At 45.0% G+C, this 59832-nt stretch overlaps 4 protein-coding genes across 11 annotated transcripts; 2 read left to right on the top strand and 2 right to left on the bottom strand.

The window, feature by feature from the left end:
* The first annotated feature begins 3306 nt into the window (after positions 1–3306).
* Positions 3307–24431, top strand: SLC39A13 (solute carrier family 39 member 13). 7 transcript variants are annotated; one of them, XM_062577771.1, is made up of 11 exons: positions 3367–3383; positions 6487–6571; positions 10462–10761; positions 11194–11307; positions 13003–13124; positions 14507–14656; positions 20214–20303; positions 20665–20715; positions 20943–21075; positions 21199–21298; positions 22933–24431. In XM_062577771.1, exons 3-11 carry the CDS (start codon positions 10494–10496, stop codon positions 23006–23008), a joined length of 1104 nt encoding a protein of 367 aa, XP_062433755.1. In that variant the 5' UTR covers positions 3367–3383; positions 6487–6571; positions 10462–10493; the 3' UTR covers positions 23009–24431. The 7 variants fall into 7 exon arrangements, with proteins under 7 accessions (XP_062433752.1, XP_062433755.1, XP_062433753.1 ...); XM_062577769.1 differs by lacking the exon at positions 3367–3383 and adding an exon at positions 4318–4557; XM_062577767.1 differs by lacking the exon at positions 3367–3383 and adding an exon at positions 4583–5046.
* Positions 24432–27988: 3557 nt separating this feature from the next.
* LOC134140870 (transmembrane protein 178B-like) lies at positions 27989–39782 on the top strand. The gene is made up of 4 exons (XM_062576526.1): positions 27989–28367; positions 35179–35292; positions 36559–36696; positions 39538–39782. The coding sequence occupies exons 1-4, from the start codon at positions 27989–27991 to the stop codon at positions 39780–39782; spliced, it is 876 nt and encodes a 291-aa protein (XP_062432510.1).
* A 1432-nt stretch (positions 39783–41214) lies between these two features.
* On the bottom strand, positions 41215–49926 carry PSMC3 (proteasome 26S subunit, ATPase 3). Its single transcript, XM_062576525.1, has 12 exons — positions 49683–49926; positions 49510–49590; positions 45670–45795; positions 44612–44716; positions 44456–44518; positions 43848–43985; positions 43575–43718; positions 43221–43369; positions 42627–42723; positions 42333–42478; positions 42067–42148; positions 41215–41949 (listed from the first exon to the last, which is right to left on the bottom strand). Exons 1-12 carry the CDS (start codon positions 49707–49709, stop codon positions 41839–41841), a joined length of 1269 nt encoding a protein of 422 aa, XP_062432509.1. The 5' UTR covers positions 49710–49926; the 3' UTR covers positions 41215–41838.
* A 345-nt stretch (positions 49927–50271) lies between these two features.
* RAPSN (receptor associated protein of the synapse) lies at positions 50272–59249 on the bottom strand. Of its 2 annotated transcripts, XM_062577203.1 has the most exons (8): positions 59034–59249; positions 56178–56516; positions 55311–55469; positions 54856–54954; positions 54636–54758; positions 51908–51961; positions 51071–51270; positions 50272–50371 (listed from the first exon to the last, which is right to left on the bottom strand). In XM_062577203.1, exons 1-8 carry the CDS (start codon positions 59247–59249, stop codon positions 50299–50301), a joined length of 1263 nt encoding a protein of 420 aa, XP_062433187.1. In that variant the 3' UTR covers positions 50272–50298. The 2 variants fall into 2 exon arrangements, with proteins under 2 accessions (XP_062433187.1, XP_062433188.1); XM_062577204.1 differs by lacking the exons at positions 51908–51961; positions 54636–54758 and having other exon boundaries at positions 59034–59225.
* Between the last annotated feature and the right edge of the window lie 583 nt (positions 59250–59832).

The following is a 59832-nucleotide window of genomic DNA, read 5'->3' on the forward strand; positions in this document are numbered from 1 at the left end:
TATGGTGGAAATTCAGGACCAAAATGTCCTCACAGGAAAGAAAAACACCCCCCAGCAGTGATTAGAAAGCTGAGAGTCCACCTGAGTGAGAGTCACCTCCTTAATCAAAAGTAGATACTCTGTATGTGTTTCATTAGAGACTCAGAGCCTAACTTCCACTGAGGTTGTGTGTAGCTAGAAGAAATTGTGCTATAGCTTCAGAGTGGCAGCAGGGACGGTATCATGTGTAAGGCTTGAGGTGTTTCCCCACTGCCTGAGTAACACCTCGTCTTTGGAGTGAGAGGCAGCCAGCTGTGCAGCCTTGCAGGCCTCGTTCCCAAAGCCCGATTGCACACAAAGCCCGAGTAGTGTGTTCTGGATTGTAAACTGCAATGGCAATAACAAATTATTGCCAAGCATTCAGTGTAAGATGCCATGTAAGTTCCTGCTGTAGTTCGAGATCTTTTGAAGGCCATTCATGTATTATTACCCTTGGGTTTAATTGCTTAAATCCGATAGCACTGTGAAGGATCAGGTACTGTATACCTGCTTGTATGTTCTTCCTTGCCCTGATGCCGGTGAAATTTTCCCCCAAAAGACGTTTTTCTATGATAGGCTTTTGTTTAAACCCTGGAAAGGAAACAGGAAATGGTTCAGTTGCTCGTTTTGAAGGCAGGTAGCACCTCCATGTGGTGTTTCTTAACAATTACAGTTTTAACAATATTTCCACTTATCCCAACATTTTATCAAGTTGCTCCCGAGCAACTGTGAGCTACCAAATTCTGCTATCCGATAATCTCAAGAACCAGCTAGACATGTGAGAATAACTGATTTTCCACTTTTATCTTTATTTTGTCAGCTTTTCAGCCTGAATGCTCTAAACTGATTTTTCAGATTGGTGACCAGGCAATAGATCTTCTTAACTGAAATAAACTTCTTCTTGATTTGACACATATTACTAATTCTGCTATTTTGTTTTGGCCTGTATAAAAAATGTCGAAACAAAGTAGCTGCATTTTTGCTTAGACTTTGTGAATCAAATTGTTTGCAACATTTAACATTATTTACTAATTATTTAAGTATCTGAATTTTTCAGTAAACAAATAATTTGTCTGAAAAAAACATGCTAAGCTCCACTGGTATTGCTGGGCTTTTGTGGACACACAACATGTCAGCCTTTGGGGGGGGCAGCATGAGATGGACCCTGTGTCTTTGTCTTCCTGGGTACCAGTGAGCTGTTCAGACTTTACATCTTTGTTTGGAAAGCTCCTTCAGTTCTACCAATATATAGGGACATTAAAGCAAGAAAGTCACGGGAGGACACAAACCTCATAAATATGGGAAAGTGCTGGAGGTAGCCCAGTAAAGATGCTAGAGACTGAGAAGCAAGAACATCAGTTTCAAGTAAAAGAGGAGGAGGATTTGTTATATGGTGACTGTATTTGTTAATTTACCATTAAAAGTGGTCTGATTTTTTTCTCTGCAGCTGAGAAAATTGTTTAGAATACAGAAATCTAAAAGCCACTTTCAGAGACATTAGGTTCAAGAGTCTCAGTGGTTGGGGAAGGTAGGAGAACATACTAGTTCTGCTCCCTGCTCCAATCATCCAATAGCTATGGTGACAAAATAACAGCTTTCGGACCCAGCCTGCAGGACTCCGATTTAGCTATACTAATTTCTAGGCTATCACTGAAAATTCACTATGGTTAAGAACACAGCTACCAACTGTGAAAAGCTCCTTTGGATGCACGCTGCAGCAGCAGCTGCCTCTGGCAGACACAAGCTGACGGATGAGTGCACAGTTCATCCAGAGTTCTGCCCTGCTTCCCTGGCGCACGGTGCAACACAAGCTAAAGCTGAATCTCTTGGTGGGAACTACTGCATCCACTCAAGTCAAAAGCAAACTCCCACTTACTTCACTGAGACCAGGATATTGCTTTTGATCCTAATAGTCCAAAGTCCTCAGTGTGTGGCTTAGGTTACCTGAGGAAGTGCCTGCCTGTAACTATGACAATCACAGATACGAGCCGTGAGCACAGGGAACTGTCAGCCACTGGAGGGAGATTCAGGAAGACAGATGATGGCTCTTCAGGCAATAGGAAAATGGCTGTGGAACACAGGAACCATAAATCTTAAAACTTCAAAACAAAATACAGAATTTACTTCCTTGGAAAATTCACTTCCAGAGAATTCAGCCTCCTATATAAGCATTCTGCTTGCGAGGGCGGAAGGTGTAACTTTCCTTAGGCTGCATTTGCAACGCATTCACGTAGGATTGTGCTCCTGTGACAGGGATGCAGAGAGAGCAGCTAACCCGCACAGGGCGCTGAGGGCCAACTTCATTCCTAGCTCTCGCTCCCAGGCATGACGTTGGTATGATGGAGTGAGATTCGGGTGAGCCTGTAGCAAGGAGTAGCAGCATCAGCTGTGTGTCCTCAGGAAATGGGAGTCTTTCTGACAGCTGGAGAGGGAAACAGATCATGTGTGTCAGGGAAAATGGTAAGAAATTAATACATTTTGGAGACTGTATTGCTCAGCCTGTATAAAAGTCAATCTTCGTTCTCCTCTGACCTAATTTCTTGAGTGCATACAGTTCCTACAAACACCTGTAAGAGCTGTGGATATTCTTCACCTGTAGTAGTCAGGGCATAAGTGTTTGAGAAGTTTTGGTATTAAGTGTCATCTTGGAGGTTGCAAAGCACTCACCTATAAAAAAAAATCACACAAGGAGGAAGCAGATAGTTTAAAAGTCATTGTGTCTTTTAAAAACTTTTGGAGAATAAACCTAGGAGGTTTTCCTAGGAGGAGGCTGCCATACTTTCTTGTACCCAAGCATCCAGAAATTCCTCTGGAAAACAGGTTTTCTACTGTACTTGCTTTTACTCATTTGCAGGCAGATAATCTAATAAGTAAAACATTTTTTCCCCCAAATTCCCAAGACACATGTTTGCAAAGGGCAGGTCTTCCACAGCACGCGTTTGTCTGCATCCCGCTGTCCGGAAGCCTCTGCCATTTCCTCGCGTGCATTTTCCTTCGGAAAGGCCCCGCCGAGGCAGAAATGCCGCGGCTCCGTTGCGGACACCAGATGCCTCCTTGCGAGCGCTTCGCTTCCCTTCCCGCCGCGGGCAGCGGCGCAGCTCAGGCCGCTCGCGCCTCGGCCGGGCCGGGCCGGGCCGGGCCGGGCCGGACGGCGGCAGGAAGCGCGCCCCGGCGGCGGCCCCCCGCGGCGGCGGCTGGAAGCGCGCGCGGCGGCGGGAGCCCGCGGGAGCGGCGACGCTGGTGCCGAGGCGGCCGGCACCGACGTGGCCGGCCGGGGGGGGCGGGGCCGAGGGGCCGCCGGGCGGGGCAGGCCCGAGCCGAGCCGCGCCGGGCCGGGCCGGGCCGGATGGCAGCGGCGGCGCACGGTAACGGCGGCTCGCGACCGGGGCGGTGCTGCCGGGGGGTGGCGGCCCGCTCCGCCCCGCTGTTCCGGGCAGTGGCGGCGGCGGCGGGACGGGGGAGCGGTGGCGGTGGCGGGCGGGGTCCAGCGGCGGGGCGCGGGACAAGTTTGGGAAAGCGGCGGGGAGCAGCAGCTGGTGGGGCTGCCGCCACCGCTGCTGCTGCTGCGCGGGGCCGAGCTCCGGCGGCAGCGCGCGGCGGGGTCCGCGCTGGCCGCGGCCCCCGGGCAGCGGCCCCCGGGCAGCGGCCCCCGCCTTCGCTGCAGCCGCGCGGGGCGGCGGCGGCCGGCGGAGCCGGGGCGCCCCGCGGGCTCGGGGCTCGGGGCTCAGCGCCGGCGGGGCTCGGCCCGGAAAGTTTTAGAAGCAACTTGGAAGAGGCGGTTCCAAGGGGAAGCGTCGCTCCGGCGGCGCCCCGCTGCGCGCCTCCGCCCGCGAGTTGTAGCGAGGGGAGATGGCAGCGCCGTCCCTGCGGGCAGCCGGCTCGCTGTCGTCCTGCCGCCGCTCGGCTGGTCGGCGTCTGCGCTGCGCTCGGCAGGGCGGCGCGGGATCCGTTCCCCGGGGAGCGCGGCGGCCGTGCGCGTCCGCGGGGTGCGTGCGGGGGGTTGACTGCCCTCCCCAGCGAGCGCGGCTCGCTTTGCGCTGTCAGCATTCCTCCCGCGGAGAAGCAGAGCGCTCCGTCCTCTCGGCGGCCGCCGCGGCGTTGTCAGACGCGATGCAAAGAGCGGGGCCGCCGGAGTAACCGCCTGGGGATAAGAGCGCGCTGCCGCGAAGCGGCTCGGGCGGAGGCGCTCGGCCGCCCGCGCCAGGCCCCGCGGCTGGCCGCTGGGCCGGGCCGGGCCGGGCCGGGAGAGGGCCCCGCGGCGGCGCCGGCACGGGCTGGGCTGGGCTGGGCTGGGAGGAGGGAAACCTGCCCTGGCGCTGAGGGCGCGGAGGTGACTGCCGCCTCTGTAAACTTCCCTCGCAGGCTGGTCGCTGAGGAAGAAATCACTGTATCCCAAACTACTGTAGTGTTTGATCAGTATTTTAGTATTTTAACCCTCTAGGAAAAGGCGCAATCCTGGGGCTGAGGCGTTTAATCTGTTCTGTGATACTCCGTTGTTCTCTGAGCCTGTGCGTGTTGCGACATGCATGACTTGTAGAGGTGAGAGTCTCGGTGCAAAACGATTCTGTAGGAAGTGGTATGAGGGAGAGGGGAAGAATCCCAGCAGAGCGATGGATTCCCTAAAGGTAGCCTGTGACTGGGAGAGAAGTGAGTGCTTTGGGGGGCCAGAAACCTTTTGTGCCTCTGCAGAGGACAGGGCTTCCAGCAGAAATTCAGAGCTCTCTGCAGGGCTAATGGTGGGAGGTGGATTGTGGAGAATTCTTTTGGCTGAAATTTGTGTTTCCTCCCTGGAAAATAACCTTTTTTTTTCCATTCCATGGAGTGCTCTTTTGCAACTACAAGACTAGGCAACTAGGCTTCCAGACAAAACAGCTGCAAGACTTTTTTTTTTAATTTTTTTTCCAATGAGAACATCTGAAATGTCATTGTATGCAGTGAGTGACTGTATTGAGAGCTGAAGCACTGTACTGTGAAAAGGCAAGGTGTCTGGGATGGAAAGAGGAGGGCTGCTGCAGGAATCCCTCTTATGTAAATATTTCATTTTCTCTTTTCCAGTAGTTTTTTGCCTTGGCACTTTAAGTTTTGTCTGCGTTTTCTCATGTGCTGCCTGCTGCAGATGTGCTCAGTGAGCACTGTGAGGCAGGGGCAGCCCAGGGAGCTTCCTGGGAAGTGGCACGAACTGTTCTCTTGACTTGGTGTTCATTGTTCCTTTTCCCCTTACTCGTGAGTGTGTAAATGGCAAATTCTCATTTAGTTATTCTTTTTGAGCAGGGAAGAACTTTTAGTTATTACAGATCTAAGACTGTTGCAGAAAGAACTAAGCAGACCCAGCTCCTGACTGCTCAGCTTTGAGACCTCCACAGGATGCTTAGATGCTATAGAAAGTGCTACTTGTGGAAACTGTGAACAGGTTCTGATCACAGCACAGTAAAGTGCTGTGATGCCAAAGTGTGTCATTTGTCAAAACTGATGAGTAAGTGATGTGCTGGCTATTTATTTTAAATATTCTTAAATAGCTCCTATATTCCTCTTGAGAAGAACACAAGTCTCTTGTAAACCCAGTTGTGCCTCTGCCTCATAGTAACCACATCTTTTTCAGACCCTTTAGGCTTTCTTTAGCTGGGTTAATGTTGATGACTAAAATTAGGGTTAGGAAGACTTCTACCCTCTGCAGCTGTAGTGACAATGTATTATTCTCTCTCTTGAGATCTTATCTTAGGGCTACATTTTGGTTGCTCCCTTTCTTCCCCTTAAATATCTGGCTCAGTAGCCAGCAGTTTGAGTTCAGAGACTTTACAGACAGTAAATAAACCTTACATCTCATGAGAAGTGTGTAGCTGTGGGGTAGAGAAGAAGAGGAGCTATGGAGATAAAAAGTACTTTATCTTTTAAGCAAGTTATTATGTTATGTTAGAAAAAGCACATACTGGGCATATGCACTATATAACTAGCTGTGCAAGATCAATGCAAGTGTGTCCTGGATGGTGCACTGAGTTCCTCACAGCTGTTCTGTAGCCATCTGCAATTTACTATATGAGAGATGGAGATGGCTCTTGAGCTGCAAGGTAATGATGGTCAGATGTGAATGAATGTATTCCCCTCCCCCCCCCCCCTTTTTTGTGACTAACAAGAAAAGAAACACCTGTGGGCCATAGAGGGTTGACTGACACATGTGTGTTAGGGGATCGGTTTTCCACAGCCTACCCCCTTTATTGTCCATAACTTCAGGAAGAAACCTGGTCCCTCTCCTTACTGGGGAAAGGGCATTGAAAACAGGCTGCATGCCTGGATCCAAGTCTTGGGCATGTCTTTTCTCCTCTATGCTTTTGCCTCTAACTAGGATTTTGGTTATTCAGTCTCAAAGAGCCTTTCAAATGTCTCTTATGGCAGGTATGGGCTGTGAGTAGGGAAAACAATAATAAGAAAGAAACGGACCTGTTGCATTAGTTGTTGTGTTTTCTTTTCCAGCCTGCTTCTCAGAAGCTGTTAATTTTGTGACAACCGTGTGCACATCTTGGATTACAACTCACTGACAAAATCAGGATGAGAAAGGGTTAGTTTGTGCCAATTTCCATCACTGCCAAGCTGCAGAGGGCAGTTGTTTTGCTACCTTTATTCTTTAATTCTTCGTGCTCATATGGTAGTTGTATAAGTCTTGATTTTTTTGCCAGAGTGGCATTACTCCTCACAGAGAAGCTATTCTCAGTCATTTTCTCCATCTAATCCTGTCATAAAGGAAGAGGATGTCTGTCAGGCCCAGTCTGGGCTTGGAAGGGATACCTGTCTGGTTTTTAAAGCAGGAATTTATGTAAATACAGGTTCTTACACAGCAGCTGGTCAGCGGAGAAGGCTGTGACTAGTGCAGTATGCCTGAAGAGTCCCTTAACCTCTCTGTGCAGAGGCCTCTGTGGCTGGATGGCTTTGCCTGTGTACCTTCTCAGAACAGGAGAGAGTCTACTCAGTTATGGGACAGCTAGTGTCTTCAGAACTTCAATCCTTTTGTTTTCCAAAGGGAAATTTGGCTGATTCTAGCTCAGTTTTACTGTAGCTTTGTGGGTCTGGTTGTGTAGATGTGGAGGGAAGTTCTAATCTCAGTGAAGGAGGCCAGGTGGCCCTGAAGCATCCCAGGTATGCTGCAGCAACAACAGGAGTTTTACATTGTTGAAGCTGGGAGGACAGCAGTGTCCCTGGCACACTGGGCTCTCCTGGCACTTCTGTTGCTAGCACTGCATCAGCCCAGCACCTGTCCACTTCAGTGGCTGAGGTGAATTGATGTTTCCTGTTCATGAAGTGCAGTGGGAAAGGAAAATGGGCCTTGCTACCAGTTCCCCCAGGCCTTCCCTATTCTTTTGGAGTAGTTGTGCCAATAATACTTTAGAGATCAAGACTTGCCTCCCTTTGATAGGGTCCCACCAGGTTAAACAAGAGTCTAACCAACTTTAGGGTATCACAGATGTAGGACTTGGAAAGACTCCAAGAGAGGATCTGGTCCTAGTCTTTGCAGTGAAACAGCATCTGGATGAGGTGTTTAATATTAAAAAAAAAAAAAAATTCAGAGTAGGAGATTCTCCATCATAGATGGGTTGAGTTTATCGTCATAGTTTGAGTTTATCACCACTTTGACATCATTTCTTTTTAGCCAAGCCAAATCATATTTGCCAACTAGGCAGATTCTTCAATGTCCAGGAAAAAGAACTGTGGCACTTCTCCCTTTCTCATGACTTTTAGTGTATGCAGACTCTTCTATTCTCTTCAATCTTATTCTCTTCAGCTTATCTTTACTAGACTAAACACAACCAGGTCTGTTAGTCTTTTCTTCCAGGTCATGCTTTCTAAACTCTCATTTTTATTTCTTTCCAGTGGAATGTCTTAGATTTTTGCATCTATTTGATAGAATACAGATTGCGAGGCTGGATGCAGTCTGTTGGCCCAGGTCTAACTGGTGTGGAGCAGAACGGAATCAATGCCTTTGTGTCACACACACAATATAGCTCTGAATATGTCCCCAAATGTCGTTTTCCTTTTTTGTAGCAGGTTTACATTGTTGACTCATATTTAATTTTGATTCAAAATGTGTGTCTTTTTTTTTCCTAGCACATCTGAGTTACTGTTCTGTTATGTGCGTTTCTCTTTTTTTTCTTTTTTTTCCCCTCTATAGTGTGCTGCTTTGTACTTACCTTTACTGAGGTTGGTTTGATGGTATATTAAAGCTATGCTTAGGGTTCCTATAGCCAGATCAAACCACTGCAATAAAGTGCCACAGAATTTTGAGCTGGTTTGAAATTGTTATGTTGGACTTTTCTTTTTTGTCAAAAAAAAAAAAAAGAAAAAGAAAAAAAAAGAAAAGAAAGAAAAAAGGTGATGGATTTCATATGGGTCAGTAGAGTTTATACTTGACCAGATGTTATCTTGCCACAAGAGGTTTTAGTGGTCCTCGGTCCTCTCACAGCTAGCCAAAAGGACTCTTTATCAGTTTCTTCTTGCATCCTTCCTGCTGCTTATGTCTGTGGTCACTGTGCCTGGATCTTAGTGTCCTCCTTCTGGGGAGCCGTGTGACCCTGTCCTTCCACATCTCTTTTTATCCTTCACTGTAGTTTGGCCTTCCTCCTGCAGTGATCTAGTTCAGGGAGTGAAATTAAAATAGGATGGAGCCTTTACAAAATTGGTTTTCTGTTGGTTTATTTTGAGCTTGCTCACCCATGGGATCAGGTGAGAGCATTGCAGGGTGGGGGGATGAATGAAGTAGTGAGGGAGAAGGGGCGACACTGCCCCTTTCTGCTGCAGTGGCTTCAAGCCCGTAGATTGGTTCCAGCGCCCTGGATCATGATACTGCTCTCCTATTCCCATGAAAATTTCATCCTGATGATTTCAGGCCCTTTCCTATTTGTCTGTTACTTAAAGTTTTGTTATCTTTATCACTTTATCTCCTAGGTAACTACAAACTGATCACTTAATTTGACTAAGAATCTTTCTGAGGATTGAAGTTACTGGTCTGTAACTTCTTAAATCCCCCCCCCCCTTTTCTTTTCTGTTTATTAAGATAGGTGAGACATGACACTTGCCCAGCCTTCTGGGACCTTCCCACCTAATTTCTGTAAATTTTCATGGATAATCACTAATGCTTCAGAGATTACTTTTGCAGGTTCCTTAAATGCTTTCAGGTGAATGCCGTAATTCCTTGTCAATCTACAGGTATTTCTTTAAACCATTCTTTTCTAACCTGGTCTATTCTCCTATTTCCAAATTAATTCTGATAGTCACTTTTAACTCTCTCTTCTGGAGACTGGAGGAGACGCTAGTACTTCAACCTTTACATCAGTTGCTTTCCTTTCCTGTTTGCCAGTGAAAGTATATTTAACTTGATTTTCCTCTTTTAACATGCCATCTTTCTATTTTTTTTTTTTTTTTTTTTTTTTTTTTTTGTGAGTGAAGGGTTGTTAGTAACAACCCTAATGATTTAGACCAAGAGTCTGTCTAACTCAGTATCTGTCCAGGGAAGAATAAAAATAGAGCAAATATATATGACACTTCCCTGGACTACTTTTCCAGCCTCCAGTTGCTTTTAGGTATGGGGATTTCCTGAGTCTGATATGAGTTATCTAACTATGAGCAATCAATACATTTGTCTTCCTGGTATTTTGTCTGGTCTCTTTTTGAATCCGTGTAAATTTTTCCATCAAACTAGAGTTTTTGCAGAAGTGCTACTATGTGTTACACGCTAGTGAAGAGCTGTATTTGGGGATTTTGTCTGTTTTTGAAGCTGACTCCCACTGGCCTCATGTGATGAGGCACAAGAAAAGCCCTACCCGCTTTTCTTATTCTGAAAGAGACAATGAACTGTCTAACACTGCTCACCCTCTTTATATCAGTCACGATTTTATAGACCTTCATCGTGTTACCTCTACAACCTAGTTGTCTGTCTTGTGTTCTAATTTGTTATCTGGATGCCATTCCATATCTTTGGTTGTCTTTACGGTTCTACCCACAGCCACATGTCCCTTGGGTTTTGTAATTCTGACACACCAACTCCAAATAAAAAAATATCGGAGGGATTCTCTTCCAGTAGCTCACCAGTTAGGCAAAGGAGACTTATTCTGGTAGCACCTCCAGTCAAGACCTTTCTCTGGAGCCTCAAGATACTAAAAGGCCAGGGCACCTAAGGGTACTGCCTGTGCAGAGCCCAAGTCCAACCCACTTGGGAGGAAGGTGTAGGAAGCCAGACCTCTTCACAAGGTGTCTTATCAGCAGTTTCACATACCTGATGATAAACAAGTGTCCTTGTCACAGCATTAAAGAGTTTCAGATTTTTCCTTATGGGGAAAAGGAGGATGTGTATACGCATTAAGATACTGAGGGAGGGGATGGAGCATCTAAGGCCTCTCCATCTGGATGGTGGGAGGGTATCTGCATGCTCTCAGAAATGCTTTCCCCTGTTCTTTTCAGAGATTGGCCAGACCAACTGAAACCACTTAGAGATGACAAAACAAAGGCTTCTGCTTGATGGGACACTCTCCTTGCTTCTGATCGTGGCCTGTGAAGCTCAGCAGCTCCCTAAGGGTCATGTTGCCACTAGTTCTGGTCCTCTGTGTGAGAAGGAGGCTGAGTCCTGGGGAAACCTTTTCAGTAATGAGCGGCTGGATGCCTGGATCTGTTCCCTCATTGGCTCGCTCATGGTGGGTCTGAGTGGGGTTTTCCCCTTGCTGGTGATTCCTTTTGAGACGGGAGCTGCTCTGCGCTCAGAAGGTAAGCCTGCTACCTGGGTTAGCCTTTCTGAAGCTGAAAGTCCTGGGTTGTGACTGAATGGCACAGTGATGAACAGGACCTTGAATCATCCCAGTGTCATAGGAATACTGCCCTCTAAAATAGCCACAGTTCATTGCTTTTGGCCATACCCATCAATTTGATAGGGTTGGTCCTAGCCAGAGCTTGTGCAAAAAGTATCGTTTGGGGTGTGTGCCATGGGGAATTGCTTGGTCCAGGACCCTCCCACATACTGCTGTCTCAGCCAAGTGGTGCAAGGACTTTTTCTTGAACTCTAGTTATTTTTCTCCTACTCTCTTCTTTGAAAACTTGGCTTGCAGATGCTTCTAATTTAGGTTTCTTTGTGCAAAATCTCAGCTGGAGATGTTTTGGCTCCTGGCTGAATTACGATCATTTTTTTTGTTTCTTTTTTAGCTGGATCACATCGTTTGAAGCAGTTGTTGAGCTTTGCCATTGGTGGGCTGCTGGGGAACGTGTTTCTGCACCTGCTTCCTGAAGCTTGGGCCTACACATGCAGTGCAACAGCAGGTATGAAAGCCCCCTCTGCCTAAAAGCAGCTCAGGCTATGCCTACTGCTGTGCTTTTTGAGTCTGTTCCATGTTGAAAGCACAAGAAGAGCTAGACAGAGTCAGCTCCAAAACAGGCCTAGACTGGTATTCTGTTTGGATATCTAAAAGTGAATACCTAGGCAGGGTATAAGAACAACAAAAACACATGTATTTCTTCTCCGTATTTTACAGGCCTCTAAAGATTTTAAGATTGGAAGTTTCCTGAGTTGGGTGTAGTTTTTTAGTGTTTAGCAACCTGTAATGGATTTTTCATCTATGAACTTTTTGCATCTTTCACTGAAATCTTGTAAATCTGTGTTGGGTTCCTTTACCCCCTTCCTCTAAGGAAAGGGAAGGCTTTTTTAAAGTGATTAGGAAGTAATAGATCTGTGTGGTTTGATACCTGAATATGTGCACCATTTCACGTGGGAATACCACCCCATTATCTAATGTCTCCTCTAGAAGTCTGTCCCTGTCAGAGAGGCTACTCACAGAGGCTCTTTACTGGAACTTAATCAGTACTTTACTGGCACTTTAATCTGTTGAAACCCAAATGTGTTGCCCTCTCAGGCTTTGCTCAAGGAGATGTTATGAAAAATTGACTGTTCTAGAGCCATTGGCTCTGATGGGGCAAAGGAAACAAAAATTATAGGTGACAGAGCTTGGCCTGCAAGTTAAACACTGGCTAGGTTGAGGTAGTGCTTGCGGTATTGGTGTATCCTCTTCAGCCCTCAGGTAGTCAAGCTTGTTGAAACCTGTAATGATTATATTTCTGCCTTGGAAAACTGATGACATGAGAAGCCAAGTAGTACTTAATCCCATCTATTGTAAAAACCATGAAATCCTTTCCCCACTGAGAATATGAGAAAGGGAAAAGGATGCCCTGGGTTTCTAGACTTCATTGCATCTATGTACTAGGACTTCAGATCCTCCATGGATCTGTGGGTCCCTTAGTACTCTCCTTCTTCACAGTTCTTGTGCTGTCAGTAAAACTCGCTGTCCTTTTTTTCCTCCTCCTTACAGTGGTTTCCTGGTGACTCCACTTTCTTGCTGTAGTTTGTTTGCTTTTGCCAGACTGTCCTGAGCACAAAGGTTTCCATGACCCATATATGCCCCACTGCAGAGTCTTTTTGTTCTTCCACTGCAATGCAACCTCCATTTCTGCAGCTGGGCTGAATGGATGATTATCTCACAGGCTTGGCTGCAATTGAAAAAAAAAAGTTTATAGCTTTAGGCTTAATAACTTATCCAGGTGTGGCAAAAAGGTGAGTCTATAGCTCTGCTAATGGGGAGGGTTGTTTGGGCTTGCTTCTCAGTAGAGGCAGCTGCAGGATTTTTGTTGATACAAGGATATAATTTCTCCTTGCTTCTGGAGCTCAGGGAAATTCTTAGTATTGTCAGAAAACAGTCTGGATTGCCCTATTGAAGCAAAGGGGTTGGGGCTCTCAGTCTGAATGTGCTGCAGTGAGACTTATCTATTAGATCAAGAATGAGTTGATGAAACTAATTTGTTGTGAGTTATATCTGCTCCTTACTCTTCAAAGGGACAGTGGAAACACCTCTTTTCTTGTTGTCTTGGGACTCTTGGTTAAACTGTCTGGGATGGGTTCCCCTATTGGAAAACACTGCATCCTCCTTAATAGAATATCATGAAGATCTCTGTCTTGTTCTTCAGGAGAAGGGCAGAGCTTTCAGCAGCAGAAGCTTCTCGGTCTCTGGGTGATCATTGGTTTCTTGACCTTCCTGGCACTAGAGAAGATCTTCCTAGAGAAAGAAGAGAAGGATTGCCCAGGTGTGGTAAGTGAGCAGCCAGAGGGGAGGGAGTACTGTTATGTTTAGTTTGAGTCAGGTACATAAGCAGTGTACTGAAAGCCTCTTCCCTGTGCTATCTGACAGGTTCAGCTAATGGGCTTGGAGCTGCGAATAGCTTGTCAGTGGCCGTTAGGAGCTTTTTGCCACTTCTTTTACACTGGGCTGTAGGAGAGGATGTTTCCTCTTCAAGATTTGGTTTTTGGTTTTATCTGAGATTTCTCACCTCTGGGTGGTTTTTTTTTTTGTTTTTTTTTTTTGTTTGTTTGTTTTTTGTTTTTTTTTTTCCTCTCTCTGTGAACTATGTAAAAGACAGCTCCTCTTTTATGTGGCCTGGGAGCTGAAGTATTGTGCAGATGAGACTTTATCAAGTGAACTTCAAGGGATGACAGCTTGCCAACACAGACTGCGCTGGATGATCCGTGACTGTGACTCATTACTAGGCACTTCACTTCTTTCTTGGGGCTCGGTCAGGACAAAGAGAGCCTTCTCTGGAAGGCTCTTTTCCTGCGTATAACCTTGGTCAGGCCCCTGTTCTGTGGAGCTAGTACATTGTGTAGAAGGGATTTATGGTTGGCCAGGTTGTACCATGTAATGCTTCAGGCAAGAGTCATCTTGCAGCAAGAGATGCATTAACAAAGAAGTAATGGAAGGTAACTCCAAAACAGGAAGATGGCTAGTCTTTAGCGATCTGCACAACTTGTAGCAGCAGCTCCTATTGACTGTTGAGTCCTTGCTGTGTCATGCCTTTTGAGAGATGAAACTGGAGATCAGGCACTGCATAACTAGATTTAACGCTGATTTAACATGAGATTTTAAACTCTGAAAGGAATTTACTCTCCTAATATGAGAGAGTAAAGTCTGAGGTAAACAGTTTGTTGTGTTTGAAACTGACAATTCCAGTTATAGAATAATTCTCTGAACTTAGTTATCCTGGTGCACTGGAGAGAACAAGACTGTTTACCCTGCTTTCTCCTCTGGCCTAGAGGGAGTTGAATTTCTCTTGTCTCAGTCTTTCCAATGGGACATGGCTCATAGCCATAAGGTTTTAACTTAGATTCCCAGTCTCTCTTGTTATTTTCCATTTCCTGATGGTTCGGGAAGTCTTTGCTCATGTTGTCTAACTGTGTTAGCCAGTTAGCCTTGTAGATGAAGCTTAATACATCAATTCCATGTTACATTTCAGAGAGCTTTTTGTCACATTTGTATCTCATTTCTCATAGTTATAGTTATTAGAATGTGGTACCAAAGTTACTGATTTGGGGCTGTAGGGACAAAAGGATTCAGGCTGATAATTGGATTTCTGACCCTGATTCATGCTCTTTGTTGGGGACAACAAGGCAGTGATGAGTTGTTTTTCCCTAATTTAGGGCTCTGATTCTAAAGCACCAGAGAAGATTCGCAATGGAAGGGGCTTCCCCCCTCAGAAGGTATCAGGAAGACCCCAAAGAGTAGGAACGGTTTCAGCTCAGTGTAATGGCTCCTCTCTCCAGTCTCATCCAACAGACAACAGGATCAAGGTAAGACATCCACAAGCAAAGTTCAATTAAATGCTTCACATCTTATGTTTTCTAGGGCAAATATTTTAAAGTTCAGTCAGGAGAAAGTTGTCTGTGGAAAGTATTGTTCCAGAGTGGGGAACTCTTGTTTAAGAGCGTGTTACACTTCTTTTTGCACTGTCGAAGTGTCCATCACAGTTACAATAGGTGGGAAATAGCAGTCTTACTGGAGAAAATCTGCCCTGCAGCTTATGCAAGAAAGGCAAAGTCACAATATGTCTTCACAGTAGTCTGTTTTGACTGAATCCTGAGACCGAAACACAGTACTTCCGTATTTTGTAACACTGTATTTTGTAGTCAGTATATAGTATTCATTTAAATTTTGGGGCAATGATTTTTCTTTTCTTCAGTGTCCACACTGTAGCAGTTGTGAGCACCACACTTCCTGTTCAGACAACTTTTAGATGCATTTTGACAGTTGAAGCTATTCATTATAAAACATAAGGATTTGGTTTCTCAGATTAGCAACTGTTCACTGTTGAAAGGGGCCTCTTGCCCACTTCTGTCTCCAAACATGCATTTCCCATCTCATCGTTTGATCTCACAGTGAGGCAGCTCAAGGAGCTAAACAGGCTGAGAACTTTCTTTTTTCTTTTTCTTTTTTTTTCTTTTTTTCTTTTTTTCTTTTTTTTTTTTTTGTTGTTTTTGTAGGTTTAATTCTCTGCTGATTTAGCTTCTTGAATCAGCTTGCTATGCTGTCTGGGAGCCTGTAGTGTTGGGATAAGGGGTTATTAGGAAGGTCATAAGATTGGAGGTGGGGCAGAGAAACCACTTGGCAGTGGCTAGCCTTTAGACTGTCTTTGCTTTCACTTTTGGTTTTACTTCACTTTCTTTGCATTGTGAAAGCCCTGAGGGAGAGAGTAGAAGACCACTTTTGTTTGCAAAGAAGAACTTCCAGTTTGAGTCTGAGAGCCCATTAAAAATACACAAGATTGCAGGAGAGTAACTACAACAAGAAAATGTGGTTTCATGAGCTAATCCAAACCTGGATATGTAGTCAATTAGAGGCTCTGCAATCTTTTAAAAAAGCAGAGATGAGGAGCTTTTTAATCTTCGGGTCTGCAGACAAGACAGTTTGGGGTGACTGTTAAAGTATACAAATACCCTTGTGAGAGCCTGATTAAATCTGAATAGTTGAAAGCTGAAGTTAAACAGTAGCAGGCTAGAAATCAATCGCAACTCTGTAACTGAAGGTAACTTAGCTGCTTTGCTGTAACTTTGTTGCTCTTACTACACATTAATGTGAAAGATATGCTGAGATCACTGTATATTTTTGATATCTCTCACATTCGTGTGATGTGTACATATGGAGGCAGTGTACAAATTGCAAGTTGTCACCACGGTGGTAGGGGTAGTGAAGCTGATATTACTGGGTTTGGAAACATTTTGCCATTATTTTAGAAAGCTGTATACATGGATTTAGGAATTACAGGCTGATTAGTCTGCCACTGGTTTTAAGCAGAAATGAAACAGTGATCAAGGACAATTGCTTAGGGCCTTGTCCTAATGTAAAAATAATAAGGTAATTAATGCTAATTGGTATGGTCTTATCTTATGGAAGATAGATTTTTTCATCCTCCAGACTCTTTTACTGACTTTTATTCAATCATAAGGTTGATTTGTAATGATACTGGAAGATGTATATAAAACCTAACTTTGCTCCAAATTCTAGTAAAACTGGTGCTGTATACAGTCAACTTTGCCAATATTATCTGTATTAAAACTGATTACTATCTATTACAGAGATAGTTACAAAAATTAACTAGAGACTAGATTTATGCAGCAGCCTCGCTCAAAAATATGCTCACTGCTTGTTTACAGTCTTTGTAAAGGATAGTTTGAAAAAAGTGTATTTTAACATTTGCAGCTGTTAGTCTGTTACTTAAAGGGATGTTATGACGGCCCGAGGTCAGTGATACTTGGGAAACTGACTAACTTGATCAAAAGAACTGGATTTTTAACATGTTCCAATACATGTAAATATTAAGCATTAGATTAAGAAACAAAGAATGCAGATCACATTTACAACAGGGACTGTTTCCAGGAAGCCTGTGCCCTGGAAAAATATGCAAAAATTGTAGGAGAAAATTGTTCAAACATGTTCTTCCATTATGATGCTACAGCTAGGAGGATGAGTGAGTGGGAAATATCAACTAAGGCAAGGGACAAGAGTTCCTCTTTCTGTACAAAAGTAATGGAACAGCTATATGACATGTTTCCAGTAGTTTTATTCACAATATCCAAGGAACTACTAATAAATTTTAAAAGGATAAGGAAAGAGCTGAAATAGGTACCTGAAGTTTGGAAAACACAGTAAAATGAGGAGCTTTTTAATCTTTAGGTCCATAGACATGACAGTTTGGGGTGACTGTTAAAGTGCATAAATACCCTTATGAGGGCCTGATTAAATTTGAATAGTTGGAAGCTGAAGTTAAACAGTAGCAGGCTAGAAATCAATCACAACTCTGTAACTGAGGGTAACTTACCTGTGGATCAACTTACCTAGAGACATAGTAAATTCTTTGTCATTTGTGAGGTTTAGGCCACGATTTAAATTGCTATTTACAATACACGGTAAAGCTTAAAAACACGGTATAGCTTAAAAACAATGGACTTTATGCAGAAATTGAATGAGGTTATTTCAATTGTGTTATGTAAAAAGTCAGTCTAGATAATCAGGAAGAGCCCTTTTAGCTTTAAGATCCTAAAATGTCTGTTCACTCTTGCTGACTATTACTGATAGGCACACTAATAAATGACGTGTAGTTTTAACTGTTGCTTTGGAACTTGTGAGTGTGTAATCAAAAATCTTTACTTTCTGGTAGAGGAGGAATTACCAAAACTACCAAGATATTCTGGTCTTGTTACCCTGTTTAATTAGGAAACACTCATTCCATCTGTTTTGTCCATCCTTTTCCAATACCTTTTGAACCCATAATTAATTTTACCTGAGTTCAAGAGAGGATAGAATAGAAGTCTTGAAGGTAATCAAATTCCTACAAGTTCTATCAAAATCAGCATGTGGGTAGAGGAGAAATGCAAACTAATCTGCATTTTTGAAAATACTTCCTTTTGAGGAAGTATTGGGGAAATGTTGCACATTGTTTGGCAGCATTGTCTGGTTGGCAAGTCAGCAGGAAGGTAAGTCTTATTGCCCTTATCTGGTGAGGAAGGGGCAGTCATGCAGGGCGTGAGAGGGAAGGACATGCAGGGGAAACAATATTGTTAAAAATGAGCAAGGTAGGTGCTGGCAAAAAAAAAAAAAGAGAGAGAGAGAGAAAGAGAGAAATCCATAGCAAACCCATTCCAGTATTCATTCAGTAGCCCCCCCCCCCTTTTTTAAAAAAAAGAAAACAAGAGGAGAAAGGTACTATTTAAACAAACAAAAAGTGGAGTCACCCTTCAGGGCTTCAAAGATTACTAAGCTGCAATTGCTTGTCGGTGGCCATATATATTAGAACTAGGGCTATAACAACATTGCATGTGAGAGGGTCCTTTGCACCCAAATATAATTTGGTGCTTTCCTGCATTACAGCCTTTAAAGTAATTTTACTTGTGGAGAGAATAGTTGTTCCTTCCTTGCTCCTTTTTCTCTGTAACACAGGCATCCTTGATGATTTGTAGATATATGTTTTATTGCACAGTGACATTAATTCTGCAGCATGAACATAAACACTTCATCTAGCTGCACTGTTTATGACTGAAGAGAACCTCCTATTGGGTATTCTCAGAATGTAAATGTCAGAGGCTTGTAACTGTCAAATCAACCCAGTTTATATCTGAACACTCCAAGGCTTTGCTTTTCTCAGTGACAGCTTTTACCCAAGCCACTGACAAGAAAAAATTCTAATGTTTTAATCGTTAAGTCTTTTTTTCCCACTATATATAATGATATGGGGCATGTGTAAAACTTCTGTGAATAATAATTACTATCCTATGAGCAAAACCCAATCATCTGAAATCCCAGCATGAAAAGGACAAATTTTAGACAGTCACTTTAGACTGAAAATTAGACATGAGAAATAAAATTATTGTGTGTTGATGTTCTTCTTTGCAAAACATGAATGGAACATGTTTTGCATCCATTGTGGAGATGCTGTTTAGATTATTACTTATTTTAGCTAGACCTGCTTAACAGGCCATTTTCACGTTTAATAAGGGACGTGCTTTTAAAAGATTAGAGCCTTTCAAGATGTCTTGACATTGTGCAGTAGAAAATGCTGTGCATAAAGATGATGCCTTTTGAGAGATACTTGGCTGAAAGCCCCACGTGAGCTGCAGCATACAGATAGACACTTTCTTTTATTTGACCACAGGAAGAAGAGGGATTCCCCAAGCAGAGTTCAATAGAAGCAGGGAAGAGCAGAAGACCAAAAGGCATGCTGATGGCCTGACTATAAAACCCATTAGCACTTGTGTTCTTCCAGCTAAACTTTGGTGCCTGATACTATGGTGAAGTAGGAGGTTAATGCCCCAGTTTTTAGACTGCCTCTCCACCCACAAGTTGCTGCTCTGTAGCAGGAGCTAATGTATACCAGCTTCATTCTTGCAGTCCAGAAACAGACTGCTGTATTAGCTACCACCCAGGCTAGTGATAATTTAAACTGTTGTGCTGCATAGTGAGCTGCAGTATGTCTGGAGCCAGCACATGGTAGTTTTTTGTTAAATATGATGGAAAAAAACAGAAGCTGTGAGCAAAAGGGCTGGGATTTTACACTTATAAATCATTTCAGCCCAAATAGCCAGAATTCATCTGGAAACACCCATAGATACAGCAGTGGTTGGGAAATCTAACATGGAGATAGACTTGTGTGGGGAAGGAAGTTGGCATATGTCTGTAATTTTCAGAAATGTGTTTGTCAGCATGCCTATGCATATACATGATATCCAGCCTTCTGGTAGGTGGACTTTTGGTGACTGTCATCATTATCTTTTCTCTTTTTATTCTTTCTTAAGGGAAAGCAAGCCCAAAAGCACCAGCTTTTTTAGTACAACGCTTGAAGATTTGTTTAGTTATAAAAAGCAATTTCAGCAGCGTTTGTTCTGCTGCACTGTTCTTGCCAGCTCTTAAAGAGGAGACATTTATCGGTTCTATAATAAAATGCATGACTAAAAGACGTGGTGAGGTCATATTTGAAGCCAGTCATCTCTGTAAAGTAGTGAGTGTTGCCTAGAATTGCTTTGATTTACAATCGATATATTCTTTATTTTGGCTATCGTTTTCCTTTCAGCTTTTCTGTCTCTGTATCTACAGCTTCTTTGTCATTTGCCTTCTTTCTTCCTCTCCTCCTAATCTTGGACAATGCTGGCCTACCTTAAAACAAAGTTTACTCTAAAACTGAACACAACATTTAAGTTGTACCTGTACACTGACATTAAGATCTTCACCAGAAGTGCCATGTTCTGTCCGATGTCATTTGACCATGACTCTGTATAATCTGTGTCCAGATCTTGTCTGGTGCTTTCTTTCATCTTGTTATGTCTCCTCCTTTATCAGGGGCTCTTCTTCTCTTTGCAGATTAGTGGATACCTCAATCTGCTGGCCAACACCATTGATAACTTTACACATGGCCTAGCAGTAGCAGCCAGCTTCCTGGTTAGCAGAAAGGTAAGGTCTCTGTCGCATGCCGTATACTGAACTGGAGATGCCTGTCCTCAAGTGTGACGCAACATGTAAAAATACAAAAAGTTGTGAGGAATTCCTCCTATTTTTTAGAAGTGTCTGAGATCATGGAGAAGCAGTTCTATCCTGGCCCTATAAGCTAGAGTCCCTTCAAACTTGGGAGATCTTTGTCCTTTGTACTGACATGTGGGGAAAGGTTACATCATCTGTCCCTTCACTGAACATTTCTAAACTCTAAATAACAAGAGTCTTATTTTGGAGAATGGGGCCTTGACATGCTGATGAAAGTCTCAGCCTTTCAGAGCCAGAGGACCATTTCCTAATTGACTTCTCTTCTCTGCCGTAGGTTGGACTCCTAACCACAATGGCAATTCTCCTGCATGAAATCCCACATGAGGTAAGAGGGCTTTTTATTCTGCTGTCCTGAGGGATTGAAGGAGTGCTTCATCTGCTAAAAGAGAAGGTCTAAGTTAGGTTAACATTTTCTTGTCCCTTTATAAAGATGCTTCTTCTTGGAAACTGGCAACATGAGAAGCTAAAAGAAGTCTTGAAGCACTTGTTAAGGATGGCCTTTGTGTTTGGAGATGTTCATATTCATTAATTGTTGGCTCTTGGTTTTCTTAGGTAGGGGACTTTGCAATTCTACTTCGGGCTGGGTTTGACCGCTGGAGTGCAGCTAAGATGCAGCTTTCCACAGCTTTAGGGGGGATTCTAGGAGCCTGCTTTGCAATATGTGCTCAGTCACCAAAAGGAGCAGGTAAGGCTCCCTGGGGCTTCTGTAGGAATGGAGAGGCCTGTGATAGCTGTGTGTTCTCTAACTTCTCTGTTCTCTCTTGTGATTTTGCCTCAGTAATAATGAAAACTTTCTGTATTTGTGCAGGAGAAACAGTAGCCTGGATCCTCCCTTTCACTTCTGGAGGATTTTTGTATATTGCCTTGGTAAATGTTGTGCCTGATCTCCTGGAGGAGAAGAATCCTTGGTAAGTGCTCCTGTTCAGCTGTAGTTCTTCTTACTACCAGGAGCAGGAATGTAACGCTTCCCCATGCCTGTTCTGGGAGCACGTGAATGCCAGCTTTCCAAATCCCATAGACAAGACTAGTATATAGATAGGCTGCTGTGCTAGGAGTTGAGTTAATGGGACTACAAAGACCTTGTAAAACATGAGAGCCTCCAACGGGTCAGCTCTAAAGATTTTGCTGGTCCGGTGTATTATCTGTGATAGTGGCCAATAGCATGTGCTTAATGAAAGACTGCAGGAAACAACGCGAGTGAAAAATGACAGAACCACAGAATAGCTGAGGTTGGAAAGAACCTCTGGAAGTCATCTAGTCCAACCCCCTTGTTCAAAACAGGACAAACCAGAGGAGGTTCCTCAGGACTGTATCCCACTGGGTGATCCTCTAACCAGTATATCTTCTCAGCTTCTGGCTGCTAGTGGCTTAGGGGCTGCTTGAGTCTGGGGCTCACCCAGACCTTTGTGTCTGATAACCGTACATGGACCTATCCTTCACATATTTCTCTAATGGCTTTTTGACCCTATCCATTACTTGGGGCTTCTGCAATTTCCCTTTGGCAACAAGTCTGCATAATTTGACTGCATTGTGTGAAATCATGCTTCTTGCTATTTGTTTTTTAGCCTCTTGCTTATTGATTTCATTAGATTCCCCTGTGTTGCTGTGTGAGTAGAGAACAATAGTTTCCTTCTCTTTATTATTCACCATTTTATAATCTTTTCTTGTATCCTGCCTCAGCTTCAGTTTTACACGCTGGAGAATTCTAGTGTATTTGACCTCCTCTCATATATAATATCCTAGTTTCCTGGAGCCTGACTCAGGCTGTGGCTGGTCATATTCCAAACTCATCTGTGTCACAGTAGAGACCCTCTCCAACCTGGTGACAGAGCTGCTCATGAGTGTTCTCAGTTACTTCAGTTACAATGAGGCAGATTAGCTTCAGCAGTTTAACTAAGAGGCTCAGCTTCTTGGCTCAACTACTTCCTTTTGACCAAGATGGATAAAGTGCTCAAAAGATAGCTCCAGGGTTGTATCTGAGGAGGCAGGAACCTCTGGTAGAGAAATGTTAATGAACAGCTGGGAGCTTGCTTTTGAATTGAACAGCTGTGCCCTCACAAAAGGTTATCAGAGTGTGCAGAACCAGTGGGTATGTAGCCACTTTAATCCAGCATAAATCTGAGATGATGCTAAATCAGTGGCAAAATTCATTAGCTTTTTTTATTTTTTCAAGGTAATTGTTGGCTGAATGAGGTCCCTAATCCATCTGTGAACTTGCTGCACAAGTGCTGGTGCTATTGTAAGAGAAAGGTCAGGAATAGGCCTCAGGGTAGGTGCAAGATTCAGTCAGCTAATATTGATTTGGAAAACTTGAGTCAGGCCTTGCAGCTGAATGGAACAATTACATGTCAGTTTATGGACAGCTTCTTGTGTGGGGTGCTGAGGAAGAGTCTTCTCAGCTGTGTGAATGGCTTCACACAACTGCTGTCTTGTCCTTTTGATGAATCTGGAAGGGCAAAGAACAAACCAGTTGAGAGCCTCTGCACTGCTGCCTATTGGGATTGGTCTGTGGCCCCTCCTAATTTTACTGTTTCTTTCCCAGGAATTCTCTACAGCAAGTTCTACTCCTGTGTACAGGCATTACAGTCATGGTGCTACTCTCGCTCACAACAGAGTGACCTCTGCGCAGACCTCATGATGCCTCCCAGAGCCACCACAGTGACTCTGAGCTGACAAAGGAATAAGGAACACTAATGTTACTTGCTATGTGTGCACATGTGGATCTGGCTGCTAGTAGGAGAAGTAAGTGAGAAAGAGGCCTGAGTGTGCAGGACTTCATTCCCTGGCTCTCCTATCCCTATTCTGCTAAAATCTCATACATCAGGGCTTCGTCTTTTACGGAGCAAAAGATCCAATGGGCAGAAATGAACTGAACGACTGCTCCATGGAGAATGGACAATGTTTCATTCAGTTCACTATGATGGAACTGCATCTCCCAAGCTCTGGCATGAAAATAGAAGACACTACCCCGGTAGCTGATGAGGAAGGACTTATCCTACCACTCAAAGGGTTGGAGACAGAACAGGGATGGCAAAATGACAATAAATTAACAACTTGAACCAGAACTCCCTACCACCAGGAGTTAGGGTGCTGTGAAAACCTGCATAGTAGATAGTGGGGGAAAGGTCCCTTTCCAACTTGATCTCTAGTTGTTCAATGAGATCACTTGTTTCTAAAGGTAGTATTAGCCTTGGTAGTCCACCTTTTTGGCTTATTTTGTATTCATTTGTGTTGAAATCAAGCCAGAAACTTCAGGCACTTTGGCTTAGTTCACAATTAAATGGCTCAGCTTGAAGATGACTTGCCTAAGCCCTAAGCGCTCCAGTAACTGGCATGGCTTAGCTGTTTATCTGAAAAATGGTCAGCAAGTGTTTCTTGTATTGCTAGACTATCAGCTCACCTGTATCTGGAAGGAAACTCATGGAGTTGCTGCTACTGGCCTCCCTCCCCACCTCCCTCTCCCCGTAAACGTTAGCTGAGTATGGCTCTGAGCCTGCTCTCAAGACCTGACTCACTCACCGTCTTCCCTAAGCCAAGTTTCAGAGCTCTCTTGAGGTGGAGAGTTTGGCTTGTTAGCCCTGTTCAGCATGCTAGGGCAGCCCTAGGCTGAGGTTGGGCCAGGGTTGAACACAGTACAGCCCAGTCAGCTGCAGGTAACCCAAGGTTGGCTCTTCTTCTATTCAATGTAGTATATTTAAGAACATGCTATAACCAAAAATATGGAGAGTAGTCTACTTCTGGGCTTTTTACCTCATAGTGGAGTTAGACTGTCAGGGATGAATGGGTAAGAAATAATACTGACAGTTCTTAAGAGAAAGGGCACAACAGCAAAGAACACAGGGAAGGTGAAATGGAAAAAGTGAAACTGCTGGTGAAAAGATTAAAAATAAGTCTAGAAAAGCTAAGTGTGCTAAGTAAGGAGAGAACAGGGTATGAAAGGTGGCAGTAAGTATACTTTAAGAGGAGTTTTCTGTTGTGTGATGCTTGGGATTCAATTTGTTGACAATCTGAGACCAATAAAAATAAAAGATGTTTCTAGTGTTTTGTGTGCATCCCAGCTGACAGACTGACCAGGTTGCCATTCCACAGGGACGTTCTAGTGCTACAGAGATCCGCATGATTGCTGGATCATCTGTTCTGCAGCGGTCATCCTTATTCTTCATAAATCTGTTTAAAAACTGACCTTCCTGGATGCAAAACAAGTGCCACAATGTGAGTTGCACCAGTTCAGCTCTGTCTTAAACAGTTTCTGTAAATCAGTATAGCTCTCCAGATTGCACAGGGCTAGTCTCTTTAGAGGGTGATTTGGCTCGGAACAACAAGACGGGTATACTGCCTGTAGCAGAGGCGCTTATTTCTCCGAGAGAGATTCCTCGTTGACACTGTTCTATTTTTATGACTGCTCCTGTCCTACTTTTTGGAGAGGGCTGGAGAACTTGTGTTTGCAGTTTGCTCTGCCTGGGAACTGATGTCTAAAATCTGTTCTGCTTTCCTCACTGATAGGTTTACATCAATAGCTAGCTTCACTGCAGCAATGAGGGAGGTTTAGTGCAATTTTCTCTATTACAAAGTTGCCCTCCTTTGACAACTCCTGCCTCTGTCATCTGTTTTTCACTAAGTCTGAATCTAAAATCCACTTTCTGTTTTCCTGGAAGGAGGATTCATCTGATTAGCCTTCAAGGACTCAGGGAGTATACTAATCCCCTCCTTCTAGTGCCTAGCAGTTTTTTTTTCTCCCTTGGAGACTGAAGCTAACCAGACCCTGTAGTAGCAATCTGAAAGAAGCAGGTTTGCATAAAAAGGTATGCCTGCTCTTTCCCCAGATGTCTTACTCAAAATGCAGCTGGCATATAAGTCAAGGCATTACCAGCTTAGTGCCCAGAAACTGGTGTTACTGCATCAGCACCAAGTCTTGCCAAACTGTAAACCATAGTAAAGGTTTTGTGCTCAGTGTTCAGGAATGTGAAGTGGATGACACCGAAGAATTAATTTTTGAGTTGCTTTTCTTGGCCTTCTTCTAAGGCAGCACAAGGCTTATGGGAGGGGCTGGTTAATTTTCTACTGTGTGCAGCGTCAGCCCTGGGGCTGAGGATGCAGAGCCTTTGCAGGAAATGAAGCATCATTCCATCACATTTGTCACTTACGAAAATGCAGAGAGAATCATATTTTCTATTTTTTTTTCTAGCTGCTGTTATGCATTTTCCCCTTTCATCTCTATTGGTCTGCTCTACATGGAGACAATAGAGATGACATAAATGGTCTGCAGTGTGGATTTGTTTTTTCTGTTTTGAAGCTGCTGCTTTTCTATGCCGTTGAATTACAGAGCTGTGTCTCTCGTTTAGTAGTCCAGATGAGTCTGTGGACTGTCTTGCTTTTTACTCTACTCTTTGAACTTTTACTATTGAAAGAGAAGTTCCTGAACCAGTCTGCTGTCATAGCAGTGTGGGCCAGGCGTGTTGTAGTGTATGTGCAATCCTAGTTCTCTGATGCAGGTCTGTTTGTTTGAGGATAATCATGTGAGCTACTCCTTGAGGGGAGTGCCTGTATGGTAACAGACTGATCAGACAATTGTGCAGCCATTTTTGTTGTTAGTGATTCTTCACCTAAAAACTTAGCAGCCTAGCTGATGGTTACCTTCCTCAACACTTAACACTAAGCTGGTAACCTGCTGTGTGGAACAAAGACAATCATTCATCAAAAATTGTATATGGAAAAGACAGAAGATCAGCTTGTAAGGGAATGTTTTCATTCTCCAAAAAACGGAAGTTTAAAGTATGTCTTATCCCACCCTTCATTTGAAAGATTTTGAGGCTATAAATACTGAATGGTAGTAATGATTCTCTGTTATTATGAAAGACTGTTTTAAGAAGAAAGAAAACAACAACCTAAGAGCTGGAAGAAGATAAAAGCAGGTGGGTGACTGAGCGCATGATTTCATGGTATGGGTGTTTTGCTAGCAATGTACCTTTTAGAATTTGTGTCCCTGGTTTCACCATGCTGCCTTCTGTGGTTGCACTGAGAGTTCTGTCTGTGGGGCTGTGTTGTGAGCCTCTCTTTACCTCTGAAAAAAGGAAAGGGGGATGCAGGGGGAACGTGGACAGTCTGTTGTGTGGTTCACAGGCTCCACACAGAGTGGCACTTCCACAATTGCATTGGTACAGAGGGGAGAACAAATGGAAAGAATCTTAAGCACATGGGAACTTCTTAAGGTAATGATCTTGCCAAAGTTCTGGTCTTCTGAAACTATTGCCTGTAAAAGAGTAGGGTGACACAATAGGATTGCCAAGTTCAGAGAACAAGAATATTCTGATCCTTCCAGGATCTCTTCAGCTGTCAAAATAGAAAGATCTGTGTTATCTGGGGAGCAGTATCTAGACCAGTGATTGTACTTGAAAAATATTTTTCATTCCTGCTGTGAGAGGCTCGTAATTTAGCTGGTATGTGTTAAAAAAATTCTTTCAGTGGCAGCCCTGTCAGTTCCTTTCAATTTGTCTGCCTTCAAGGCAGTAATGTGCAGCTGCATGGATGGTAATCCCATCTGTCCAGTACAAACTGTTGAAGAGAGACATGCTGAAATGTGCTTAAGCAAGCTTTATCCGTGTTGCTGCATGTTTCCACCAGGCCTAGTGCTCTGGGGGGGAGCAGTAGTATGTTGTTGAGTAGTAGTTGAGAGTGCAGGAAGTGAGAAGGGGGTAAAAAAAAAAATAAAAAGGCGGGATGGGGGGGGACATCAAAATCTCCTACAATTGAACGGTTGCTCTTTGGAGGTAATTCAAACTTTTTTTTTTCAAGTAAAATCAATATTTTTGAAAGATTGAGGTTAAATTTGTAATTTAGACTTATTGTACTCTTGGATCATTTTAGCTGGATGCCAGATTTGACAAGGTGATGACTTAACAACTGGCCTTGGGGACTGGGAGAGCTGCAGCCGGAAGAACAAGTTCCATAGAACAAACAGGATCAAAAGGGATTTTGTGTCCCCTCTATTTAACTAATGGCTTGGATTTAGCCTGCTTCTTCTAGACCTTTAGAGCTGTTTTATGCACTTTAGGCCTTGTTTTCCATTAAGTGATAACAAAGGGGTGAGGAGAAATTATCAAAATGCCAGAAAACACTGCTACTGGTTAAATTTCATCGTCATTTTATTAAAAAATGCTTGATTTCTGTCTTACCGGTACCCACCCCTGCCCTTCCGCTGCCCGGGCCAGCGGGCAAGAGCCGAGCACGAGTGGAGAGGCGGCTGCGGGAAGGGCGGGAGGCCCCGCGCAGGGCCGTGCAGCCGCCCCCGCCGCGCAGGGCCGCCGCGACCGTTAGCGAGGCCGCGACCGTTACGGGCGCCCCTCCCCCCGCCTCGCGCGCACCTGCCGCGCGGCGCTCCCTGAGGGCGGCGGCGTGGCGCGCACTGCGGGCCCCGCCAGCCGCGGCGGTGGCGGCGTCCCTCGGGCCGGCGGGAGGCCCCGGCGCCCTCCGCGGGCCCGGGCGGGGAGCGGGGGGCGCCGGCCCCGTTCCCCTTCCGGGGCCGGCGCGGCGCGGCGGGCGGAGGCCCCCAGCCGGGCTGCAGGGGAAGCGCCCGCCCCTGCCGCCCCCGGCGCGGTAAGATGGCGGCCGCGGCTCAGGCGCTGAGCGGCTCCGGGCTGCTCCTGGCCGCCGCCGCCCTCGCGCTCCTGGCCGTGGCCATCGGCACCGACTCCTGGTACGAGACGGACGCGCGGCGGCACCGCGAGCGCTGCCGCGGCTTCGGCCACAAGCGCAGCGACCCGCCGGGCTCCATGTCGGCGCCCAGCTCGCACCTGCCGCTCCGCGCGCGGCCCCCGCGGGCCCTGCTGCCCGGGCGGCCGCCGGCCCCCGTCCCTGCCGCCGCCGCCGCCGCCCTGGACTCGCACTGCGGCCGCCGCTTCAACTCCACCGTCTCGGGGCTCTGGAGGCGCTGCCACCGCGCGGGCTACGAGCCGGACAGCGAGGAGCTCATCCGCAAAGGTGCGGCGGGGCCGGGCCGGGGCGGCGGGGAGGCGGCGGGGCCGCTGCTGTCCGTGGTGCTGAGCGCGGCGGCGGCGGCGCCCGCTGCAGCGCAGCCAGCGCGGCCCGAGCCACCCCCGGCGGCTCGTACGCCTCCCGGCCGCTTACGGTGCTGCAGTGCCGGGTGGGAGCGCGGCCGCGGAGGGCCCTTGCCGCTCCGGCAAGACTTGGCTGTAGGCATTCACCTAATCCCTAGCTCCTTTTTGGTTATTGAGTGCCAAAAGATGAGCGGCATGTATATATTTTTTAAATGTTTGTAGCCCTGGGATGTTCACGGCATGGGAAAAGGGACCTGTTGTTCCCGCTCTAGCACAGGGGATTCTCGTTGCTGCAGTGGATTGTCAGGCCTTCACCGTGGCAGATCTGCCATCAGTCAGGGCTCCAGGGGTGAGAGCTGTGGATCTTCTGCTATTGTGGCACACAGTACGAAGCTGAGCAGGTCATGGAGCGTAAATAGAGTTCCTGGACTGCATGGCGCCACTAATGTGGCAGGCTGACCCACCAAGTCAAAATAAATGACATACTAAACAAGCTTAAGGACAAGAAATGTTGTGAATGGTTAATGATAAACAAAAAGATTTATTGATCCAGCAAGTTCATATTAGCATGGGGACAATAGGGACTGGGAGGAGTGCTTCCACTGAGGCGCAAAATGGAAATGCTATCAAAAGGAAGTGGGAGTAGTTCTTCAGCGTGGCCTCCAGCTGTGATGCTAATCCTGCACAGCAGAGGATGGATATACCGGCCTGTGAAGCTCAGCTCATTTGTCCATTCTTTCCAATGCACAGCAGTGACTCTTGCTTCTAGAAACTTAAGCGCCATGTGATCAGCTTCTTTCTCTATTTCATCTCCTAAGATCCATTTTTTGCTTTTTCATTTATATTTCCACATTGATCTCACTTCACTAAAAGGCAGCTTGTTAATTTCATTCTATTAACTGACCTTGCCATGTAAAACGTGTATATATTTTTCTGCTTCATATCAATCCAAATGCTTTCTGCTCCCATTTAAGATTAGCAAAGGTTGGGAAAGGGGTGGAGGGAATGCCACGTTGGTTCTCAGTACTTCTGGGTTTGGGGGATTTTCCCAGCAATACACCTTCCAGACACAGAGGCCATATTCTGCATACTGCATGCATGAGAGCATTATGGGGGTGGTTAAGGATCTTACATATGGTCTGATGTGTGAAACTGGAGGGACTCTGAATCTAAACAATTTTTCTTCTACTTTCTTTCTTCAGCTGATCTAGTAAAGGGAATTGCCTTTCCCTACAAACCTTACTTCCCTTATATTGTTTGACTTTTTGGTCTGCAGTAACTACTGTAAATATTTAGACATCATCTTATAAAGGGAAAGTTTATTATTTATAGTTCTTACAGAGTCAGGTCCTCAAATAGAGAGGACTCTCAGCCCTTCCCTGACCTACTTCACTAGCTGCATTTCCTTGTTCCTACTGTGTCTGTCTTTCCTCTGACAGCTGTAATTAAGCAGCATCTTCCAGCAGTGGTCAGCCGTGGCTGTTGCTGTGCTCTTCTCTCAAGCACGCTGCTAGATCTGGAGCTTCTGAACAGAAGCAAATGATTGGTTTTGATGTGAGCTTAAGATCACCTCTGGAAGACCTCCCTCTCTTCTTGGCTTGCAATAGAGTTTCAACTAGATCTTTTGTGATACATAATGCCTTCGTATATTTCTAAAACTAAAGATTTTTGTAGGCTTTTAGTGACAAAGGAGTAAGTAATTCTTGTGAAAGCCTAGTGGTAGTTTTTTTAGGATCTATATTCTCCATTTTCTAGTGTGTCTAGAATAAGGGCTTTTTTTCTTCCTGTGCAAGTCTTTTGAGTTCTGAGTAAATGACTAAGTCCACAAGTGCCCTTATCCATTTAAATAATTACATGGATTTCTAGTGCAGTATTTATTTACTGCTATTAGTACAAAGCACACATATGTAAAAGGAAGAAGCAGGAGTCAAAAACTGTTGGGCGAAACGGAGAGGGAAAATATTTAAATATGAGGAGAATAATGTGCAGGATTCTTCTTAACATGCAACATTGCTATTCTGGAAATGTAAAAAATGGGACAATTTCACTTTTAAAATACAATTAAGAGGAATGCAAAAGAAGCAAGAATGTACAAAGAAAAGGGGGAAAGTCAAGTTTAGCAACTAGTACAAGATAGCAGTCAAGAAACTGAAATACTTGAAGGGGAAACTTAGAGGCTTTGTGTGCAGGGAGGCACTCTGTGAACCCCAGGTATAAGAACTTTAGCCCTGTACATCACCACTAGAGCTTGTGCTGAATGGATTATGGGCTGCATAACTCATAGAGCAACAAAAAAGCCATGCATGGAGAATTGTTAACTAGTGAGGTCCTGTAGGGTTTTATTAACTGCTGGTTGATACTCTTACCCATCAACACGAAAAAAAGTGTTGCTTACAAAGTGGTGACAATAGAAAATGATTAACTGGGAAAGATCAAATAGACTTCTTTGGATAACCTGATGGGTTGATTTGAGCAATATGCATTTTAACACTAGTAAATTCAAGAAATGAAAAAAGACTCATCACTGGCCATAAACTCAGGGTTTTGTTGCTTTTCAGGTTTACTCTGAAAAGAATCTTGACTAGGACTGGTTGGTCTACTAAGTACTGGGTAGACATTACCTCTTAGAGCCACAATGTAGCTGGGAAGGTGAGAAGAAGCATTGGATGCTTAATCAGAGGGATGCTCTGGTCTGTGGCATTTATGAGGCCATTGAGGGAAAACTGCTTGGTCTTGGTGTCTGTACTTCCAGTCCTTCCCAACTGATAAATTTTAAGAGTTACAGAAATGACTCTGAGGTCTCTAGAGCGGGCATTATAGTGGGATAATTAATTCAATCTGTTTAGTCATGGCCATAGGCCAATCAGATCTGTTGAGGAAGAGTTATCATGGCTCTATAAAGGAAAGTTGGTTTACAAAATCTAGTGGCGTTCTCTGGGTGATGATGGGGACTGTGTGGACCCATTGCTGTTATGCTGGTCTCAGTCTTGGGCAGAAATGGTAGGAATAGGCCAGGGAGCTCTAGTGACCCTTGGTCCTGGGACACAAGGGAGGGGAGGGCAGGATGTCATGTGGTAGCTCAGCGTTAACTGCCCCTGCCCGCTCCTCCAGCCTTGCTTGTGGTGAGGAGAGGGCCTTTCCCAGCTACATGAGAGTAGAACTGCTCTAAAATAAGATCTGAGCAAGGTATCAAAAAGTAAGAGCCTCTTCGTTTTCTCCTCTTTAACGCTGGTCTGTAGGCAGCGTAGAGGAGAAACATGCACAGTTTGAGGTCAGAGAGAGTGGAAGACTAACTGAGAAAACTCTGGGGGCCAAAGCCTGGGATTACAAACTGAGCGTGGTAGAGCTGGCCTGGGTCTGGTTTTCCAGGAGTCTGGCAGCTCAGGAAAAAAAGGGCCTGTGCTCAGGCTGGGCCTCTGGAAGTCCAGTAATTCTGTGTAGCCAAGTCCTTGGGTCCTGCCCAGCCTTAGTCATCAGGCAGGAAAAAGGGCTTGTCCAGGGACACTCCTGTGTGTGCCCCAAGGGTGATGTGAGGGCACGGGAGGGACACCTGGCTGCAGCTCTGAGGGAAGGAAGAGCATGTGCAGGCGAAGTGTGAGGAAGTGTTGGCTCTAGTAGTCATGTAGCTCAGCCATGAAAGTGTCAGTGCCACACAGCACGATGCAATTGATGGCTGCTTACACTATTTTTAATCAAGAAAATTGCATATGCAGTACAACTTTCATAATTTTCTGTTAATGCCACCAAGAATTGCAAGGAACAGGCTCTCTGTGTAACCTTTGTCCTGTACGTAAGCATTACGATAATCTAATCACACAAACACGTGCCCCCCTCTGCTCTGAGGTCTCAATTTCTTTGTGTAAAAGACTGCACTCACTTATTTTTTTTTCTCCTTCTCACTCACTACATTACTCCATCCTTTTCAAGCCGTTGCCTGAAGGCAAAGTTTTTAATTTTGGCAGGCTTTCTTATTGTGCTTGTCTAAATGTATTATAAACAAAAGTGAAATCACTGTGCTAGCAACTTTCTAAAGTGAAGGGCATGATGCTGTCCCCATTTTGTAGACTGGGATTTAAGGTGTAAAAGGATTTAGGACAAAGGTCCCCACCAGCCTGGGGTATCTTTGAGATACCTTTGACTCTTCAGTAATTTTGAGACTGAAAACCTTTTTTTTTTTTTTTTTTTTTTTTTTTTCCTCTCTCCTTGAGTCCTTAGAGAGCAAAGGACTGTACCATGTTGGATGAAGCCCCCTGGAGCACCTTTGTACATTTGAGCATCTCTGCAAGTCACACCCAGAGCTTTTCATTCAGAAAAGCAGAAAAATGAACTAGTGACTGCCAAGGATTGGGGTGCACGTAATAATTTTGCAGGAGAAGGTGGGTGGTATTCAGCTGTGAGATCCCCCTCACCGCTTGTTGATCCCCTGCTTCCCTGGCCTACATGATCCAATTTTTCCAGCAGATGAAACGAGTACCTCCAGCGAGGGGCCTTACTTGTTTTGGCCACAGTGGCTCATACCAGAGCAGATCCATCCTGTGCAGTCAGTGAAATGGGAATCTTAAAGCAAAAATAGCTTGTGATTGCATAATTAAAGGCTGTCACCAAGCCTGTGAATGAGAGGTCAGAGCTGGAACCAGATGAGCAACATAACCCTTGGAATTTAACAACTTCTGAGCTCTTCACTTTACAGACTTGATATTTTAGCATAGTTTTATATGTAACCTGCATGCAGTTAGTGCTTTGAATTCTGGAGAAAAAAATATTAGGAATAATGTTTTTAAACCAGAGGCAGAAAGAATTGATGTTCAATAATTTCTAAACAACCCATTTTGTATAAGAAGCACTGGAGTGATTTTGCTTTCTTCTTCATGTAAACTAGTGTAATATTATGGAGCAAGGACTTTCTCAGTGATATTTCAGCTAAGGATTGCATAGCTTTGGATCATATTGGATATAAGAGTATTTCATTGTATACTTTGCTAGTCTGATTTTTCTCTGATGAACTACAAAAGTAGTAGTCCTTGCTCTTATATAAGATATTACTTCAAATATAGTACTTTTATAATCAGTATATATAACTTCACAGATGAACCCTATGCATCTTGTAATCTGAAATGTCTTTAGTTTGTAGTGTAGATGTATTTCTCTACAACATGTAGAAATTACATATTGAAATTATTACATTATTGGTGAAATTGGATTAGATACTGTAATGTGCTGTATGTGGCCTGAGTTCTTCATTCAGATGTGTACAGAGCTTTTGCAAAAGAATTTGCGTCCCCTCTGGCTGGTTTGTATTACTGATGTGTTTGTTCAGGCAGCACTGTAGAGTTGTGCTGAAAAACCAGCAAGGAGGGTGTGCTGCTCCAAGGGGTGAGAGCAGGTGGCTGAAGTTGTAGGGCCGCAACTCTATGAGCTGGCCTAGCGGCAGGACCAGGGAGGGGGGTGCTGCCGCAGGGCAAGGGGGCAGTGGGAGGTGCGGCCGAAGAAAGGAGCCCACTGAAAATGCTCTGCTGAACTGAACCTTTATTCTTTCCCCCTTTGGGGTATGATCTTTGCATCTCTTCTTGTTCCATCTCAGTAATAAACATCAGGGGTTTCTGAACGTGGGGAAATTCAGATCACCTTTAACTCCCTGGCATGGTTGCTGGAATTGGCAGGGCCTCTTGTATCCAACTCCTAATCCAATGAAGGGCGTGCGTCCTCCTTGCAGGAACCAGGTTGTACGGTCCTACTGAAACGTTCTTGGAGAACACAGTTGTGCTTCCCACTGCTGTGGGAGTAGAGCAAAGCTCGTTTCTTCTGCTGCTTTTCTAATGTCTTATGCAAAGCTGAAGTCCACTGATCCCTGCTAGGGACTGTTCACTGGCTTAATTAGCTCACTGGCCAGATTCTGTGTTTGCTTCTGAATGATTCTTCTGCCCCAGTGTTCAAACAGCGGTAATGACCCTGTAGCCATTGTTTAGGGGACTTTTTGTAACACTTAGCTCTTCATCTTTTTGGCTGTTCTCTTTGTCCACACTGTGCGTGTTTGTGCTCTTTCCCTGCTCTGCCCCAACTACATTTATAAAAGGGGGAAGAGGGGAGGAAGGCACCCTCTTCCCAGGATCATTTCTGTTACTGATTTGCTAAGTTAAAAGTCCCTTTCAAGAGGAATATGCATGTAGGTTCATGTTTGCATCTGGGATACAATTTTATTCAAACTATAATGGGAACAAGACTACCTGGGCACTATTGTTAATGAAAAGCAAAGCAAAGAAGCAACAAGTTCTGGAGCGAATTCAGATTTTTCTCCCAGGTGATTCACTTTCCGGTATTCATTCAAAAATTTTGAAGTGAATCAACTCTGTCTCCTTAGAGACAAAACGATCCTGTTGGTACTTTGAAATGTTCCTGTCTCCTCAGCCATCCCAAAGAGCCTCATACCAGTGTCTCTAGGAAATCTCCACAGCCGTTTTGGTGACTGTCATTGCTGTTTACCTTCAGCTGTTTACCTCCTGGAGCCTGCCTGGGCCAGCACCTTGTTCCATCTTTGCTGGTGTTTCTTTGTAGCAAGACCCCCCCCTCTCCTCTTAATCCCTATCACCTTTGAAGTAACAGTTTCTTTTTGGTTATATTTGCTCTGTTATTGAACTAAGATTTCCCTGGTGTGACCTCTGCTGGGCTAACCAACTCGGCATTAAGTGCAAGGCACAGGAGTTCCATCCCATTTCACACTGGTGTCTCTTTTACAGGTGTTATTCAGCGCTGCACTGCTGTGAAGTACCACTACACCTCTAGCTCTCTGCCACGCAACTTACCCATTAATATTACCAACACCATCCGGCAGGATGAGTGGCATGCTCTCCGTAAGTAACCTAAAGCAGAGTACAAAAATGGTCAGATTATTTAATGCCTTACTGCAGTGCTGGGTGTGGGCTCTGCTTTTGCTGGTATCTAAGCATAAATACATATTGATTAGAGAGGATGGGAAAGCAGCTGACATAGTATAGTTGGAAGGGGACATGCGATTTGGAGTGGCTTATGTGGATGAGTTCAAGAATACAAGAGTATGTGTAGTGTGTTGCCAGGTAGCAATATGTGTGTTGCCAGATAGAAAATTACTATCTAGATTATGGCAAAAGTGCTGCAATATCTCGTGTGTTCTGTACAGAGCTTGTCACGTTCGCCTTGTGCACACGGGTGACTTCTTATAGCTCCACTGCAACCAGCACTTTTGAAAACATCTCAGTTTGTCTTTGCATCCTCCTGTTGACAGTTTCTTGCCACTAGCTGCCTCCTGCCCAAGTCCTTCCCAGACACCTGACTGACCACTACAGTCTGCTGCCAAAAATGACTTGGCTCTCTTTTGCCCCTACTTTGCCCTACATGTGTTTGTTGTCTGTTGCCTTTGCCTCCCGTAAGTCTGCATAGCCCCAATCATGTGATCCTCAGTGCTGAGGAAATCCAGCTAGAGACTGAACCAGCACAAGACAAGAACAGCAGCTGTATTATGATAACAAGGTGCTGTTCACATCACTGGTGTCTGAGCGGTTTCTTTAGAGCTTGTTACTGTAGTTGTTCTGTTCGTACTGTATTGATCTATTTTCTGCTTGTGCCTTCCCACTATTCCTGTCTTCACTTCACACTACCTGCCTTCTATTTGCTAGTCCTTTGCTTCCCTTCAGCATCTCTTCTCACTTCTTTTGTTTCTGTCTTCAGCTGACACTCACCTAAGAAACTCCACTCCAAAGAAACACACCGTGATCAAAAAAGAAAGTCCTTGCAGTACTATACATTTGCAAGCCATTGCAGAATTCATTCTGCTGATAATAATGCACTGCTTCTGTCCCATGCTACTCTGGCCAGTGTTTCTCTTGGTTAGGACAGGTATGTTCTCTAGTTGTATAGTGCCCAGCATAAGGGAGTCCAGTTGGCTGGATTCCCTAAGTAAGTTTCAGTGTAAAACACGAAGTATTTATTTGAAAGAAGTTACAGGAGGGGATGCCCATGGGCAGAGCACAAACTTTAGGAACAGCAAACCTAAAACTCTCTAGACTCTCTTCCTGCTGTCCTGTCTAGGTGCCTCCATCTTCATTTCTTCCTTCTTGCTTCTCTCCTTTCTCTTTCCTCAGACCTGCGGAGGATGACAGCTGGCTTCATTGGCATGGCAGTCTCCATCATTCTCTTTGGGTGGATTATTGGTGTGCTGGGCTGCTGCAAGCAGCAGGAGCTCATGCAGTATGTGGCTGGGCTGCTCTTCCTAATGGGAGGTGAGAGCCTTTCGCTTTTGCATTCTACTCCTGCAATCACCGCAATTGCCATAACGGGCTGGGGAGGTGCTCTGAGAGGTGAAACCAGCCAACAGCAAACAGGCAAAGAGATTCCGGAGTGCAGCAAACCATCAGCGTAGCAGGGGGCAGGACCTGGGTCTGGGAGGGTCTGAGCATCTGTCTGGGTAGACGCTGCTGTATGTGCACGGGGGCCCGCTGGTCTGGAGACAGGGAGCATAGCCAAGGGGCCCATGGGCACAGCAGGGGTTGCGGCCTGCAGCTCCTGACAGAGCTTTCTCTTCATCTTGTGCTTTTTCCCTAAAGAATCTTAGCAAAGAAAATCAATGTAGAGCCCCTTTCTGCTGCTCCACACAGTGTTGTGCTCAATTCTTTGGGTAAAGAGAGCACTCAAAGCCTGCCTGTCTTGCAGGATGAGTGCAGTCAAGCCTGGAGGAGGCTGGCCCAGTGGTAAGGGCATGAGCTCAGTGCTCGCAGATGCTATTACCTCTGTTCCTCTGCTCTGGGCCAGACTTTCTGCATAGCCTAAGGTCTTTCTATGCTTTGATTGTCCAACTCAAAAACAGGGTTAGTATTTCTGCTTTACCTGAAAGGGGCGTAGTAGGAACAAATGTACCAGAAGGATGATGTCATGAGATACATTGAGGACAGAGATTTTAAAATATTGTATGCAATAAGTAGGCAACTTTAAAGTAGGAAAGGAGAGGGCTTTGCTTAAAAAGCCAAAGCTAAGAGGATAGCTATCGGCATCTATATAATGGACCCAGGTAAGGAACTCAGTGCTCCAAAGGCATCTCTATCAATTAAAGAAGTAGTTGTGACATTATTTGGTGCCGCTTTGGGGAAGGGGAGGGAGGCAAGAGAGAACCAACCCTCCCTTGCCTTAAGCAAAACACCTTTAGGAAGATTTTTGGAGACCTGCACAGAAAACCACCCTGCTGACATGGAGTAATGCTGGGAAGGCTGGGATTTAGACTTGTCCTGTCCTTGGTCACCTTGCACACACAGTTGCAATTTCCTTTCATTCTTTATCATACAGCACTGAAGGAGTGAAGTGTTGTAAGTGGAAGAGAGATACTGGGTCGCCTCCAAGTGCTTCCACACTAAGATTTTGCTGTGATGGGCATGCTGTCAGCAGTAAGAGATGTTATTAGCACTTAGACAGAGATTCAGAGTGGGAGAGAATGAAATAATCACCTTGACCTTCAGTTTAGTGTTTTCTCAGTTTGACAGGATCCTTTTAACATGGATGTTTCAGAAAGTTGTCTTCAGCTTGGACAAGCATTACTTAGGCCAGAACAGGATGAAAGCAGACAAGATTTAGTGTTTCAGCCTACCCACACCCAAGACGTGCTTTTTTTTTCCCCCATTAATGAGATGATCAGACGAGAATCTTACTGACTAATTAGTGCTCCACACTTCAGCCATTTCCCCAACCCTTCTTTCTGCCACAGCAGGTTTCTTTTATCTTTCACAAAGAAATAGGCTCTGCGGATAATAGTGCAGCAAAATTTCTATTTAGAAAAGAAAAAAAAATAAAGGGGAGGGATTTTGTTTTGAATTCTAGAGCAAGTTCAAAGAGGCTTCTTTTTTTTAAGGGTTGAAGCAAGAATGGATTTGTGGACAAGGGGGAAATAAAACAAACAAACAAAAAAAAGTTCATTTCAGACATAGCAGTCTGCATGTGCAAAAACATTCAACTGCTTGGTATGAATAGATTAGCATAATCAAGATGGACGTGACCTGCCTAAATTCTAATCCCAAGTTCTTATTTAGAATGTAAAATAAGTGTGTGTGTGAGTGTGTGTGTATAAAACTAATTAGTTATTATATATGAATTAAATATTTATTTATTTATTTTCCTCAGTTGTGAGCCCTGAACCCAAAGGATAGGTATTTTTTGATTTTTTTGTCTGTTTTTTGATTTCCTTTTTAATGGAGGGTGCAGTTTTTCTTGAGTAGTCGATTGCAATTTTACAGAATATTGTCACAGTGCATAATGACTGCTTGTGTCACTTGAAGCTTGCATTTTGTCTCTGAGTCAGTGACTTGGACAGACTAGAGTGCCTTAATGATGCAGATTTCATTGACATTTTTTTCCTTTTGCTCTCCTAGCTTTTACTTGGGTTGATCAGGCATGGGCTCATGAATTGAGAACACCAGCAAGGCTGGGCCATAGAGGAGAAATGTTAGTTTGTCTCACGTTCTCTCTGTCTGGCTGTCTCTCTCTTGGTTGCCTATTTAGGTTTTAGTGAATGAGCAGTAGCAAAACAGGCAGGTGCCCTCCCCGCCCCCCCCCCCCCCAAAAAAAAAAAAAAAATGGGCACATTCTATGGGCCTAGGCACCAGCTTTCAGCAGAAACTGGGCAGTGCACTTTGCAGACCTGGGCTTCAGCTATTTAATGTCCATAGACGCTTCGACCTGGCTACTGTCTGGCACTTTATGACATTAGTTCATGGCAATAAATAATGGCTCAGGTGAACTGAACCATAATGAGCTACAAGCACCTGAGCTCTAAATTGCAATGGAGGGACCTAAGGCAATATTGGTTATCTGGGAGGTGAGGTATGCTATAGATCCATGTATTTTGCTATTTATTTAGTTATTTTTCTGCTTGTTTTACGTTCCCCCCCCCCCCCAAAGAAGGATGGCTGGTAGAAGGAAAAAAATGAAATTTTAATTCTTGACATTCTTGACTTCTTTGAAATAGCTGGACAGCGTGAAGAAAGAAAGGGAGGCACCCCCTCACACACACAAATTAACACCCCCCCACCATAATTAACCTGAGGGCAGCATAGAAGCCTTTTGCTTTTCTCCTGCAGGTACATGCTGTATCATCTCACTCTGCACTTGTGTAGCTGGGATCAATTTTGAGTTATCGCGCTATCCTCGCTATGTCTATGGGCTGCCAGAGGACATCAGTCATGGCTATGGCTGGTCCATGTTCTGTGCCTGGGGAGGCTTGGGCCTCACTCTGCTGGCTGGATTCCTCTGTACATTGGCCCCTTCACTCAACACGTCTCGGGCACCAGTACAAAAACCCAGACAAGAAAATGGGGCTGTGTGACCTCCGACGGAGCAAGATGGGACTCTGGAAAGCGCAGCCTGGGCAGAGCTGTGGGTTAACACCAGGAAGAGGTGGCATGCCAGCGTGCGGAGAGCGGTGCCATAGCTGTGGAAGTACCAGCCTGTGGGATGCTGCTACAGACTCCAGTCTTAGACATTGCAAGTAACTCCAGGTTTGAATTATCGCTGATTTGCTCATTGATGGTTTAAGGGGGGGGGGGGGGGAACAGTTCTTTCGTTTTGGTTTTCTTCTGTTTACAAAGGATTAATTTCACAGCTGTGTCTTTTTTTTTTTTTTTTTTTTTTTTTTTTTTTTTTTCTCCTGTTTTCCGAACTGTACCCCAGGGTCCTGTTCTTGTCCAGTTGTAAGGGATGTTTACGCACCAACTCTATTGCTGCAGGTCTGTTTGTTTTAATTCAGACCCACATTAGGACACATTAGGTGAAGTTGGCTTGAACACTTTTGCAACAGACATGTCCAGCATTGGCTCAGGCCATCACTTCCCAAGAGAACCTTGATCTAAGCCGAGGTTTAGGCCAAAGAATTAGCCCATTAAGTCAGTCAGTCAGTCATCTAAAGCAGAAAGCTGTGCTATTCTGTGCTGCGGTATCAGCTATTTAGTCACTACTAAAGCTTTTTTTTTTTTTTTTTTTTTTTTTTTTTTTTTCTGAAAGGAGCCTGCTCTAAATGAGCAGCAAGACTCTGATGAACTCTTATTAGCTTTAGGAAAGAAGGGGAAAATTTTCCTCAGCTCCTTACACAGCTAAGGTTACTCATTCAACTAACAAACGTGCCCTTGTTTTAATGGGGAGAAGTATGCAACATGCAGCTTACAACTATTCCGCTAGGGGCCAAGGCGCATTTCTGAAAGTAACTCATAGTTTAAGCTGCTGGAATCAACTGTCACCACACTAAGTGTGCGTATGACTCCTGTCCTGGGAAAGGAGATGAGCAATTTTCCCTGAGCTCAAATAGCAGTACTGCTAGAATAGCAGAAAATGTGCAGCCCCCACCCCCCCCAAACATTAACGTCCAAAGGAACTACAGTGTATTTTCCTCAGGAACACGTGGCTTCTGCTCACTTCACCACTCACCCTTTTATAATGTTAAATGTCTCCTGAGCACAGGAAATCAAGAACACACATGCTCCACTGGAACAAGCTCCCTTGCTAAAATGAGCAGTAAGAGCCTTGGAATCAGTGCAAGTACTCGGGCTAACTCAGGAACATCAGCCAAAGTGCTGCAGGGTGCATTTTTCTTTCATTCATCTGTTCTTTCTTCCCTCACATCCCCAGCCCTCTCCCAAGCTTCCACAAACTGCACAGGTAAAGATGAGATGGCCAGCATTTGGAGATGTTTACATTGTATTTCAAATACAATACAGTGGCATGTAAGATATTTAATGATAAAGTCAGTGTATTTATGAAAAGTGTAATTTTTAAATGGAAGTTGTAATTCTCAACTGGCATTAAAAGTACTGAAAGACTTGCTCAGAGGATGAAATGTGAATTCTTTCCCACTAATTACCAGACTGATTCACCAGAAAACTCGCACATGTATCAGCCATAGTGCTAAAGCTTCCACAGCAAAGTCAGATAATGAATGAAGTTAAAACACCATTTGCATGTAAATGTTGTTCACCTCTCCCTCACAAAATGAGTGTTTGTTCAAAAGTTGGTTAAGACCCTCGCAAACATGTAGTCTGTACACAAGCTGCACAGGGGAAAAGAGGATGCTATCTGAAACTGCAGGTCAGCCCCTTCAAAGCACGCTTACTGCAGTGTTACCCACTGCTCCTCATCCAGAAGAAACACAGCACAATTTAATCCAGTTTTAGCAGCAGGAGGCTCCAAAGGCAGTAGGATGGGCACCAAGGACAGGATGTTCTCCCTTTGTAGCTGTAGAACCACACAGCAATGGCAAGAGCCCCAGCACATCAAGGATTTTTTTTTTTTTTTAAAGAGAGAACGCTTTATTTCTAGTAGACAGAAGGTAAATGGTACAGTCCAGCCTCGTCCCCCCTTCTGCCAAGGCCAGAACCTCGACTGGGCAGAGATCAGGCATAGTATTGCAGATTGGCTTTTTTCTTTGCTTGAACCTCCAGGATTCCTTCCATGTAGTCCTCGTGTGTGAGCTCTGTAGCTCCACGGCGGAGGGCAATCATCCCCTGCCCAATGAGAGTGTATTTAGAGAAGGCGTGTGAGCACCACCTCAGTTCAAAGTAAGTTATTCCATTCCAGCTTACACATCTCCCTCCTCTTGGCTGCTACAGAGAAGCACTTACCGCTTCAACACACACCGCTTTACACTGGGCTCCATTGAAATCATCCGTGCAGCGAGCCAGTTCCTCGTAATTCACATCAGGGCTGGTATGAGTGGTGGTGGTGGAGGGGGAAAAAGCGTGAGAACATGTAGCCAGTAGAAAAAACAAGGTATGGTGTTTCCTTAAATAAATTCCCCCCAAAATAGAGTGCCTCCCACCCTACAGCCCTGAAGTACTGTCACCATGCATGACAAACATAGCCCCAGAAGACCATGCTGCTTCTATACCTGACATTCATTTTGCGTGAATGGATCTGCATAATTCTGGCCCTGGCTTCCTCATTAGGCATTGGGAACTCAATCTTGCGATCTAATCGGCCGGAGCGGAGCAAAGCTGGGTCCAAGATATCAACCCGGTTGGTTGCAGCAATCACCTAGGTAGAAATAGGATCATCAGTCTGAGGCACCTGGAGTACAGACCTCTCCTCCCTGGGGTTCCTCCATGCATCTTCCTAGACATCATTCTGCATCCTCTGCCAGGGACCCCCTCGGCCTCAGTAGCACTTTCTGCTAGATCCCAACCTTGACTTGAGTGTTAGGCTGGAAACCATCCAGTTGATTAAGCAGCTCCAGCATGGTCCTCTGCACCTCCCGATCACCAGCCTTCTCACTGTCAAACCTGCGGAGGAAAGAGAGAAAAAAATATACATCAGCTTGAACCTGACCACCGTGCCCTTGTATTTTTCACCACACGGAAAGGCACAGTCACTGCAGGCACGTTGCTTGGCTAAGCTCTTCCCATGCCTACATGAAGCTACAGCAAGTCTGACACTGATGAGAGACTGCAACTAGAATAACTGTCAGCAGCATCGATGTCCCGTTATGTCCTCAGCACTGAACAGGTTATCTAGGTCCAAGTAGTAATTGAGGGCAAACACCTCCATGTGCCTGATACAGTTACCAGAAAACAGACTTGTACTGCAGGAGACCATCAGATGGCTCCCCAGCATCACTGTGTTTCACTCACCAGCTTGAGGAGTGAGGCAACTGCTGTCATTGCCTGGGTTTGTGAGACAAGCCTAGCTTAATGCATGACCTGGGCAGAGACGCAGGGCAAAAAGCAAAGGAGACTGTTAGGCGGCTCCCAAGAGCTTTACAACACGGCTCGTACCTCACCTTTTAGTGCCAATGGCATCCAGTTCATCAATGAAGATGATGGAAGGAGCTTTCTCCTTGGCTAGAGCAAAGGCATCTCGTACCAGCTTAGCTCCGTCGCCAATGAACATCTGCACAAGCTGTGGACCAGCAAGCTTCAGGAATGTAGCCTATGAAGTAGAACAAAAAAACTCCTATACTTCATTTCTCAATACTGTTAGTGCCGAATGCTACAAAAAGCTCTTAATTAAACAAGCAAACAGACCCAACCACACACCATCATAACTTCTGTTTAGGTGTATAACCCCTTATCCCTTGGAGGCATTCTTTTTCGGCTGTTATCCTACAACACATGCTTTCAAAGTTTTCTCTTACCTTGGTCTGAGCAGCACATGCTCGAGCTAGAAGTGTCTTCCCTGTTCCTGGAGGTCCATACATAAGCACTCCTTTGGGTGGCTGTATACCCAAATTTTCAAACTTCTCCTTGTGATTCATTGGCAGGACAATGGCCTCCACAAGCTACACCAAAAGAAACATATTAAACCATAAAACCATCCTACTCCACAAATCCAGGGTGCCTCAACTATGAGCTGAAGCTCAAAAGACTCTTGCCTGTAGTCACACAGCAAACTAAATGTAAGGTATCACCTCCTGAATTTGCTTATCCAGCCCCCCGATGTCACTGTACTGCTCTGTGGGTCTCTCATCCACCTCCATGGCTTTCACTCGTGAATCATATTCTGTAGGCAGGGTCTCCAGGATCAAGTAAGAGTCTTTGTTCACTCCCTGTAAACATAAGTCCACCAGCTTTGCTTAAACCAGGTCCTTCAGACAGCAGTTGTTAATAAACATGCAACCAAAGATGATTCACTAGACCTCCAGGAGCCCCAACACTCTTAGCAGCAGTTTTAGCACTGACACTCATCAAATCACCACAGCTTGGCAGAGTGGCCAACACTACAGCTAATCCAGCATGTTTTAAAAGGAAGGGGGCTGATTTACTTATGATACAGAAGATTGTTTTTAGAGAACACACTAGGCAGATACTTGAACTTTAGTCACTTGTCTGTACAAAAGCTCCCCCAACACTACTTTTCTATACCACAGATATTACAGAACCCATAAGCTTTATGTATTAAAATGTTAGTATAGAAGGGGTCTCAGCAATCTAGGCAGATTGGCTCCTTTCAAAAGAAAAAAGCACAAATAATTTTCTGGGTTATATCATATCTAACAGTCACAACAGCATCACTCACCACTAGATCTCCAGGTTTCAATTTCTCAGCATCAACCAGCCCAATAACAGGCAGGAAATATGTCTGTAAGAAAGGAATCAAAGTAAGTAAAACCAGTTGTACTAGGATGGGGCCTGTTTCAGCACTCCTCACCCCTAACTGTGCACAGGGTCCCACCTGGCGAGTAGAAGTCTTGATCACGGCACACTTGCCCTTTCTCTGGGAATCCAGGTCAATGTTTGCTCCATCCTCCTCCTGGTCATTGGGGTCAACATCCAGTAGCTGAAAACCACAGTGAGAGATTCTATTATATTTGAATCAGACAAGCAGGGCCATCCTGGGATTAAAAAACTTCTAAATTACATATAGTAGGAAAAACAAACTTCCCATCATCCATTAAGAGTAAAATTCTGTGAGCATCAAAGTACTCCTATAAAAATTATTTTCTTCCTTTCCTCATCAAGCAGCAGCACAATAGCAAGCAGAAAGACACTACAAAGTCCAGCAGAACAAAGGCACCAATTTCTCTTTCCTTTATAGCAGTTCACATTAAGCCTTAAGTTCACTAAACTCTAAAACACTGGTACAAACAATCCCACCCTTTTTTAAGATAGAAAAATGTTAGCATTCTTAAGCAGATCAGCAAAAATATTGAATTATAGAAGGAATGCAATGCAGTGTCTGGGTCTGCTAAAGGCTTTTATGAAGTTATCTTAACTAGCTACTTATAATGAACAAAGCAGGTCAAGATGATGTTATAAGTAAGCAAGTACCTAAGGAATAGAAGCTCCTGCATTCATGCAACTTGGTTAGTAAGGTACAAACACATCAACTGAGGTAGCAGTGAGTGCACCCGTAACACCTGTTATGAGGATAACGTTCCGTAGGTTGTAAATTCCAACCCATATTTTTCTTTCTTTATACTTTGCTCACTCCTCAGACCTTTTTTTAAATGAGGGCCTCGTAGCGACTGCTACTTTGACTGCAGAATTCCTCTTCAGGCAAAGCTAGGAATATAGCTTTTTATAGCTTTTTAGAAAACAGAAACGCCACCACTTTCCATTTACTGTGTCACAAGTTTCAGAAAATATGCACCAAATTAAACACTCCTAAGTCCACACAAGTTTGAGGAGACATCACATTTCAAATTACAGATGCGCTCCCCTGCCCTCCCTCCTCCTGATACATGATGTGCACCCTTTTAGCACTGCTCCAGAAACGCACACCTCTCCCACCTCAATAACATTGGAGACAAGGTATGGCAAAGTTTTGTTCACTTTGATCTTCTCACTGTTCTCTTTGATCTTATCTTTCATGGCCTGAAGCTCATGGGTCACTCTCAGCACTTCACTCTTCATGATCTGGAATCAGGATGCACAAGAAAGAGACAGGAATACTGTCAGGAGATTAAGGCAACGTCAAGCTCATATATTACTCTGAAAGTGTAACAATTATAAGAAGAATATAAATCTGAACAGACAGTGGAGACAGAAGTCTAATGTAAAAACAGGAAAAGTCAGCAGATTAGCCCAACTTGGTTAGGAATCAGGCTATGCAGACCATTCTAGTCTCTAATTAATCAATACCCCTAAGAATTTCTTCTCAGTGTCACTGGATAACCTTAAGACTGCTCAGGAACTTGAAATCTTTGTGTGGAAGCGGGAGCCTAAGACACGCTTCTTGATAAACTACTGACAGATGTTACTCAGTCAGCACATTTGCATCATGCAGTCACAAAATTCCCAATTCCTAAAAATCAAACCTTTGAGCAACAGTATTGTAGCTAAGATAATCTACAAATACAAGTGAAGCAAAGTTTGTAGTAAAAGTCATCTCTATTATTAGGTCAGCTGCTGCAGCTGGAGGCAGCAGAGAAGTTTTTAGGCACGTGAAAACGATGATGGGACCATTTCTGATTTGTCCTTTCTCATGTGCTTGTCATTTTCCACCTGTGGAACAAATAAATCCTGAGCTGCTCTGACCACCAGCACTACCTCTAACACTTCTGCGTCTGCAGCTCAGAGTGATACTCAGTGCAGCAGCACTTGGATGAAGAGGCCACAATTTCCAGGACAGAGTGTTTACCAGCTATACTGGTTGAAAATTCCCATATCACTTTACCCAGCTGCTCCTTCCCACCTTCATGCTGCCACATGCTATGCTGTAAGTTTTAACAATGCATCAGCATATGGGCTTGCAACGGGACCTAGACAAGGCAACTGATTATTTTATAGAGGTACGTAGATACTTGCACACATATAAAAGTTGGTTTTGTCTGTTTGTTTACAGAAGAGCAAATGACAGTGTGCCAGAACACGGAATGGACGACATGCAAATAGCACAGGAACAAACAGTCAGGAACACTTTAAACAGAAAATTATCGCTGCAAAGTAGCAATGTAAACTGAAAGTGTGAACAGGGGCAAGAGCAGAATTAGGGCTTACGTCTACTGACTGCATCAGGAGTACCAGCACCTTTATCTTTGCAATGAGATTTACCACCACCATCACCAGTGGAACAGAGAGAAGCTGAGATGATAGTTTTATAGAGCAGTAACATTCTACAGGACTGCATGTATCAAGATTTACATAGGAGAAGCGAACCACATCAACATTTTGTTCTCCTTGAACCATAATACTCAGCACTGGAATAATATCTATTGCTTATCACCCTAAAAAAAAAACCAGCCAAGTCCTAAGGAAAACAATGGAATACAGCCTCATAGGATAATACAGGTTGGAAGGGACCTCCGGAGGTCCTGGATGGAGGAACCTCCTGCTTAAAGCAGGGACACCTGAGGTCAGACCAGGTAGCTCAGGCCTTTAGCCAGCTGGGTCTTGAAAACCTCCAAGGATGGAGACTGCACAGCTTCTCTGGGCAACATGATTCACTGCTTCACAGTGAAAAAGGCTGTCTGTGTACCCAGTTGGAGCCTCTCATTTTAATTTAGGACCATTAATTGATGGTTTCTGTTAATCTTGCCCTTCGTTAAGGTACAGAATTTTATCATATTTAAAAAAATATAGTGTATTGAAAGAATCATGGAGAACTCAGATTTCTTAAATCTCTATATAATTTTAACTTTTCTAAGGTTTTTGCCACAACCTGAAGAAAGAACAGTTAGAACAGACAATAGTTCGGTAATCACCATTCAACAGTATGTTTATGTCCGAGACTAACGTAGCTAATACAGCTGTTTCTCCACGCTGTCTGGCTGACACCAGCACATGTTTTGCCTCCTTTCTTAGTTCACACACAGAGTTTGGAAAACACACTGTGAGACCCACAGAAGCAACCGTAACACCAAGTGTTCTCAGGAAAACTGGTTGCAGCTGAATTAGCTTATACGATTCCACTCAACTGGAAAGCCATCTTCCCTAAAAACCTATCTTTTTCAAACTCTTCATGCTTAAACATAATATTGTACTGTAACACACAACTATCCACAGGACAAAACTGTTATAAGGAGCAAATACAGAACCTGTTACATAAAAACACCAGAAATTCGATTTAAAGTAGTCTGGGAAACTTGCAAGGAAAACTGCATGGCTGGCAACTGTGTAAACAAAAAGAGACCGTGTCAATAAATATTTCTGCCACCCTGACTATGATACTGTCATTATAAAATGAAGAAGGCTAATTATACTTTTGCTCTGGTCTAAAAAAAAAAATTAAAAAAAGACATGTTTAACTTTGCTGACTTAAAAGTATAATGAAGTACACCAAAAATTATAACGTCTGAGACAGTAGGATAAAGTTACTTCGTAAAATTTATAAAATCACTTATCTCAGTGTTACCAACATTGAGCAGTAGAGATAACCTTCTATCGAAGTTGCAAGTGCTCTTCTACGTGGAATCAGTCTATCTAGGCATCTGTTTTAACACCTTTATCAGTGAGCTAGAGAAGGTGACATAGTACTCTCTCAACCTGTTTGCAGATGACATCAAACTGGGGGAAGGTCTGTATGCTCAAAGGCAAGGATGGCATTCAGAGGGACCTGGACAGGATGGAGGTAAGGGCCTACAGGAACCTTACAGAATTCACCAAGAACAAATGCACAGTCTTGCTCCTAGGAAAGAAAAGCACCGTGCAGCAGTACAAGCTGGAGACTGGCTGGGGAGCAGCAGCCTTTCTAAAAGGGGCCTGGGGCTCCAGATGGACAGCCAGGTGAACACGGGCTAGAAGCACGCCCTGGCAGGCCAACAGTATCCTAGGCTGTACTAATAGGAGTGTAGCCAGTAGATGGAGGGAAGCAATTCCAGCCCTCTACTCAATACTTGTTAGACCATATCTAGAGCACAGTGTCTAGTTTTGGGCTGCCACAATAGATGAAAGACACTGATAAACTGGAGTGAGCGCAGCATACGGCCACCAAGATGGCCAAGGGACTGAAGCAAAGGCCTGTTAAGGAGAGGGTTAGGGAACTGGACTTGTTCAGCCTGGAGAAGAGAACGCTTCAGAGGCACCTGACAGCAGCCTGCTAGTACCTATAGAAAGGTGTTGAAAAGACAGACTCTCCCCTGGGATACATGAGGAGGATGGTGGACAATAGATATATACTGAAATAAGAAAGGTTCGGACTAGATACAAGGCAAATCTTTTTCCTTAAAATGGCAGTAAAGCAGTGAAATAGGCTACCCAGAGAAACTACACGGCCCCTGTCCTCGAAGGCTTTCAAGACCCAACTGGACAAAGCCCTGAGCAATCCGGTTCATGGCAGATCCTGCTCCGGACAGGCAGCTGGACCAGAGACCTCCTGAGGCCCCTTCCAACCTGAATTACTCTACGACGCTATCCCTGTCGCAGGCCGCGGGGCAGGTTCGCCCCTTCGCTGTGTCCGCAAGGGCCGGGCAGATTCGCGGGCTCTTCTCTAAAGCGTCCAAGCTCCTGAGGAACAACCGTCCCGTCAGGTTCCCCAGCTCCGCTTAACCGCTCCTCGGGCCGCTCTTCCCCGCTTAACGAACCGCACCTGCTTTCTGCTGATCCCTGCCCCGTGATCCGGGCCCCCCAAAGCGCCGCTCCCCCCCGCCCCCCACCCTCCCGGCGCGCGGGGCGGCCGTTGGCCGCGCTCACCTTGATCTCGCTGTCGAGGAGGCGCGTGCGCTGCACGATCTCCTCCGTGGACATCTTCAGCACCTCCTCGCCGACGCCATCCTGCGGGAGGCACAACGGCGGCGTCACGCGCGGCCGGGCCCGCGCCGCGCCGCGCCGCGCCCCGGGCCCCACCGCGGCCGCCGGCTCCTCACCTCGGACTCGTCCCACACCGACGCCATCTTTCCCGAGCGAGCAAGCCAGCAGGGCGCCGCAAGCCGGGCAGCAGATTCCGCGCCACCCGCGCCGGGCACCGAGCGCAGGGCACGAAGCGACAGGCGGGCTCAGGCCCGCCTCGCCCTCTTCTCTCCCTCAGCGACCCCGGCCCGGCTCCAACCCCAGCGCCGACTCCAGGCCGCGGGCCCAGCCCTGACGAATCTGCCGACGACGGGGATGGGGGGAACCTCCCCGCCAGCAGGTCACGTGTCGCCGGCCAAATCTGCTGAGTGATGGCCCCGCCGCCATCTTGGTGCGGGGCAGGGCGGAGCCCGCCGCCAGGACCGCCCCCTCCCCCCTCCCCCCTCCCCGCGCAGGCCGTTGGCGGCGCGCAGGCAGCGCGGGCGGCGTCGCGGTGCGGCCGTTTATTCCAGTCAGTGCCCGTACAGAGGAGCGCGAGGGCGGGGGAGCCCGAGGAAGCGGCCCGCCGCCGCGCCGCGCCGCGCCCGGACGGGGCCGCCGGGAGGCGCCAGGCCCGGCCCGGCCCGGCCCGGCCCGGCCCGGGGGGCTGCGGGGCGCGGGCGCGGCCTTGCCCGGCCCAGCCCCGCCGGCGGGTCACACGTAGCCCGGCTTCAGCGACGAGCGGCGGCAGTTGGGGCAGCCCCGCGTCCCGTTGGTCTGCAGGCACCTGCAAAGCAAGGAGGCCGTTTCGCAGGCGGCTCCGGGGAGCGGGAGGGCGGCAGCCGGCCGCGCCCGGCTCCCCCGGGGCGGGCCTGCTCCCCCCCCCCCTCCTGGAAGCGTTTCAACAAGTTCATCTGCAGAGAGGAAACAGCGCTGCTTTCCCTTACTGCTCGAAAGCACACCGCGGCTGCCCTGGTGCTTAATCCTCCTTTCGGTGTCAGCCTGAGGGTGTATTTTTAGGTGCGTAAGTTTAGTCTTCAGTGTTAATTATTTTGTTATGTCATTTCTCCTAATAGTAAAATGATGTGGAGTTAACTTAGTCCTTTGTGACAGCATTGCAGTAACAGACTGAACACCATATCCAGTTCAAGAGACAGAAATTATGGGATGTTTAGGGAAAATAAAAGCCAAACCACCTGTGGAGCTATAGAATTGAGTCCCCAAGAGAAATTAAAGGAGGTAAGAATCTGAGCTGGGCAAGGGCATTAGGGAACAATCATGTAGAGGGCAGAAGTGGGAGCGGGATGCATGCTCTGGCTGAATCGGATACTTAAAGACTATGAGATTCAAGACACACCACAGTGGGATCCTATGGGGCATAGGTAAGTGGGACAAAGACCATCTGTAAAGCTGTCCTGTTCTGGATATGAGTATTTCCTGTGACTAATGTCATGACAAGGACCCCTCTGTAGTTCCATCTCATTACTTTAAATGGAAGAAGTGGGAGCAAGGCAGCGCCTGGAGCTGGTTGTTCTTCTCCCCGATGGACTCTCCACACATGCCACAGTACAGCTCCATCTCCTCCACACATTCATGGAACTTCACTACATGGTCGCGCAACTCTTGCTGTTGCCCTTTTGTGCGATAGATCCTTTCGCACAGGCAGTGGAGCTTCAGCAGGCCAAGCTGCACATAAAGGGTGAAAACAGAAGAGAAGCAAATGACAAGGTGAAGACAGATCTGGCAGAAGGAGTAGAGAGCACTACCAGAAGTCTCCTACAGCCCCATCAGCCAGCTAAAGAACCATCAGCATAGAAAGGTACCCAGGGGACAAGACCAGGATAAGGACATTTAGTATCCAAGTTCTTCCTGCCATTAACCCCTCTTCTCTCTATCATACAAGGGATTCCAGATTTGAGGCACTCTGCAGCTTTTTCATGCAGAAGGTATTCCTCAGCCATCCCTGAGAAACATGGCACTTCAGTGCCCTTGGCTTCCAGCCAGCACACAGTTCAGATGCTGCTCAGGCCAATGATAGTTTTCAAGGAAGAGACCCCTAATCCTCTAGCTCTCTGGTTGTTTGATGCCCCATTTTTACTGCTCCATTCCCATTTGTTTATTTGTTTTTGACTCCTCTCTCACTTTTCAGACTTGCACACTGATCATCACATGTGCAACTGCCCACAACTAAGTCTCAAGCACCAACTGGTTAATATGGACAGGGTGACAAGCAATAACAAGTCTGAATACTTTAACACTGGTCTTCTCAGGTTACCTCAGAAAAGGCTACAGACACTGCTGAAAGGAAGCTACAGGATCTTACCTTGTTCCCTAGTCCTTCTGCCAGCTCCTGTGCCTTTTCAATGCTTTCCAGAGCCTGTGAATGGAGAGCACGCATTATGAGTTTTCAGTCTGATATATCAAAAACAGACTTGTATGAATAACATGACTCAAAAAAAGAAGGAAGAGGTACAGAGTGGCATTTGGATAAAAAAGCAGCTCTGCAACTCTGGAGATGTAAGATAGCTCTCTGGCAGCTGTTCTCCCACACAAGCTCATCCATAAGAAAAACTTGGTTTCAGAAAAGAGCTACGTTTCTATTCCAGCCATACAACACAAAGTCAGGGTACGATGTTGGCAGAGGCTGATGTTTCCAAACAAGGAGGATTATTTATGGCCATGTGCAGCTGAGTTTCAGAATTGAGATGAAGCACAAGCAAAACAAACGTTGCTCCCTTTCCAGCCTACAGCAATTTTGTTCAGCAATTCAGTTCAGCAATTTTGGGGCAACTTCAGTTCCAATTTTACCTGTGCAAGAGGGGAGGAGAGCGATCAGCACTAACAACACACCATGTTCTTCTATTTTGTATTACTGTCCGTATGTCCACTTTGTCCTACTTACACACACTGCGATGTAGGACTGTGTTGCTCTCAATCTTTTCGATCTGAAGGAAAATTATTTGATGTAGCAGCTGTTATACCAAATGAGTCACTACTTTTCCCTAGATGTGACAATATTTCTTACAATTCTGACAATCAGTCTCTGCTTTCCAGAGCTATTGAGATCTGCTTCAGGTTTATCTGAGAGGAAGATGTCATCTCCCCTCTGACACAGTATTTTCAGGAGGTACATTAGAAAATTTCCAGCCTGTAATTTGGCATTGCTACTATACTGTGAGAAGAGGACCAGATGAGATGGAAGAATGTGCTTTGAATGCAGAGGAGATGGCATTAGACCTGTGGTGGTAGTAACAGCCTAGGATAAGGAACTCACAGTACAGGGAAGCAGGATCTGAAAGGTAGAGGACAGAACAGAACTGAGAGCTGTGGCAGGGAAGAACGACTGTGTACTGGAAAACCCTGAAATTAAAGACTGGGAATAGGATCAAAAGTGACGCAAGAAGCATATGCGATTGGGGAAGAGATGCTGTGAAGTCCAGGGGATGAATTTTCTGAGACAAGAAAGTGAGGACTGCACAGAGTTTGGAAGCAGATTGTGACAGAAGACTGGGAGAACTGGGAGGGTATTGAATACACAAACTGAATGGAACTGAAAGGAAATTGGGATTAGCTGGCCAAGGAGACTTGGAAGATATAGGAGGGCAGGACAAAAATGCAATCTGCAGGTAGAAAGCTAGCAAACTGCTTTATTAGGTAACTAATATTGGGATGAGTAACATAAGAAATAGAAATTGTGACTTGCAAGTTGAGGAACAGACTTGGGCAAGTTCTCATGGCTGTGACATTTGAGGAGGTTACGTTTGTGACAATGTGAGTGAAAGTCCTTGACTATTAGGGCAAAATTCCTTCTGATGCCTGGACAGAACCAGAGATTCATCTGCTCATTCCCTTCTTTTGTGGGCTTTGGTGAAATTAGGACTCTCTGCAAAAGCCCTCAACCAGGCTCTCTCAGATGAGAATTGCTTGTGGTATCTGAGGCTGGCAATGGCTGGAGATGGGAGCACTTGGCCTAGGAGGCAGGTGAGCGCTCTGAGATGATACAGAATATTCTCTTGTTTAGAGGCCTACCTGCTGTGTCTTGCCCCATTACTTTGAATATTAAATACGAGGCTGGGAAGGAATTCCACTAAGCAAAGTTTCTAAGTCACAGTTCCTTCTTCCATAGCAAATGTAGTGTTTACATGCTGGGATTGAGAGGTTTATCTCACCCAAGTGATTCCCTATTGTACAGCACTCAAATGCTGGCTTGAGCTTGTCTTTTCTGATAGGCATATACTTGATTGTCTACTAACTGAAATACTTCGTTCTAGATAAAATTCTTTGTGTCTAATATAGGTGATTAGGGTTGAACTTAAGTGCATCCGTGCCCAGAACAGTATCCTGGTGTGGCACCATGCAGTCATTCCAGGCTGCTCAGCACTAGGCTCAAGGCTAACTTTTGAGCATCTCATTCTGCAGTCCCAATAAAATCTAGATTTCATTGCAGGAACATTAACTCATGCATTGCCTAAAGCATTTTCAAAATAAGTAACTTCTCCCCCTTGTACTGTATCGACCTGTTACCTATTTCCAAATAATTTTCTGTTCTCATTTCTATTTCACACCACAATACAAACACCTTTGAAGTTTCTCTCAAAATTTGCTGCCAAGTCTCTTCGCAAAGGACATGGTGGAGCCATAGAGCAGGCTGATCATCATTATCATAATAATGAGCTTAGTTATGTAGTTAAAAGGTAGGCAGTGGAATCCATTTCAGAGCATAAACATAAGCTGATTGTCTACAACTGCAGGAGGAGACTTTCTTTCTCCCATTACTGGCTTCGCAGTGTTGTGTTTAAAGCCTTCAGGACTGGCTAATGACACAGTTCTGTAAGTTACTGGTCTGACCCAGAACTGGATGTTCATACTGTTAGTAACAGATTCCTCGCTAAGAGGGACCAATCAGAGAAACGTCACTGTGCAAGTAACAGCCCCTGCTCGTAGAACAAGGAGTATAGGACTCTACTGGACTTTGATGAGCATAAAGCTTAGAAAGAGAATGTGCCCTAGTCTTGTCCTACAAGCTCCTGTAGAAACAGCTTGTAACTGACCTTCTCCAGCTCCTTCCGGATCATCCAGCATTTAGCAACTCCTAGCAGCACCTGGATCTGTCCCAGGCGGTTTCCAATCTCTGTCATGATGCTCATGGAAGAATCATACCGAGGAAAGGCTGTCTGCAGAAGCAGGGAGGAAAATACACTTTTTGCCGTGGCCTGCTTTTCTTACCTCCTTGCCATCCCCTATGTCCTTCCTGGCAGGGAGGAGTTGTACCTGCACATCTTTGCGACTGCGATGGATATCAGCAAAACAGAGCAGACACAGTGCCTGCAGAGGCCGGTCACCATGCTGCAGGGCAATCTTCATGGACTCCTGAAAGAAATCATCTTTGATCAGTAAAAGAGCTTGTTCCTGGTCCAGAACAAAGAGGGGCTGGGACTGAAGGTCTAGAGCACTCCAGCCAGTGAAGGGTCAGCTCCAGAGAAATGCCACAGTCTCTTTAAAGCAAGTGAAGTCTTGTTCACATGCTCCCAACCAGAGGGTGTTTAGGGCCAAATTTTTGAGACGCCCTGGACTACTGAAACCTCAGCTCTAGGACTGGGAGGCAGCAGGAACATCTAGAGTCAAGTGAGCATGCCATGGTATCCCTCTTCCTCCCACTTCTGTCCTCTAGGTAAGATCCCTTTGCAGAGACCTCTGACAGCTGTGCATCTGCCGGCACCCTATACCTCACAGCAGTCCATAGCATCTGCCAAGCGCCCCAGCTTCCGATAGGCCACGGCCATATGGTATTGGCTCATTGCACGGTACTTCAAGCTCCAGCCCTTTCCATAATCATTCACCAGCTCAGCTGCTTTACATGGGAAGAACAAGGCTTTCTCGTAGTCCTATAAAGCAGACAGACAGTAGTTACAGCAATAGTGAGCACTCAAAAAAATAGGTGACCACTGAATATTTTTGATTTACTAATACTGCAATAGCTTGCCGCTTTCTGTAAGCCTCTCAGCCCTTGCCCTTCTTCTTCCATGTGCCCAAGTCTCAGTATTAACATGCCTGTCAAACTGTGGAAGGTAGAATTCCCATATACTGAATTCATGTTATTCAGTGGGTTCAGGACACTGAGGCAATAACACAGCAACTAACTGTTGTTCTATGCAGTATGTTGTAAGCTTTACATGGCAGGAATGATGTACCCAGCTCTACAACCACAGACTGAAACATTCTCTGCTGTTACATCATCTCCACTTTCAGCATCTACAGAGAGCCCTCATGCTTTCCATGTGGTGAGTCAGGATCTCTCAGAGGTTGGTTATTCATCATGGTAACAAATAGGAAGAAATGGCCTTGTTAAATCTGCAGTAAGTAATAGCATAATGTATTTTCACTTTTAAGCATATTTCTGCATTAGAAATTTTATTCTAAAGAGAAATCTTATTTTACAATAAGCACATAAAACTATTAAAAATACTTAAAACTGTTCTTGAGCTACATAAGACTGCAAAAATGAAAAAGCCCTCATCTTTTCTTATTATCCACCTTTCCTGAATCCGTGAGACAATCACCCTCTCATCCTCCCTCCCTTTGGGTTACTGTACCTTTAGCTGGGCGTAGAAGTTCCCCAGGCTGCAGCAGACGCGACACTCCAGCATCTTGTCATCGTTGTTGTGTGCGTAGCGCAAAGCTTTCTCAAAGCACTCCAGAGCCTTCTGGAAAATGCTGAGGCCCAAGAAGGCATTGCCCATGCTGAGGCTCACCTGGCCATTCAGCTGCATGTTCACAGTGGTGCCCTGCATATTCAGGCATGTCTTACAGTACGAGATTGTTTTCTGGAATTCACAGAGCTTCTCATTGCTGCGAGCCAGGTTTAGGTAGCTCTCTGTAAGGTAATCTGGGTCTTCTAGCTCCCGTGCTGTGTCAATCTGTACCACTGCAAACTTTAAGTAGAAAAGAAAGTGTTTATAAAAAACATATAATCTATTTAAACACAGCCCAAACATCCACAGAGGGGCACTGTCATGGAGAAGAGGCTCATCTCTGAGCAGGGATTGGAAGTCCAGCAGCAGGGACTGAGAAGCAGTGTACAAACTGAGCAGTGATCTGGTGGTTTAAAAGACATATGAGTAGTCTGGAGAAACCTCTCTCTCTGTCTCTCGGGCAAGGAAGATGAAGTAGGCTGGCAGTTAGTAGAAAAAAAAACTGTTGAATGGCCCTACAGAGAATGTGAGACAGCAAACATTCAGCACAATCCAGCTAAGTTCTCCTACGCTCAATTTAATTTATTCCATTTTCTATGGAATTCTTAAAATATTACATACAGTACTCTATTAATAAGGAAATAACAGGTAAGCTGCTTCACTAAATAATTTTATATCACTAAATTGACGTTTAGTTGTCATGACAGTTTTTGCTCTACAGCCATTACAATTCACTGTATACTGTTCTTTTAGATGTTTTGAAGTTTTTTTATTTAGACTGCACACTCTTCTGGGCAGGGATTCTCGTCTGTGTTTTGTGATGAACCAAGCACACTGCTGGATTAAATTAATACCAGTAATGATGGTAAATATTTAGCAATTGCCTCAGTATGTAAGTCTGTTAGAGATAACAGTTTGATTTACTGATAGCAATTCCCAAGGTCACCAATTACTTCCTTTTTTGCACAATGGTACCACACATAGTTTAAGCTATTAGAACATTTTCCACAAACAAAACAAGCTAATTGTTTGTGTTTTGGTACATTTGTTCACCCTTTTCTTAGTACTTTAGGAAAGCTGCTATGTGGACTTAGTGATGAGTATTAGCTTATGCTTCCCCATGTTCCCTTACCTTTTTACAAGTTCTTCATTACTTCCCAATTGCCACAGACTCCTTTTCTTGGTGTGAAGTCATTTTTCTCTCCAAAAGAGATTGAGCATCCTGACCCTTCTTAAATCATGGTTCATTTCATACCTCTAATTCACTGACTCCTTTTCTCTCTCTCTCTCTCTCTCTCCAATTCTTATTTTCTCTCCTGGTGATTTACTGTTAAAGCTCTCCTTCATGTTTGCTTGCACACTGTAAAATCTTCAGTTTCATTGAAGCTGCTTTTCCTTTCCAACACTAGGAGGAACTGAAATTCACCTACTCTGATCCTGTTTCTTGTTCTCTTCTCAGGTGACAAATGAAGGTTTAGGTCTACCGGGCTCATTCTTTTGCCCATTTCATGTTCCCATGAAGCTTTCAACTTTTTCTTCAGGTAATCATATCTTACCTTCTCTTTTCCCTGATTAGTTTGCTTTTTTTCTGCCACCACCTAATCCCACATCTCTTCTCAGAACCATTTTTCTTCAAATGTTTTCCAAACGCATTAATACTCCTCTTTCTTCTTCCCTGTAAGTATCCGCTTTGAAGATGGAGCTTTGACACATATATGAGTTTACTATTAAGATGTGCCCCCTGCAAGTGCTAAAAGCAGGTATCTACAATCTTTCCATATGAGATGTGGGTACCCCCTACATTTTTTGTGCTGGTGCTGAACAATTACCAGTCTAGTAAAAGGTAACCAAAAAAACACAGGACAAGAATGTCAAGGCTCTCTAGTCAGACCCTATTTCAGGCTGAGATAGTTTCTTAAAACTATGACACTTATTTGGTTTCTGCCTTCCAGATTCTTGAGTCACTGTCTCAAACACTGCCTGCTGCTCTATATGCAACCTGTCACTCCTCAGATCCATTCATCAGCTTATTTTTTATTTAATCAAATATGTTTATCATCATATTCTTGAAGTTTAGCTTCAGCTTTTTTGCCACACTCTCATCAAGCCCCTTATCTTCCTTTCTTCCATGTTGCCCTGACAACTGGAATCCATCTCTGATCACATCTGTCATGCTGCTCTTGCAATGTCTCTCACCCCCCCCAACCAAAAAAATCCCAACTCCACCCTTTCCCCTCTTTCTCCTTTTAATCACCTCGATACAAAGAAATAATTATAATAAAAAGCAACATAAGATCTATATTAGATATCAAACAGCAGTTGAACAAGATATCAGACATCTCTCAACATTGCTGCTTGTTCTACAGAATACTCCTGGAAATTTTTTTTTACAGTGGTGTATACACTGTAAACATCTTTCAGTGGGACAGGGGCCCTGTTTTCATATCTCTCTGTGAAGCTAGATCAGATGGTGCATGCGTGTGGGGAAATAAATCAATGACAGTCCCCATGATTAACTAGAGAACCTGATTAACCTGGGAAACCTGAAGGACCAGAGCCATTGAAAAGTAGCAGTCTATATCTTGGAGCCTGGACCTACTGGTCACCACACTGATTAAGGCAGCCCACCATATGTACCAAGCTCATGGTACATCTCACTATACTGCAAAATACAAACCGTGATCTCCCATTCTAATCTCCAGCCACTCTCCATGGTGGGTGTGACACAACAGCATGCATTCATCTCGATTGCCTTACCTTCAGCATATCTTTGTATCTGCCCATCTCTGCATGAGCAGTGATGAGACAACCCAAAACCCGAAACCTGCCAGCAGGATCCGCAGACTTCTCCAAAACCCTCATCCAGACTTGCAGGGCCTTTTCAGTATGATTAGACTGGTAGAGATGGAGTCCTTTCTCTATCTGCTGCTTTGTCTGGTCCTGACCCATCTCCTCTGCATTAAAAAGCCTCATACACTAACCTTTAAGGACAGCACAAAAGAAGTGCCTGAGAGAGAACACAACATAAAATGCCCTAAGAAAGGAGGGCAGGTTGTGTGCTCAGAAGGCTTGAAGCCATAAAATCCCAGCCATGTCAGGGTGCTGGAGCTGCAGCAGGCAATGGCAAGAAGAGCTTGCTCAGCACGGAAGATAGAATCCCAAATCCGCTAGGCAGATATCTTGCTTGCTAAGACTCCATCAGCATATTCACCTTGCCAATCCCATAAACAAAGAGGAAAAGCAAAAGAGGGAGAGAAAGAGGAAAAAAACCAGCAGCGATTAGAGTGAAACTCAATCTGAGCAGCCACTGCTGGGCTCCCCCGCATTGGCTACAGCTGTGCCCGCCAGTCTGGCTCACGTGGCTCCCAGGAATGCTGGTCGGGCTTCCCAACTCCCAAGGTCACAGCGAGCCAACTGCCTGCTCTGGCCCGCCACTATGTGGCTTATAAATACTGAAGGGAGAGACAATCAGCGGCAGCCATAGGGATGTCTCAGTTGTCTCTTTTTCCTTTCTCTCACTAATCATCCCTCTTTAAGAAGCACTGGTGGTGGGCTA

This window comes from Rhea pennata, chromosome 5, assembly GCF_028389875.1.
Source record: "Rhea pennata isolate bPtePen1 chromosome 5, bPtePen1.pri, whole genome shotgun sequence".
Lineage (NCBI taxonomy): Eukaryota > Metazoa > Chordata > Aves > Rheiformes > Rheidae > Rhea > Rhea pennata.

Coding starts and splice junctions, on each gene's coding strand:
- PSMC3 (XM_062576525.1), bottom strand. CDS start 49,709: ATGGCGTCGGTGTGGGACGAGTCCGAG. Junction 45,796..49,509: donor TCCTCGACAGCGAGATCAAG/GTGAGCGCGGCC, acceptor TCCTGATTCCAG/ATCATGAAGAGTGAAGTGCT. Junction 41,950..42,066: donor AAGCGGTGTGTGTTGAAGCG/GTAAGTGCTTCT, acceptor CTCATTGGGCAG/GGGATGATTGCCCTCCGCCG.
- RAPSN (XM_062577203.1), bottom strand. CDS start 59,249: ATGAGGCTTTTTAATGCAGAGGAGATGGGTCAGGACCAGACAAAGCAG. Junction 56,517..59,033: donor GATACAAAGATATGCTGAAG/GTAAGGCAATCG, acceptor TTCTACTTAAAG/TTTGCAGTGGTACAGATTGA. Junction 54,955..55,310: donor ATGCTATGGACTGCTGTGAG/GTATAGGGTGCC, acceptor GATTTCTTTCAG/GAGTCCATGAAGATTGCCCT.
- SLC39A13 (XM_062577768.1), top strand. CDS start 10,494: ATGACAAAACAAAGGCTTCTGCTTGATGGGACACTCTCCTTGCTTCTG. Junction 13,125..14,506: donor AGAAGGATTGCCCAGGTGTG/GTAAGTGAGCAG, acceptor TCCCTAATTTAG/GGCTCTGATTCTAAAGCACC. Junction 21,299..22,932: donor CTGGAGGAGAAGAATCCTTG/GTAAGTGCTCCT, acceptor TTTCTTTCCCAG/GAATTCTCTACAGCAAGTTC.
- LOC134140870 (XM_062576526.1), top strand. CDS start 27,989: ATGGCGGCCGCGGCTCAGGCGCTGAGCGGCTCCGGGCTGCTCCTGGCC. Junction 28,368..35,178: donor CGAGGAGCTCATCCGCAAAG/GTGCGGCGGGGC, acceptor TCTCTTTTACAG/GTGTTATTCAGCGCTGCACT. Junction 35,293..36,558: donor GGATGAGTGGCATGCTCTCC/GTAAGTAACCTA, acceptor CTCTTTCCTCAG/ACCTGCGGAGGATGACAGCT.